This window comes from Podarcis bocagei, assembly GCF_964188305.1.
Source record: "Podarcis bocagei genome assembly, chromosome: 1".
Lineage (NCBI taxonomy): Eukaryota > Metazoa > Chordata > Lepidosauria > Squamata > Lacertidae > Podarcis > Podarcis bocagei.
Window position 1 is genome coordinate 128,162,083 of NC_138125.1, and position 68,658 is coordinate 128,230,740.

Sequence of the window (68,658 nt, forward strand, 5' to 3'; positions counted from 1 at the left end):
GTCACAATTTCAGCAAAAATCTGAAATTCTCCAAGTATCTCAAAAATGGTGCCAAACTGTTGCACATCCTCCCCTGAAAGGTTTGGCGGTGTAAACAGAAGCCTTTTTATCATAGAAAATGAAATCAGCCATCGACAACTTTACCTGCGGAAAAAAAAATTCTAAGCCCCAGGGTCACAATTTCAGCAAAAAAAAAATCTGAAATTCTCCAATTCTCTCAGAAATGGTGCTAAACTGTTGCAAATTCTCCCCTGAAAGGTTTGGCGGTGGAAACAGAAGGCTTTTTATCATAGAAAATGAAACCAGCCCTCGAAGACAAAACCTGTGGGGGAAAAAATGTCTAAGGCTCGGGGTCACAATTTCAGCAGAAATCTGAAATTCTCCAGTTCACTCAAAAATGGTGCCAAACTCTTGCAAATTCTCCCCTGAAAGGTTTGGCGGCGGAAACAGAAGGCTTTTTGTCATAGGAAATGAAATCAGCCCTCTAAGACAAAACCTGTGGAAAAAAATATTCTAAGGCTCGGGGTCACAATTTCAGCAAAAATCTGAAATTCTCCAAGTATCTCAAAAATGGTGCCAGACTGTTGCAAATTCTCCCCTGAAAGGTTTGGCGGTGGAAACAGAAGGCTTTTTATCATAGGAAATGAAATCAGCCCTCAAAGACAAAACCTGTAGGGAAAAAAAATTTTAAGCCCCGGGGTCACAATTTCAGCAAAAATCTGAAATTCTCCAGTTCACTCAAAAATGGTGCCAAATTGTTGCAAATTCTCCCCTGAAAGGTTTGGTGGTGGAAACCGAAGGCTTTTTGTCATAGGAAATTAAATCAGCCCTCGAAGACAAAACCTGTGGAAAAAAGATTTCTAAGCCCGGGGGTCACAATTTCAGCAAAAATCTGAAGTTCTCCAATTCACTCAAAAATGGTGCCAAACTGTTGCAAATTCTCCCTGAAAGGTTTGGCGGTGGAAACAGGCTTTTTATTATAGGAAATGAAATCAGCACTCGAAGACAAAATATGTGGGGGGGGGTTTCTAAGCCCCGGGGTCACAATTTCCGCAAAAATCTGAAATTCTCCAATTCTCTCAAAAATGGTGCCAAACTGTTGCAAATTCTCCCCTGAAAGGTTTGGCGGTGGAAACAGAAGGCTTTTTATCATAGGAAATGAAATCAGCCCTCGAAGACAAAACCTGGGGGGGGAAAAATTTCTAAGCCCCGGGGTCACAATTTCAGCAAAAATCTGAAATTCTTCAATTCTCTCAAAAATGGTGCTAAACTGTTGCAAATTCTCCGCTGAAAGGTTTGGCGGTGGAAACAGAAGGCTTTTTGTCATAGGAGATGAAATCAGCCCTCGAAGACAAAACCTGTGAAATTTTTTTTTTCTAAGGCTCGGGGTCACAATTTCAGCAAAAATCTGAAATTCTCCAATTCTCTCAAAAATGGTGCCAGACTGTTGCAAATTCTCCCCTGAAATGTTTGGCGGTGGAAACAGAAGGCTATTTGTCATAGGAAATGAAATCAGCCCTCAACAACTTTACCTGTGAAAAAAAAAATTTCTAAGCCCCGGGGTCACAATTTCAGCAAAAATCTGAAATTCTCCAATACTCTCAAAAATGGTGCCAAACTGTTGCAAATTCTCCCCTGAAAGGTTTGGCGGTGGAAACAGAAGGCTTTTTGTCATAGGAAATGAAATCAGCGCTCGACAACTTTACCTGTGAAAAAAAAAATTCTAAGCCCCGGGGTCACAATTTCAGCAAAAATCTGAAATTCTCCAAGTATCTCAAAAATGGTGCCAAACTCTTGCAAATTCTCCCCTGAAAGGTTTGGCGGTGGAAACAGAAGGCTTTTTATCATAGGAAATGAAATCAGCCCTCGAAGACAAAACCTGTGGAAAAAAAATATTCTAAGGCTCGGGGTCACAATTTCAGCAAAAATCTGAAATTCTCCAAGTATCTCAAAAATGGTGCCAGACTGTTGCAAATTCTCCCCTGAAATGTTTGGCGGTGGAAACAGAAGGCTTTTTGTCATAGGAAATGAAATCAGCCCTCGAAGACAAAACCTGTGGGGAAAAAAATTTCTAAGCCCCGGGGTCACAATTTCAGCAAAAATCTGAAATTCTCCAGTTCACTCAAAAATGGTGCCAGACTGTTGCAAATTCTCCCCTGAAATGTTTGGCGGTGGAAACAGAAGGCTTTTTGTCATAGGAAATGAAATCAGCCCTCGAAGACAAAACCTGTGGGAAAAAACATTTCTAAGCCCCGGGGTCACAATTTCAGCAAAAATCTGAAATTCTCCAGTTCACTCAAAAATGGTGCCAAACTGTTGCAAATTCTCCCCTGAAATGTTTGGCGGTGGAAACAGAAGGCTTTTTGTCATAGGAAATGAAATCAGCCCTCTAAGACAAAACCTGTGAAATTTTTTTTTTCTAAGGCTCGGGGTCACAATTTCAGCAAAAATCTGAAATTCTCCAATTCTCTCAAAAATGGTGCCAGACTGTTGCAAATTCTCCCCTGAAATGTTTGGCGGTGGAAACAGAAGGCTTTTTGTCATAGGAAATGAAATCAGCCCTCAACAACTTTACCTGTGAAAAAAAAAATTTCTAAGCCCCGGGGTCACAATTTCAGCAAAAATCTGAAATTCTCCAATACTCTCAAAAATGGTGCCAAACTGTTGCAAATTCTCCCCTGAAAGGTTTGGCGGTGGAAACAGAAGGCTTTTTGTCATAGGAAATGAAATCAGCCCTCGACAACTTTACCTGTGAAAAAAAAATTTCTAAGCCCCGGGGTCACAATTTCAGCAAAAATCTGAAATTCTCCAATTCTCTCAAAAATGGTGACAAACTGTTGCAAATTCTCCCCTGAAAGGTTTGGCGGTGGAAACAGAAGGCTTTTTGTCATAGGAAATGAAATCAGCCCTCGAAGACAAAACCTGTGAATATTTTTTTTTCTAAGGCTCGGGGTCACAATTTCAGCAAAAATCTGAAATTCTCCAATTCTCTCAAAAATGGTGCCAGACTGTTGCAAATTCTCCCCTGAAAGGTTTGGCGGTGGAAACAGAAGGCTTTTTGTCATAGGAAATGAAATCAGCCCTCGACAACTTTACCTGTGAAAAAAAATATTTCCAACCCCTGGGTCACAATTTCAGGAAAAATCTGAAATTCTCCAGTTCACTCAAAAATGGTGCCAAACTGTTGCAAATTCTCCCCTGAAAGGTTTGGCGGTGGAAACAGAAGGCTTTTTATCATAGGAAATGAAATCAGCCCTCGAAGACAAAACCTGTGACAAAAAAAATTTCTAAGCCCCGGGGTCACAATTTCAGCAAAAATCTGAAATTCTCCAGTTCACTCAAAAATGGTGCCAAACTGTTGCAAATTCTCCCCTGAAATGTTTGGCGGTGGAAACAGAAGGCTTTTTGTCATAGGAAATGAAATCAGCCCTCTAAGACAAAACCTGTGAAATTTTTTTTTCCTAAGGCTCGGGGTCACAATTTCAGCAAAAATCTGAAATTCTCCAATTCTCTCAAAAATGGTGCCAGACTGTTGCAAATTCTCCCCTGAAATGTTTGGCGGTGGAAACAGAAGGCTTTTTGTCATAGGAAATGAAATCAGCCCTCAACAACTTTACCTGTGAAAAAAAAAAATTCTAAGCCCCGGGGTCACAATTTCAGCAAAAATCTGAAATTCTCCAGTTCACTCAAAAATGGTGCCAAACTGTTGCAAATTCTCCCCTGAAAGGTTTGGCGGTGGAAACAGAAGGCTTTTTGTCATAGGAAATGAAATCAGCCCTCGAAGACAAAACCTGTGAAAAAAAAATTTTCTAAGGCTCGGGGTCACAATTTCCGCAAAAATATGAAATTCTCTAGTTCTCTCAAAAATGGTGCCAAACTGTTGCAAATTCTCCCCTGAAATGTTTGGCGGTGGAAACAGAAGGCTTTTTATCATAGGAAATGAAATCAGCCCTCGAAGACAAAACCTGTGGGGGGGGAAATTTCTAAGCCCCGGGGTCACAATTTCAGCAAAAATCTGAAATTCTCCAATTCTCTCAAAAATGGTGCTAAACTGTTGCAAATTCTCCCCTGGAAGGTTTGGCGGTGGAAACAGAAGGCTTTTTATCATAGGAAATGAAATCAGTCCTCGAAGACAAAACCTGTGGGGAAAAGAATTTATAAGTCCCGGGGTCACAATTTCAGCAAAAATCTGAAATTCTCCAATTCTCTCAAAAATGGTGCCAAAATGTTACAAATTCTCCCCTGAAAGGTTCGGCGGTGGAAACAGAAGCCTTTTTATCATAGGAAATGAAATCAGTCCTCGAAGACAAAACCTGTGAGAAAAAAAAAATTCTAAGCCCCAGTGTCACAATTTCAGCAAAAATCTGAAATTCTCTAATTCACTCTAAAATGGTGCCAAACTGTTGCAAATTCTCCCCTGGAAGGTTTGGCGGTGGAAACAGAAGGCTTTTTATCATACGAAATGAAATCAGCCCTCGAAGACAAAACCTGTGGGGAAAAAAATTTCTAAGCCCCGGTCACAATTTCAGCAAAAAACTGAAATTCTCCAGTTCACTCAAAAATGGTGCCAAACTGTTGCAAATTCTCCCCTGGAAGGTTTGGCGGTGGAAACAGAAGGCTTTTTATCATACGAAATGAAATCAGCCCTCGAAGACAAAACCTGTGGGGAAAAAAATTTCTAAGCCCCGGTCACAATTTCAGCAAAAATCTGAAATTCTCCAGTTCACTCAAAAATGGTGCCAAACTGTTGCAAATTCTCCCCTGGAAGGTTTGGCGGTGGAAACAGAAGGCTTTTTATCATAGGAAATGAAATCAGCCCTCGACAACTTTACCTGTGAAAAAAAAAATCTAAGCCCCGAGGTCACAATTTCAGCAAAAATCTGAAATTCTCCAGTTCACTCAAAAATGGTGCCAAACTGTTGCAAATTCTCTCTTTTTTAAAAAAATAATATTCATTATCATTTCAAAAGGTACAAAGAAAAAAAACAGAAAACAAAGAAAACACACACAACCAATTACAGATAGGTAGCCGTGTTGGTCTGCCATAGTCAAAACAAAAAAAATTCCTTCCAGTAGCACCTTAAAGACCAACTAAGTTAGTTCTTGGTACCAAGAACTAACTTAGTTGGTCTTTAAGGTGCTACTGGAAGGATTTCTTTTTGTTTTGACACACAAGCAAAAAAGACAAAAATCCACCTTTTAAGTCTCCTTTTCAGTAACTTCTTTTCTTGACTTCCCCATGCCTCCCCTTCTTGTGTTCCAGTTCCAATATTTTGTTCAGCAAGTTTTTAACCTCAGTTTCTTAACCATATATTATTGATAGGCTTCTTTATAGTCAGTTTAACCCTTATTTCATTATTATATTTACTTCTGTTAATCAGTAACATTTAAATTGTATACCTTAAACATATAAAAAGGAAAGAAAACAGAAAAAAGAGTGCTTTCCCTAAAGTCGTCCCTAATTCCCATTCACGAATTCCCCATTCTTATAGTAATAGATGACATAAAAAATTTTACATTGCAAAATAAAAATCAGGCCCCCTTTGGGCTCCCAAACCCTCCTTTTCCCTCCCCGGTTTCAATCCCAAACCAAAAGTCATTGGTCCATCTTTTTAGCCTGGTGATCTTATGTCCGAGGCTCTCAAGTCCCTTTCTGTCCCTTTCAGCCGGCTTCTTTGGAAATCTCTTATATTAGGTACCCATGCTCGAAAAGATACTTTCTCAATGTTGACGGTGATTCTTTCAACCAGGCCTGCTTGTTTAAAAGTGGAGCTCCAGCTCAGTTTCTTGAGTTCATATGTCCCAAATAGTCCAACTTTCACTCTGGTCGAGTTTGAGGTCGTCTTGACAGATCTTCGGCTCTCATTTGTCTTTTGTAGCATTTCGGCCGCCCCACCTTTCTGCTCCTCCTGTTTAACAGGGGTCTTTTCCTCCTCTTCAATTTTTAATTTCTTTTCTTGTCCAGCTGCCTGTGTTTTGAACATCAAGTCCTTTTCCATCTCAGTAGCTATATTTTCTGTTGATTTCGGCTTTATAGGACTTGTAGACAAAACATGACCTTGCTCATACCTCTCTCGCAGCTTTCCCATGAGAAAAACCAGCACTTGCAACTCCGCTCTTATTTGCCGACCTATTTCCATTCTTGTAATGTCCGTGAATCCCCTCTGGAGGGATTCTAGTTACTTAGTATTCCTTTCACTTCCGAGCCAAAAGTCAATTTTGTTTGTATCAATCGTTCTTTGCTTTCAATACTTTGTAGCAAAATAACCGGCTAAAGTTAAAACTTTCTGTTTTTCCGGACTTTGACAGCTGATTTGACAGCTGTCAAAAGCTTCCTGTAAATCCTCAACAGGCTCTTTTCACGGGTTACTCCTGGTATCGAGAAAAGTGGTACTTGGATATAACGAATAAACTCTTGCCCTCCAGCACAATAACTTAGTCTTTTTAAATCCGTGGAATTTATATCTTTTATCCAGTCACAAAAAATAACGAACAGCTTTTCTCACAACTTTAGTTGGCAGATCCTTGCTGTTAAACTGTTTACAATGGGGGGGGGGAGACGGACTTCCTCTTTTCACCTCCCCCGCTCGCGCCAAATCCATAAACGAAATATTTTAAGTCCAGTTCCAAATTACTCACGGGTTGTTGTTCTTGGTTTTAAGTCCGAATTTTAGAAGGAAGAAGTCAGCGCTCTCCGACAAATGGCATGCGGCTTAACTCGGCGGGGTAGCAAAGGACTCACAGCACCACGCCGCTCCCCGTCACCCGTTCCGTAGCCTTTAAAAAGGCTCCTTCGCGGATCGGGAGGGCGCTAATGGTGCCCGCCGAGTCACCACGTCCACGGGCATCCGCGCCCGTGGTTTTTGACGGTCCCCGTGTCGCCGGCACGGCAAGACCCAGCCCCTGTCGAGCAGATGACCTCCGGAGCTCGGAGGGAATCCACCATTAGTCGATCGCGCTAACCCGGAAGTCCAAACTGTTGCAAATTCTCCCCTGAAAGGTTTGGCGGTGGAAACAGAAGGCTTTTTATCATAGGAAATGAAATCAGCCCTCGACAACTTAACCTGTGAACACAAAAAAATCTAAGTCCCGGGGTCAAAATTTCAGCAAAAATCTGAAATTCTCCAATTCACTCAAAAATGGTGCCAAACTGTTGCAAATTCTCCCCTGAAAGGTTTGGCTGTGGAAACAGAAGGCTTTTTGTCATAGGAAATGAAATCAGCCCTCTAAGACAAAACCTGTTGTCAGAGCTGCTTCCAGATCCTAGCTCACAGAGGATCACGCTAGCCAGCGGTCACTTTATAAAAGTCTTTATTGAGTTACAGTTTCCATTCTCAAGCTGCTGCGCGCAACTCTACGTCTTAAGGGTTAGACCGGCGAAGCTCCGTCTGAGTCTCCGCCCCCTGTGCACCAGCTTACTAACCTAGCTTTACTCCACCTTTTCCGCCTGACCGTTCTTCTCTGGGTCCCTCTGCCCCCCGTGGTCTCTTCCTTCCGGGACTCTTCTGACGCGGACCCCCCGGACCCTCCTGTCTCCTTGCGCCGGGCTTTAGGACCTGGCTCCCTTTCCGGGCTGCTTACTGCGCCACCTTCCTGTGCATTTGAACTTGGCGCGCGCGCCCAACCTTCCACTTTCCTCCTGACCGTTTCTTCACTCTCCGATGGAGGTGTGGCCACTCCTGACTCGTGCCCTCCCTCCTGTTGCGAGCTGCCAGCGCTTGATACCTGGCGCCCTTCTTCTCCCCTGCTCTCTGTTGGTGACGCTGGTCCCGATTTCCAACTGCTCCCCTCTGAGCCCCCTCTGGACCCTTCTTCCTGGGGTGTCCCCCTAGGCTCCCCCCTTGCTCTGGCCACTGGTGCTCCTTTCTGTGAATCTTCTGATTCACTGGAAAGACTCGGAGATCTCGGGTCGTCGTTATCACTCATCTTTTCTTCTGCCTCCTCCCCCTCGCTCTCTGTTTCCTCCCTTGCCCTCGCCTCTGCTCCTGAACCCCTGACACCTGTGAAATTTTTTTTTTTCTAAGGCTCGGGGTCACAATTTCAGCAAAAATCTGAAATTCTCCAATTCTCTCAAAAATGGTGACAAACTGTTGCAAATTCTCCCCTGAAAGGTTTGGCGGTGGAAACAGAAGGCTTTTTGTCATAGGAAATGAAATCAGCCCTCTAAGACAAAACCTGTGGGAAATTTTTTTTCTAAGGCTCGGGGTCACAATTTCAGCAAAAATCTGAAATTCTCCAATTCTCTCAAAAATGGTGCCAAACTGTTGCAAATTCTCCCCTGAAAGGTTTGGCGGCGGAAACAGAAGGCTTTTTGTCATAGGAAATGTTGCACAGCATTGGCTGAGTGTCAGGCCTAGTGAGCACAGCAGCTCATCTCTGTTAGGCCTTATCCCATCAAATCCCTGCCTCTCCAAGTACCATCGTCTCCAGGGCTTTCCCCAAGCAATCAGAGACTACTCCTGCACGCAACCTGCCACTGCTCCACCCGTTTCAGCCCTCTTCTGGTTCTGGGAGACAAGCAGGGAGGGGAGCTTGTCGTAGCAGGAAGGAGAGACACACACGACTCTTCACCAACCTGGCTCTTGGCCTCTCCCCTCCCACTTGCCGATTTCAGCTTCTGCCTCTGATTCCAGACTTCTCTCCACAATCAAGTCAGCGGGAGTCAGCATCAGAAACGCTGCTGCTTAGGGTGATATGAAGGGTCAATTGTGCAAGGCCACCTACACCTCGTCGGTAGCAATTCTATCTTCCGCATTTCCGCGACAGTGCCAATTTGCCCTCAAATTTAAAACCCAGCCAACGAAAATCCTCCAGGCGAATGGGCAGCACCCAAAATGCCCACACCATGTGTCCCATGAGATTATGCTTCACAGCAGGAGGAAGCAGGGGAGGTGGTTTGGGAAGCTGCCCTTTGTTGTTTAGTCGTTTAGTCGTGTCCGACTCTTCGTGACCCCATGGCCCAGAGCACGCCAGGCACTCCTGTCCTCCACTGCCTCCCGCAGCTTGGTCAAACTCACGCTGGTAGCTTCGAGAACACTGTCCAACCATCTTGTCCTCTGTCGTCCCCTTCTCCTTGTGCCCTCAATCTTTCCCAACATCAGGGTCTTTTCCAGGGAGTCTTCTCTTCTCATGAGGTGGCCAAAGTATTGGAGCCTCAGCTTCAGGATCTGTCCTTCCAGTGAGCACTCAGGGCTGACTTCCTTAAGAATGGATAGGTTTGATCTTCTTGCAGTCCATGGGACTCTCAAGAGTCTCCTCCAGCACCATAATTCAAAAGCATCAATTCTTCGGCGGGAAGCTGCACAACCTGTTCCAAATCTATACTGTCCTCCTGCTGGGATGTTTCAGGCTCCCACCATTCCTCCTCAGCGCGGCCCCTGACACTATTGCACAAAGGAGTTGATTGCATACCAGAACTTTATTTGTGGGCAAATCAAATCCATTAAAGGGCTCTGCTCCCCCAGTGCAACCATTCTTATCTGTTCCTCCCTTTCCTAGCTCATATCAAACTTTTACAATGGCACGTATCAACAGAGGAAGAAGGCCAACGTAGGCGAAGAAGACTATATTGATTTCCTCTACACTTTCACCATTGCAATCTATTCCCTTGGAGGCCTGATTGGGTCCCTTCTGGTCAGCTTCATGGTGGACAGATACGGCAGGTAAAAAGGGAATATGTTTATGGGGCTATGGCACAGGGGTGGGTCCTTTTAGGCTTTGCAGGCCAGATGCTTCTCTGGTTCTAGCCTTGGAGTTGCTTGCCTGTCAGTCGTCAAATGTCACAATGGCATTAGGTGATTGGGTGCTTTGAAGTCCCAATGTCAGGACTTCAAAGCATCACACAGGAGCCCATGGTCGTGCTCTGAAGTGCCCAAGGCTTCCATTTTAACCAAGCTGACGGGTGGTAGAACCTATGTCTGATTTCCCTTGCCAAGGCCACTTTAAGGCTCCTCCCCGTGCGTTGGCAGCTATGCCTCTATTTGCCCCACACCTGACGTTACATATGAGGTCAAGCAAGGACAAGTGGGTGTGGTTTGATGGAAATAGTCTCATAGGCCAACTCTGGCTTGTGGGCTGGAGATTCCCCGCCCCTGTGTAGTGGGGTAGGAGGTGTTTATTAGGGGACATTTGGGGGGGGGTGGATGCAAACAGATGTGAAAATGTGGAGAGCTGAAAAAGTAGGAAATGGAAATAAACAGATTTGCCCATCCCTAGCCAAGATGCAAAAGCAACTTAAATAGAAATACTTGCAAGTATCAGATTGGCTTAGGTTTTAAATAGGTGATGTTATAGAATAATATGCTTAAAGTTAATATGAAAAGAAAGAAAGATGTTACTTGACTAAGTAAATTTTATGAGAAATTAGTTTTGGAAAACCGTTACAAGGATACACATTGAAACTCAGCCAGGGAGACTCGAGGAAGTCACTTAACAATGTTAACAAAAGTGGAATTATTACAGTTAGGATTTATGTTTGTTTGTTTGTTTATAAATTTGGAAAATCAACAAAAAAATTGGGGGGGAGATGCAAAAGCAAGTTGCTAGTCCATGTGAAGTTGGCAGCTGAAGTCTCAGACGTCAAAGGTGGGGGTTGAATGGGGTTTACAGTAGTTAGGGGTTTCCAGGAGCTCTCCTGCCTTGCATAGCTCCTTATCCTTCCCATAACTATTAAAAATAGACCAAATTGCCCACCAAAAGACCTTACTGCAATTCAACAGCTCCTCTCCTGCTTGTTTGATGCTACTGTACATGTATTGGCTCCCTCTACCTCTCCTACCCCTTTTCCCTGTCTTTTCAGGAAAGGGGCCTTGGTAATAAATAACATTATGTCCATATTCTCTGCTGGCTTCATGGGATGTTCTGCTGTGATACATGCCTATGAATACACCATATTTTCACGCTTGGTCACTGGAATGTGCTCAGGTGAGAGAGGGCCCTGGGCTTAGTGCTTTTAGTAAAGCCACTTAAATAATGCAAGGGGCATTATCAGGGTTCAGTTCCAGCCAGGCAGGAAGTACTGGAGGAGGGTTTAAAGCTAGGATGGTGAAGGGTGTGCCCTGGGGGGAGGCGTGCATCTTGGGGAGAGTCCTCAAGGCCAGATAGAGAGGCTTGGGGTGCTGCATTTGGTCCCCAGCCCAAAGATTCCTTGCCCCCGCCATCAAATATTTATTGATTATTGCAATGTCTATTTCCCCCGCCCCCCAAACTAGCAATTTAAATGCCAGTTACATCATGCACCAATCTCCACTACCCAACATGCAGGGGCACAGAATGCCACTCTTCAGAATTCCACCCAATGCTGGGGTGAACATCAATTGGCCACCTCCACCCAGTGGGAGAACCTCCTATGTTCCTTGAAAATGTTGCTGTGTCCCATCCATGCTGTTAATCGTCCCTTTGTCTACCATCTAACCAGGCATGTTCTCCTGCATCGTCCCACTATACCTTGGAGAGATATCCCCTAGAAACATGAGGGGGTCCATTATGACGGTCCCCATGATCTTTGTCACCATTGGCGTCATGGTCTCACAGATCCTTAGTCTTCAAGAGCTTCTCGGGACTGAGAAAGGTAACCTTGGCAGATCATCACAAGGGATGTTGGAGAGTTTCAGCAGAAACAGAAAAGGAAGCAGGACTTGCGGGTGCTGCTGGCCAGGATGGCGATGCTCGGCCTCCACAGTTCCAAATACCTGTTGCTGGAAGCCACAGGAGGGAATAGGGGTCTAATCCTGCTTGTGGGTTTCCCACAGGAATCTGGCTGGCCACTGTGAGATGAGGATGCTAGACTAGATGGGCCATTGGCCTGATCCAGCAGAGGTCTTCTTATAAACTTATGTTTATGTGATGATGATGAGGATCAGGGGAGCCAACTTGGGTCCCAGATTATGGGTGCCCAGTGTGCGTGAAGCCATGATGTCAGGTTGTAATGTGATGTCATGATGTCACGCCCGCCCCCTGGCCTCAGAACGTGATTTGTGGTGGTACCAGAAGTCAGGTTCCAAGACCTCGCAACACCTCGGAAAGCCCCCCAATTTCTGTTGCCCCTGGAAGTTGGGTTCCAAGGTCTCAGAAGTTCACAGAAAGCATCTCTGAGGCCTTGGAGATGCTGTCTGAGGCCTTGCAAGACCTCAGAAGTTGTGGGGGGAGGCCCTACTGTGTGGGTGCTGAGCACCCACAACAATTTTTTTGTGGGTACTCAGGCATCCAGAGCCCCCCCCCCCAATACGTGGCGCCCCTGATGATGATAATTCTATTATTTATATACCACCCATTTGACTGGGTTACCCCAGCCACTCTGGGCGGCTCCCAACAAAATATATTCTCTGGAAGGGTCAGGCTGGGGAGGCGGTCTCCACCATTCCTTCTCTGCCCAGTCCATTCCACAATTTGCATCGAGTTATGCTACTACGAACAAAATGTAGCAGCGTACTGGCAACATAATTTCCGTCATTAATTGGACAAATGCCGTGGGTTACATAATTCCCACACACTGGACAGTGAGAGGGAAAATACTGTTTTTGGCAGAAGGCAAACTGCAGAGGAAAGGAAACAGTGCCGCTTGAGTTGGAAAGAGGGCGGAAAGGAAAGGGATGCCTTCTCTCACCCCCAGTCGTAACTGCATCTTCTTGTACAGGTTGGCCGCTATTGCTGTGCTTCACTGGAATCCTGGCGGTGTTTCAAGTCATCGTCTTGCCCAGCTTCCCCGAAAGCCCAAGGTTTCTCCTGATTCAGAGGAACGATGAGGTGAAAGCCAGGCAAGGTACAATCGCCTTGAGTGCACAGGAACATTACGGCATGGGGACCCTACATAGAAGCCTGTGGGAGTTTCCGGGCAAAGCTGGCAGCTCCCGCTCTCCCATATGCAGCACTGGGAGCATCCTCAGACCTTCCCAGGAGACACAAGGGGGCGAGGAAGATAGGAAGCTTCTCCCAGTCCCACCAAGAGATGCCGGGGACTGAAACTTTAACCTTTTGCACGCAAAGCTGTGGCCAGAGCTGGCCCAGCCATTGGGCAGGGTGAGGCCATTGCCTCAGGGAACAGAAGCCCTACCAGGTAGCACCCCTATGGGCACCCTGCCTGCCCTTCCATCTTTGCTGTTGGCACTGATTTCAGGCAAGATCATGTCCACTTGGGGCAAGAGCTCGCCTGAAATCACACAAGATCTTGTGGAGTGCGGACTTCCGGCGGGCGCGGATCCGGTTGCAGGCGAGGGTTTGTCTCTCCGGAGAGAGCTCTAGCTTTTCGGCCGAATTGGGAGTTTTTGAGGGCGACAAAACTCCCGCTAACCCTCTGGAGGGTATCCAGAGGTCTTGGTGCCCAGCAGTGCGAAGGTGTCACTCGTCTGGTCGTCAGGTAGCCTTTGTATAAAGGCGAAGAGAGCGACGGAACGAGAGACGGCAATTTGGGCAGCCATTACAGCCATTACAGCGGCGAATTAGCGAAGCCTCAAGCCTGCAGGCTAAGCGCCTTGCCCTCGATACAAAGAAACTCAGATACGCAGAAAGAATGCTGGAAATTGCAAAGGGGAGAGCGTAAGGAAGTATCTGAGAAGAAAGAGAAACAGCCGAGTTCAGCGTTAGCTTGTCTTCAGTGGGAAAAGACGCAGCGTGGTTTGCAGAGCCGAAGGAGAAAGTAAGTTACTGCTAGTGGCTACATTGTCCGTCCCTCCCCCACTGACTCACTTTGAAATTAGACCCTCTCCCACTGTAGAGGGGAAAGGGAAACAACCGAGGGAGGGCAGAGAAATGCGGTACTAGAAAAAAATTTAGTCGTCATGGCAACGGAGACACAGAACTACAAAGAGCAATCTACATAAAAAAAGACAAAAGGAGATTACTGTTAAGAGGACTTTTACTAAGATTCCTGTGAGACATTACGCCAAGTGGTTTATAAGAAAACTCCGGGGGTAGGGAAGACTACTCTTTGGACATTCGGAATCACGTTTGCTATTGTATTGCTGTTTGGGAGCTTTCTTTATCTGCTATGTTTGTTATGCTCTCTCTATCTTATTTTTGGACTTAATATTTGGGCCACGGGAAGAGGCAGGAACGGGGGAAGAACAGTGTGAACAGCGTGAATCCACAAACAGGAAAGACTAATTGACTAACTCTCTTTACACTTAAGAACTCTGCTTAAGAACTGACTCCCCCTGCTGGACTAAATTAAGCATTGCACCTAAACTCTGGAAAAGATTAACTGGAGATTCAGACTCTCACAGGCTAAGTGGTTGTTAAAGTGGTTGTTAAAGTGGTTGTTAAAGAGTGGGTGGAAGGGTCTGAATTGAGGCGGGAAGAGTGTAATTAGAATCTGGTTGGTGGACCTAACTAACCTCTTTAAAATCTCTGGAGGGGAGGGATAGTTTTTTTTTTTTTTTTTTCTGTTGGGGAAACAGACTCTGTGACTTCAAGGGACTATTTCAAGTGGTTAAATTTAAGAAGGTTTATACTATCCCGAGGGACTAAGACCTCTTGGGGGCTATTTGAAAGCTGAATAGTTTAACTATAAGGAATACATTTACATTTTTTCTTTTTTCTTTTTTTTTCGGCATAAAAGGAATTCCCAAGGTTTAAGGACAATGTCACATACGCAGAAGAAAGGGGCAGAGGGAGGTACCCCAACTGATAGGAGAGCTTCAAAACAAGAAACAGAATTTAGGACAGAAATACTGAGGATGTTCGCAGAAATAAAACAAAGCGAAAAAAATTTGGAAACAAAATTGGAACAGGTGGACAACAAAATCGGAAAAATGGACAAAAAGATTGAAGAGACAGTAAGCGAGCTAAAAGGACAGATTAAAGAGGTTTCAAAAAGAGTGGACGAGGGACTAAAAAAGACAAAGCAGGAAATGAAAGAGATGAAGCGAGAGGAGGAAAGATTGAGAAATGAGATAGTAGAGTTAAACAAAATACAGGAAGAAATTAAAGACTCCATCGCAATGAACGATCTAAAACAGAGGGAGATTAACTTAAGATTGAGACAAATTCCAGAAGTACAAAACGAGAATATAAAAGAAAGATTAGTGAAGGCAATAGCACAGTGGATGGAAGTGGAAGAGGAAGATGTGGCTAGAACAATCATAAATGCGTATAGAATGAAAATTAAAACAAATAAAGCCAGGAAATATCCAGGGGACTGTTTAGTTACATTTAAAGACAGAGAGATGAGAAATTTGGTTTTGCAAAGAAACAGGGAAAAAAGATTATACATCGATGGGCATTATATTATTTTATTTAAAGACATCCCCATAAGGTTGCTTAAACGGAGGGAATCGTATAAACCACTAGTTCAACTACTTAAAAAGAATAGAATTGACTTCCGATGGGAATTTCCGGAAGGGGTCTCTTTCTTTTATAAAGGTGTTAAAAGAAGATTGACTAGTCCCGAAGAAATAGGAAAATTCACAAGAAGATATAAAGAGCTCCAAGTGGGAGAGGAAGAGGAGAAGGGTGCAGAAGGTAGATCTAGATTGAGGGAGGATTTAGAGTTAGGTGAAGAGGAAGAACAAAGTAGAGGAGAACTAGAAGAAGAAGAAGAGGAGGAAGAAGGAGAGGAAACAGAAAGGTTACAGAGTAACAACTAACTCATAGTAGCACCTAAAATAATATGTCTTTAAAACTATGGAATTGGAATGTTAATGGAATGAATGATAAGAAAAAACGCAATGGAATTGAACGCATTCTAAAAAAGAAAAATTTAGATATCATATGCCTTCAAGAAACCCACGTGGCCAGTAAACATAAGAAAATCCTTATTAATAAGAGGTTAGGAAATGAGTTTATCTCCTCCGATAAAAAGAAAAAAAGAGGAGTAGTATTATATATTAAAAACAACATTGAAACACACCAGCTATTTAAGGATGAGGAAGGGAGAATGATCGCAGTCCGCATTAAATGGCAAGGGGAAATGATGATAATAGTGGGAGTCTATGCACCAAATGGCAATAAAACAGAATTTTTCAGATCATTGGAAGAGAGATTATTTGACTACATGGACCAAAAAATCATAATAATGGGAGATATGAACGGGGTGGTCTCAACAGAAATAGATAGATTAAGGAAAACTAAGACAGAAGGAGCGAAACTACCTAAGACATTTTTTGAAATGGTGAAGAACTATAACTTGGTAGATATATGGAGATTGAGACACCCCATGGAGAAACAATTTACATTTCACTCAGGACCGAATGAATCACTGTCAAGATTAGACCAAATTTGGATATCAAATGAACTAACAGTAAGAACTACAAAAATTGAAATACAGGCCAAAATTATCTCCGACCACAACCCCATAATAATGGAGATGAAGGGGGTTGAAGGACGAACTTTCAGATGGAGATTAAATGATAACTTATGGGATGATCAAAAATTTGTGGAAAAGATTCGGACGAAATTATTGGAGTACTTCATAGATAACCAAGACAAAGGGGTTAAAATAAACGTGGTATGGGATGCGAGTAAGGCCGTCATGAGGGGCCTGCTCATCCAACAAAATGCATGGAAAAGGAAAAATAAAGAAAAAAGAACTAAGGAGATTTTGAGACAGATTATGGATTGTGAACAAAAACTAATTAAAAAACCAAATAATGAAAGGATATTGCAGGAAATAAAATCCCTCCAAACCCAATTTGCAATGTTGATAAATAAGGAGGTTGAGTGGAACATCAAAAGATTAAGACAGAGAAATTTTGAATTTGCTAATAAGCCAGGAAAATGGCTTGCGTGGCAAGTCAAAAAGAGAAAGGAACAAAACACAATAAACAAAATACAAATAAACGGAGAAGAGTTAACTGAACCAAAAGGGATTAGAAGAGGATTTACAGAGTTTTACGAGCAATTATACAAGAATAAGGATAGAAACAACAATAGGAAAATAGAGAGATATTTAAAAGAGAAAATGGTAAGGAAGATTTCGATAGAGCAAAGAGAAATGTTAAATGCCCCCATTTCCAGAGAGGAAGTAGAGGAAGTGATAAAGGAACTGAAAAGAGGTAAAGCTCCGGGCCCAGATGGGTTTACTGCGAGCTACTATAAAGAAATGAAAGATATATTGACGGTTCCGTTAGTTGAGGTGATGAATAAGACCCTAAAGGAAAAAGAGATCCCAAGCACCTGGAAGGAGGCATTTATCACAATAATTCCAAAACAAGATACTGACCCAACCCAAGTGAAAAACTATAGACCCATTTCCTTATTAAATACAGATTATAAGATTTTTGCGGGAATTTTGGCAAAAAGGTTCAAGAAAATATTAGTGAAGATAATGCATGAGGACCAAGCGGGTTTTCTACCGGGAAGGCAAATAAAAAACAATACAAGAGGCATAATTAATATAATAGAATATTTATCGGACAGAATTGATAAGCCAGCTAGTCTGATTTTTATTGACGCGGAGAAAGCCTTCGATAACGTCACCTGGGACTTCATGCTGAGAAATTTAGAAATTATGGAAGTGGGTCAAGAATTTTGGAATGGGATAAAAGCAATATACACCGAACAGAAAGCGAAGCTGATAATAAATAATGCCATAACAGAAGATATAAAAATATCTAAAGGGACAAGACAGGGCTGCCCGCTCTCTCCGCTGCTCTTTATAGTGGTGTTGGAGGTTCTGCTAAACGCAATAAGGCAAAACAAACAAATTAAGGGAATATCATTAGGCTCAAACGAATATAAAGTTAAAGCATATGCTGATGACGTGGTATTAACGGTAGAAGATCCTATAAACAGCTTAAAGGGAATTTTGGAGGAGATGGAGGAATTTGGGAAGTTAGCTGGATTCAAACTAAATAAGAATAAGACAAAGATGATCGTTAAAAACTTAGACCAAGACAAGATAGAATCACTACAGGAACAAACAGGAATTGAAGTAGTTAAAAAAGTTAAATATTTAGGACTCTGGCTTACCAATAAAAATATTGACCTATACCAAAATAATTATATCCCAGTGTGGAATGAAATTAAGAAAAAGCTGGAGATTTGGGCAAGGATGAAATTATCACTCTGGGGCAGAGTGTCCATGGTCAAAATGATGGTACTCCCCAAAATGCTTTTTCTATTCCAAACAATCCCGATAATAAAGGGCACAAAAAACTTTAAAGAATGGCAAAGGGTGATTTCTAGATTTGTCTGGGAAGGAAAGAAGCCCAGAATTAAGTTTAAGATATTAACAGATACCACTGAAAGAGGGGGCTTCGCCCTGCCAGACATGAGAACGTACTACGAAGCGGCATGCCTTTGCTGGATTAAAGAGTGGATAAAGTTGGAGGATACAGAGTTATTGGATTTAGAAGGGTATAAGAACAAATTTGGATGGCATGCCTATTTGTGGAGAGATAAGATAAAAGTACATAAGGGATTTTGCAGCCATATCTTTAAGGGACCTTTGATAGAAGTTTGGAATAGATATAAGAACATATTAGAACCAAAAACCCCACACTGGTTATCACCAGTGGAGTTAATAAGTGTAAAGAAAGTCAATATGGGGAAAAAATGGGGTAGGTACGAAGAATTGGTATTGAAGGAAGGAGGGAAGTGGAAAATTAAACCATACGACCAGGTAAAAAGATATACATACGATTGGCTGAGCTACTATCAGATAAATGAGATATTTAAAAAAGAAGTGAAAGAGAGGGGCTACGATGAAAAGACATCGAAATTTCAGAGAGAGATAATAAACAGTGATCGGAAAAATCTGTCAAGTATGTATAAAATACTGTTAGAATGGAACATGAAAGATGAGAAAGTCAAAAAAGTGATGACTCAGTGGGCAAAGGACCTCGGCTATGATATTCAATTGGAGAATTGGGAAAAATTGTGGAGAGTGAATATAAAATTTACAGCATGTGTACTGCTAAGGGAGAATATGTTAAAAATGTTATATAGGTGGTATATGACACCCGTTAAACTAGCCAAGATGTATAAAACAGATAACAAATGTTGGAAATGTAGACAAAAAGAAGGGACGTTCTATCACCAATGGTGGGAATGTGGGAAGGTTAAAAGCTTCTGGGGCGAAGTCTATAATGAAATCAAAAAGATATTAAGCTACACATTTGTAAAGAAACCCGAAGCTTTTCTATTAGGTATGGTCGGAAAAGATATTAAAAGAAAGGATTATAAAATCTTCCAATATGCGGTAACAGCAGCTAGAATCGTGGTGGCGCAGAAGTGGAAGCAGGAAGAAAGCCCAACGTTAACAGAGTGGAGATTAAAATTGACGGAATATGCGGAGTTAGATAAATTAACAGGGAAAATTAGATATATGAAGGATCAAAAATTTATAGATGACTGGGGAAAATTTGCGGATTATCTGGAGAACAAATGTTTAGTAAACACAACGCTAGTAGGATTTAAAGAGGCACTGTAAAACACTAAGAAGTATTGCTTATGGAAAACAATGTCTGAAAAATGGTACTAATGGCAGTACGAAAGATTGGAATGCGTTATAAAGAGATAAATACGAATGAATGTCAAGGACGTTGAAGGAAGTCCAAAAGAATGAGATGTATGAAACACGGATTTAATGTATATATATGGAAAGATCAATAAAAAATTTTAAAATGCAAAAAAAAAAAAAAAAAGATCTTGTGGAGTGCGCAAGATCTCACACGATTTGGGGCGAGAGCTCTCCGCCCCCCCCCCCCGTCAGTGCAATCTTGCTTGAAATCAGCGTTGGTGGCGGTGGCGCTTCTCTGTCGGTGGCAGGGTACATGGAGGTGGCAGAGCAGGCAGGGGCAGCAGGGCAGGGTGGCAACCCATAGGAACCTAGGAAGCTGCCTTATCCTGAGTCTGACCATTGTCCCATCTGGCTCAGTAAGAAGAGGCATTGTCCACACTCTCCAAGGTATAAGGCAGGGGTCCCGTCCCCCCCACCAATCCCTACCTGGAGATGCCAGGGATTGAACCTGGGACATACAAAGCTCTCCCACTCTTCTTCCGCAATGTTGTTTCTTCATCTCAGCATAGATCCTTTCCCCGCTCCCCTCCAGTCTTGCAGAGGCTGAGATGCCAGGATGACGTGGAGAGTGAGCTTGAGGAGCTCCACCAGGAGAACGTCTCAGTAAGGGTGGAGAAGGAGATGAATGGGATGAAGCTGTTGTGCAACCAAGCCATGCGTTGGCAATTCATCTCCGTGGTCATCCTCATGAGTGCCCAACAGCTCACAGGTGTCAATGCGGTAAGAGAGGCAGCTTCCCAGTTGGGTTAGAAGGCTGAGCGAGTGTTAATTTTCATCCGAACAAGCACTCATGCAGAGATGCAGCAGGGAGCCTCCTTTTCTGCATGGTGATCCCAGCTCCCAGAAGACTCTAGTCCAGGTCTAAGGCACCTGTGGACTCCCAGTGGCTGCTGAACTACAGCTCCCATAATCTCTAGCTATTGGACAGGATTGCGGGGGCTGATGGGAGTTGTAGTTGTGCAACATCCTGAGGGCCGACGTTTCCCCATCCCTGGACTAAAGGCTCCTGGAAGCTGAGAACATCACCCAGGAAAAAAGAGGTTCCCAGCTGTGTCACTGTATGAGTGGCTGCTTTGGCTGAGAGAAAAGGCGAGCCATAGGTGGCTCAATAGAGTTGCCTAAAATTATGCAAGGTGTGCAAAAAGTAGAGAGAAGTTTTTGTCCACCTCTCATCTACAGATGGAGGAGAAATTTGATTTGGCCTTCATTTCAGTGCGGACTTGCCTGATTCATACTTTCTGAAGCAGTATCAGAACCAAAACACAGCCCTCCATCAAAATCGGCACTCCTTTGAATTTTGCAATGCAGTTCTCTGTCGTATTAACTAACAAGTCCAAAAGTGCATACGGTAGGATTAAAGTGTGCATTAAGGTGCATCTACTGGAGAAAATAACAGAAAAATATGTATTATATTATATGTATTATATGTGCATATTAGGGAAAACTGAATCCAAAAATATGTTTAACTGGGAGAAAAATGCACTAAAAGGCTGGTGAATTTTTAGGAGGACTTAGCAGAAAATTAAAAAAGCATGCTGGTGAAGAATAAATTTGTAGAACTGGAACTCCAACTTGGAAAAATGAGAAACCGGGAGAAATCAAAATGGACAGATTCAGCCATCCCTAACCACAAGCGCTGGTGGGATTTTGACTCCAGCTCCCACAATCCTCCCTGCTTCTTGGGCCATGCTGTCTGGGGCTGATGGGAGCTGTAGTCTAGCAATATCTGGAGGGCCACAGGTTCCACAACTGCTCTGGAGTTTTCAGAGCAGGCCTCCTCCTACACACATGGGTTAATGACATGTTGCAGAATAGAAACACCGTATATATATCCCAGGATGCATTTCACTCGCTCCCACAAAATGCTGGCAGTCTGGGAGTTAAGAGCATCAGAAGATGAGAAGAGCCTACTGGATCTGGCCAATGACCCACCCAGTCTAGCATCCTGTTCTCACAGCGGCCAAGCAGATCCCTCTGGGAAACCCGCCAGCAGATCCCATGCCCAAGAGCCCTCTCTTTTCTTATGGTTTTCTTGTAGTCTGCAGGACCTGGTAGCCATCATGGCAAGCAGCCATTGAAAGCCCTGATTTTGTCCAATCTTCTGCCATCAGTGCCTCCGGTTGGAGGGCATTCCATAGTTGTGGTTTGCTTCCAGGTATTCTATTACTCAGAGAGAATCTATGCAACTTTGAGGTTCAAGAAGCAGGAAGCCCGGTATATCACTGTGTTGTCAAGTATTTTCATCGCAATCTCGCTGATGATCGTGGTAAGCCTCTCTCTCTCTCTCTCCCTTCCTCAAAGTTCCAATCTGTTTCAAAGGGTGTTAAAATTGCGCTGTTGTCACTTGAAAGAATCCCTGGGGGAACCTTCTGCACATGCCCACATAGGACATGTGAAGATGCTCCAAGTGTCCCTATTTTCCAGGGACAGTCCAGTCCTAGATTTACAGAAGCTGTCCTGGTTTTCCTTAGGACGTCCCTATTTTCATCAGAGAAATATTGGAGGGTAAAGTAAAGTTAACGAACCTCTGGACAGTTAAGCCCCATCAAAGGTGACTATGGGGTGCGGAGCTCATCTCGCTTTTCAGGCCCAGGGAGCCAGCGTTTGTCCCCGGGTCATGTGGCCAGCATGACTAAACCGCTTCTGGCGCAACGGGACACCGTGACGCAAACCAGAGTGCACAGAAACGCCCTTTACCTTCCCGTCGCAGCACTACCTATTTATCTACTTGCACTGGAGTGCTTTCAAGTTGCTAGGTTGACAAGAGCTGGGACACAGCAACAGGAGCTCACCCCGTCGTGCGGATTCGAACCGCCAATCTTCTGATCAACAAGCCCAAGAGGCTCAGTGGTTTAGACCACAGTGCCACCCGCGTTGGAGGGTATATGGAATTATGGGACCCCTGCGCCATCTAAAGGCAGCCCTGTGTATGGAAGTTACCTCTGTTGATTCCTGGTGGCCTCCTTTTATTCTCTTTCTCATTTCTGCACACAAACTCTCTCTTTCTTCTCTGTTCTTATACCCTCTAGGTTTATACAGTAGACTTTGTGGGGCGAAGGATACTCCTCCTCACTGGATTAGCGATATGCAGCATCCTCTGCATTCTGTTAACCATGACCCTCGAACTTCAGGTTTGCTGCTCAAAACCTGGTGTGATTTAGAGAGTGTCACCCAGCAAGCGAAGGGCTGTAGCTCCATCGCAGAGCACCTGCTTGGCATGCAGAAGGTCCCAGGTTCAGTCCACCGCAGCCTCTGAAACCCTGAAGAACCGTGATAGCCAGTGTGATGCAGTGGTTAAGAGTGGTAGACTCGTAATCTGGTGAATTGGGTTCGATTCCCCGCTCCTCCACATGCAGCTGCTGGGTGACCTTGGGCCAGTCACACTTCTCTGAAGTCTCTCAGCCTCACTCACCTCACAGAGTGTTTGTTGTGGGGGAGGAAGGGAAAGGAGAATGTTAGCCGCTTTGAGACTCCTTAGGGTAGTGATAAAGCGGGATATCCCACTCCAGTGTAGACCAGGGTTTCCCAAACTTGGATCTCCAGCTGTTTTTGGTCTACAGTTCCCATCATCCCTTGACCACTGGTCCTGCTACCTAGGGATGATGGGAGTTGTAGTCCAAAAAGAGCTGGAGACCCAACCCAAGTTTGGCAAAAACCTGGTGTGGACCAAACTGAGCCAGATGGAGCATTGGTCTCCTTCAGGATAAGGCAGCTGAAAATCCACTCAGATTTGGTGTCAGGTGGAAGAGCGGGAAGGAATGATGTTGGCGGGTCTTTCCTGCAAAAATGTATCTGCCTCTTGCATTCCCAGCCCTCGATGCTCTGCTGCAAGTGCCTTGGAACGTAACCCCCACATAAATGCCGAGTTGCCTGTATCTTAATCCAGGGGTGGGGTCACTCAGGCTGGGGAAGGGGCGCAAATGTGGCCCTCTGGGTCTCTTTGCCTGGCCCTCAGAACACTCGCTAGGCCACACCCGCTCTCACCAGGCCACACCGCTCTCTGGCTGTGCTTTAACCAGGAGGGTTTTTTGCCTGTCCGGAACGTATCCTTGAACCCTGATCGTGCCTCTTGCTTGTCTCGATGGAGTTTAGAGAGACGTGTGAATGTGAGCGAAACCAGCTTACCGGGAAAGGGATATTCCAATGAAACATTTGGAAGTACCGGTACTTTCTGACACTAAGAGCTGCTCGACAGGAGAACAGATTTTCTCTCGGAAGGTGGTGGGCTCTCCTTTTGGGGAGGCTTTTAAATGTTGGGTGGCCACCAGTCAAGGCTTCTTTAATTGTGATTCCTGCATTGCAAGGGGTTGAACTAGATGACCTGGGGAGGACCCGTCCAACTCTAGAAGCCCTTGTCCACCCACTTTTGCCTCTGTCCCACCCGCCACTGAATTGTGGTTCGGAAGGCCCTCAGTCTGAGAAGTGCTCCTCCCTCCTGCTTTAATTTAAGGTGTGCCAGGCACTCTCATTCATACATGTCTGAAGAACGCTCAACTTTCTGCCACAGGAAACCATGCCATGGATGACATACGTCACTTCAGTCTTTTTCCTCATTTTGATCTTTGGGCACATCCTTGGGCCAGGTAAGGACTCAGGTGACCTAGAGAGTTCCTTCAAAGAGGCAAACAGGGCGGGCCACTTGTTTTATTTCTGTTTAAGTGTTTTTTTAAAAAAAAATTATTGAAAAACAAAGAGTACATAATTACAAGTGCACAGAGTAAGATTAGTCATAAAAAGAAGAAAAAATGGTACCCATGTAGAAAACAAAACTAATAATAATAATAATAATAATAATAATAATAATAATAATAATAATAATTCTATATATTACCAGTATGCCCTGTGACGTTTTAGAACTATATATCATTCTAATAATGCTTAAAAGGTCAGTGTAGATCCAGCCAAGTTTTGAACTAGGCACGCAAGAGCTCTTTAACTGCACCAGTTCCGTTCGAATCGCTATGGATGAATGAGCAAGTCCATGAAAAACAGCCTCGAATCCTTTCTTCCCCGCCCAGGTCCCATACCCAACGTCATCATACTGGAGCTGTTCCCCCAGCCATCCCGCTCCATAGCCTTCGTGCTCGGGGGCTTTGTGCACTGGTTCCTGCACTTCATTATGGGGATGATATTCATTCAGATAGAGGTGGGTTGTTTGGAAGAGAAGAGGGGGTGGTCTGAACTGGTTCGGGAGCACAGGAAGATGCCTTCCACTGAGTCAGACCATTGGTCCATCTAACTCACCCAGGTGAGGAGCTTTTGGCCTTCCAGGTGTTGCTGAAGCTCTTCCCTTGTAGGCTCGTCAAACCAGAGTCTGCACATCTTCCAGAAACTACAAATGATGTCGATTTTTTTTAATGAAACTACCTGGAGGTGGACATAATATTTCTTACCTATATATTGCATTTATATCCCACCTATCCTCCCAGAAGCTCCAGGCGGCTTGCCTGGGTCTCCCCTGCACCTTTCCATTTCATCCTCACAAAAACCCTGCAAGGTACTTAGGCTGAGGGTTCATGACTGGCCTAAAGTCGCCCAGTGAGCCCCATGGAGCAGTGGAGATTTAAACCCTGGTCTCTCCCAGCTCCTGGTTCGACACTATAACCACTCCACCCCACTGGCTGTGTATCAGGGGTGGGGAAATACTGGCCCGCAAGATGTTGCTGAAATAAGTCCTACTCCAGGGAGAGCTGCCGAAATTAATGGACTTTAGTAGTTAGCCATGTCCATTCACCTCAATAGGTCTACTTTGAGTAGGACTATCTGTATTTTTTTTGTTGCTGGCATCTCGGGAGACAAATGGAGTGGGGGTGAAGTCAAACCGCTGCATTAGTAGCACCAAAGTGACCTCTCTGGGGTGTAAGCCTGGGTAGAGTGTATGGAGCTCCTGAGCTGCCAAGAAGTCAAGACACTTGACATCATCAGCCTCGATGATGTAGTCCAAAGGAAAGCAAAGTAATACGCCGGGCACCAGCTTGGCTGCAGGAGTTGCCAGAAGGAGGCATACAAGGCACCACCCAACCATCTTAGGGACTCCACTCTAGATTTGTGTAGGGTTTTCTCCTTAGCCTTTTCTTCTCCTGAAGATATCCCACAAGGCTGCAGAGGTTTAGGACAGGGGTCAGCAACCTTTTTCAGCTGTGGGTTGGTCCACCATCCCTCAGACCTTGTGAGGGGCCGGACTATATTTTTTTGGGGGGGGGGGGATGAACGAATTCCTATGCCCCACAAATAACCCAGAGATGCATTTTAAATAAAAGCACACATTCTACTCATGTAAAAACACCAGGCGGGCCCCACATATAAACCAGAGATGCATTTTAAATAAAAGGACACATTCTACTCATGTAAAAACACCAGGCGGGCCCCACATATAAACCAGAGATGCATTTTAAATAAAAGGACACATTCTACTCATGTAAAAACGTGCTGATTCCTGGACCGCCCGTGGGCCGGATTGAGAAGGCGATTGGGCTGGATCTGGCCCCCGGGCCTTAGGTTGCCTACCCCTGGTTTAGGATAACAGTTTTCCTTCTCCTAGATGGGTTGCCTTCCCAGGTTGATGAGTCCTATCCGCTCCTCACCGGAAGTTGGACTCAGGGGGCTTTCCAAGGTCTCGGAACCTGATTACCACCGCAAATCAGTTTCCGAGGCCGGGGAGCGAGGCTGCATGACGTCATGAGGTCACGTTACGACCTGACATCATGACTTTGACAATATTTCTTGGAGTTTTATGAAAAAGAATCTTCATGGGATGGGGGTAGGCCAAGGATTTGAGAATGGTATGGGTGCTATATATTCTGAACAAAAAGCTAAGTTGATTGTAAATAATGTGATAACTGAAGAATTCAAAATAGAAAAAGGAACACGACAGGGGTGCCCAATTTCCCCATTACTCTTTATTTCTGTTCTGGAGGTGTTGCTAAACATGATTAGAGATGACCAGCAGGTTAAAGGGGTACAGGTCGGAGCTAAACATTATAAGTTAAGGGCCTTTGCAGATGACTTAGTACTTACTTTACAAGAGCCAGACACTAGTACAAAAAGGGTGTTGGAATTAATTCAAGAATTTGGTCAAGTGGCCGGATTTAAACTGAATAAACAAAAGACTAAGGTTTTGGGGAAAAAATTAACAGTCATGGAGAGGGAGAAGTTCCAGAATGAAACAGGTTTGACAGTGGTTAAGAAGGTGAAATACCTAGGGGTTCATTTGAACTTGTATAAAGACAACTATGAGAAATGTTGGTTAGAAGTTAAAAAAGATCTAGAAATATGGTCAAATTTGAAACTGTCAATGTTAGGCCGAATTGCAGTTATTAAGATGAATGTATTGCCTAGAATGTTATTTTTGTTCCAAACATTGCAAATTCTTGACAAGATGGACTGTTTCAAGAGGTGGCAGAAGGACATTTTGAAATTTGTCTGGCAGGGCAAAAAGCCCAGAATAAAATTTAAAATACTAACGGATGCAAAGGAAAGAGGGGGATTTGCCCTGCCGGACTTAAAATTGTACTATGAATCAGCAGCGTTTTGCTGGTTGAAAGAGTGGATGCTCCTCGAGAATACAGATATCTTGGATTTAGAAGGTTTTAATAATGCATTTGGTTGGCATGCATATCTATGGTATGACAAAGTTAAGGTGCATAGGGCCTTTAAAAATCATATTGTTAGAAAAGCATTATATAATGTTTGGATAAGATATAAAGATCTGTTGGAAAACAAAACCCCTAGATGGTTGTCACCTTTGGAGGCTAAAGCGTTGAAAAAACTTAATATGGAAGCCGAATGGCCAAAGTATTGGGAAATTTTGGAACAAGATGGAAATGAATTGAAGTTACAGAGTCATGAGAAATTGAAATCCAAAGTACGAGACTGGCTCCATTATTATCAAATAATGGAGGTTTATAAACAAGACAGGAAAATTGGCTTCCAGGTGGAGAAATCAAAATTAGAAACTGAACTGTTAGAACCCAATACTAAGAATTTGTCAAGAATGTATAACTTGCTGCTGAAATGGAATACACAAGATGAAACAGTTAAATCAGCTATGATTAAGTGGGCACAGGACATTGGTCACAACATTATGTTTGCTGACTGGGAATGGTTGTGGAACACCGGTATAAAATTTACGGCATGTAATGCCTTAAAGGAAAATATTATGAAAATGATCTATAGGTGGTACATGACCCCAGTCAAGCTAGCAAAAATTTACCATTTGCCTGACAATAAGTGTTGGAAATGTAAAGAAACTGAAGGTACCTTTTATCACCTTTGGTGGACATGCCCGAAGATTAAGGCTTTCTGGGAAATGATATATAATGAAATGAAAAAGGTACTTAAATGTACTTTCCCTAAGAAACCAGAGGCCTTTCTCTTGGGCATTGCCGGCCAATTGGTGCCAAAGAAAGATAGAACATTCTTTATGTATGCTACAACAGCAGCAAGAATACTCATCACAAAGTATTGGAAGACACAAGATTTACCCACTCTGGAAGAATGGCAGATGAAGGTGATGGACTATATGACATTGGCTGAAATGACTGGCAGAATCCGTGATCAGGGGAAAGAGACGGCGGAAGAAGATTGGAGGAAATATAAAATCTATCTTAAGAAATATTACAAAATTGATGAATGCTAAAATGTTGAGGTTTTTTAGAAAGATAAGGAGATTACAGCGATAAAAGATTAAGTTAAAGAAAAGAATAATGAAGGAATATATTTTATAAGATTAAATTTAGGATTTGCTGAAATAATTTTAAATTTGGGATGCAGAAAGTGGAGGTTTGGGGGAGTCTGAGAAGTGAGGTTTATGAAAAAAAGGATATGAAATTATGCATGTTTGTTTGTCTTTTTATTTGTTTGTATTGTTTATAAAAAACTGTAAAACTAATAAAAAATTTTATATATAAAAAAAAGACATCATGACTTCATGCACGCTGGGCACCCATAATCAGGAGCCCAAGTTGGTTCCCCTGAATATCATCATCATAATCACCATCATCACCACGTAAACATAAGATTCTAAGAAGACCTCTGTTGGATCAGGCCAATGGCCCATCTAGTCTAGCACCCTCATCTCACAGTGGCCAACCAGATGCCTGTTATCTATTGTGGCTATGCCCATCTCCCTTCCCACCCCCACCCCTCTCATTTTCTTACTTCAACATTCCTTTCTAGACACGGATTGGTTCCTACACCTTCCTCCTCTTCTGGCCTCTCTGCATGTTCAGCTTCATTTACATCTTCAAGGTGATCCCAGAAACCAACGGCAAGACCTTTCTGGAAAACAAGAAGTACATGTCGTCAATGGCCAAGAAGGTGAAGGTCCAGGTTCAGTCCCAAATCCGGCGGACGTCACAGGTACCGTATTTTCCGTCCCATGGGACGCTCCGTCCCATAGGACGCACCTAGTTTTTTTGGGGGGGGGAAATAAAGGGAATTTCCCCCCCTTTATTTACCCCCCAAAAGCAGGTCGGGGAAACCGAACCAGGTCGAGGAACAGCGGGATGGCGGTGCTGCACCTCCCTGCTGTCCCCCGAGCTTGTGGGACTGGCCGATGTCTGCCCGGCGCGAGGGGTGCTCTGCTTCAGGGTGCCCCGCCTGCCCGCCGGGCGGCAGGCTGCTATCCGCAGCGTGGGGAGCCCTGTGGGGAACTCCTGCAGGGCTCACCACGCTGCGGATGTGTTCCCGAAGCGCCGGGCGCTCTACTTTCAGGGCTGCCTAGGCTGTGGATGTGTTCCTGAAGCCTGGAGAGCGAGAGGGGTCGGTGCGCACTGACCCCTCTCGCTCTCCAAGCTTCAGAGTGGTTGAGGAAACCCAGCCAGATGGATGAGGTATAAATTATTATTATTATTATTATTATTATTATTATTATTATTATTATTATTATTACTACTACTACTACTACTATTATTACTACTACAGGACAAGGACAGAAGGCGGTCAACACGCCACAGCGTCAGAAGCGACAGCGTCAGGAGGGAGGATAGCATCAGACCCGATAGCGGCAGACGGGAAAGCGGCAGACGGGATAGCAGCGCCAAACGGGATAGTGGCTCCAAAAGGGGTAGCAGCGCCAAACGGGATAGCAGCGCCAAACGGGATAGCATGAAACACAAAGAAAGCCTCAAAAGAAAACAAAGACCGTCCGTCGTTTCTTAATGCTACCTGCCCTTCGCTGGTATACGAATGACGGTTGCTTCTCTTCCTATCCAAAGCCTACTCTTTTTCTGTTCAGACTTTTCTACTCTCCTACCATGAATTACTGCTATTATTATACTACCAAATACACACCTAATTGGAGAGTCAATTATATATCTATATATAAAATCACATTAGAAACAGGTAACAAAGAAAAGACAATCATTCGCAAACACCACAGTGCAATACTTTATACAGCAGTCCCTCACTATATCCAGGGTTTGGTACACATGAAAATCAAAGCAAATCCTTGGAGCTGCGCCACTCCTCCAGCAAGGCAGAGAGCTTAAAAGGTCATTTTGCACCAGGTCCACTCAGGATTACCTGGCACAAAATGAGCTTTTAAGCTCTCTGACTTCCTTGCGGGGTAAGGCCCTCTCAGTACGCTGGCTCTGGAAGGCTACGAATGCTCGCCTGAGACCACGCGGGGAACTTGCATTGCTCCTCAAGATCTCATGAGAACATCCCAGAGCTTTCCAGAGTCGGTGTGCCCAGTGGGTCTTGACCAGCAAGCTTAAAAGCACTTTTCACACCGGGTGGCCCCCAACCAACCTGGCACAAACAGAGCTTTTAAACTCTTCACCCTGCTTGGGACTTGACTTGTGCAATTTCAGCCTCCCAGGATTGAACTCACATGCAAAATGAGCAGTTACTCTTTTCCATATCTACTTCTCCTACAGTTCTATTGTTCTATCTCATTCAAGGATTAAAAGGTATTAAAGAACAATTATAAGGTATATTATCGCACACCGAGTATTGCTCATTGCCTTTTTGTTCTAAGTCAGTGTCAGGTTCCCATCCCAAAACACGACGTCTCTTACTTGAGAGTAAAGGGGAGATCTTTATATAGGATAACAGCAGTATTGACTCAGCAGCCAAGCACTGGGTCTGGAAGTCAGGATTCTGAGGTAGTCAAGATCCCAAGGTGAGTGGGCATGGCAAGAGGTTCATAACCACACAGACACTACAAAGATGTCCCTACAGTTGATGTGCTCTTCCTGCCAAGCTCTTCAAGACAACGCAGAGTGAGCTCATGCACAAGACGCTCTTGCCCAATGCTCCGGGTGGGTGAGTCTGATCCCACCTACAAAGGTGTCCCCAGGCTCTTGAAGATTAGACTGATACGGAATGGGGGGGGGGGCATGTCTTCTTCACCTTCGCTACAATATATCCATTTATTTCCATCTGCCAAGCCCTTCCTCCGGGCGATGCCAGGTGACAGACTATGCAAACATGGACCATTGTCTTCTCAGGATGTGCTTATCTGCGCATATCTCCAGCTCTCTGCATATTCCCCCCTCCCTCCTCCATCCAGCTCTCTGCATATTCACCCCTCCCTCCTCCATATGTTAATCTGTGTAACCCAACCTCTTAATGTATTCATGATGTAACTGGGATGTATTTTGCACTGTATTCTGGGATATGGAGGGAAATTTCAAAAGTTCATGTCACCCCTTTCTCGCTGTTCAATCTCGCCTTGAACCTGTTGCGCAATAAACTTGGACCTTCTGCAGTTTGCTCCTGCGTCCGGCTGAGCTCATTTTCTTCCGCAGGGACCCACGGACTTAGTCCGATGAGCTGGGTGGCAGAGTAACCCCGCACCCAGATTTTAGCCGTAACAAGACAATCATTATTATTACCTGTGGGACGCGGGTGGCGCTGTGGGTTAAACCACAGAGCCTAGGATTTGCCGATCAGAAGGTCGGTGGTTCAAATCCCCGCGGCGGGGTGAGCTCCCGTTGCTTGGTCCCTACTCCTGCCAACCTAGCAGTTCGAAAGCACGTCAAAGTGCAAGTAGATAAATAGGTACCACTCTGGTGGGAGGGTAAAGGGCGTTTCCGTGCGCTGCTCTGGTTCTCCAGAAGCAGCTTAGTCATGCTGGCCACATGACCCGGAAGCTGTCTGCGGACAAACGCCGGCTCCCTTGGCCTATATAGCGAGATGAGCGCACAACCCCAGAGTTGGTCACGACTGGACCTAATGGTCAGGGGTCCCTTTACCCTTTACCTATTATTACCTTTATAGCCCACCTTTCCTCCCATGAGCCCAAGGTGGTGCACACAATTCTACCTCTCTTCACAACAACCCCATGAGGTAGGTCAGGCTGAGAGATGGTGACTGACCCAAGGTCAGCTAGCAAGCTTCATGGTCAGTTGGGGGTTTGAACCCACATCTCCCAAGTTCTAGTCCAGCACTCTAACCATTACACCACCCTGGCTCTCTGGTCATCAGTCTCCAACTCTGCCTCCACCCTTACCTGTTCAGCCCCTTCCCCTTGCTGGTCAAGAGGGGCAGGGGAGAGAGTCAGCAGTTCTGCCCCCCCCCCTTGTACCTGACACAGGGACCTTCCTCTGCCGTCCCTAGGTGCCAATCTTACAGCCCGTCACCTGCTCCTCCTTCTTCCTCCCATCTTGGGCTGCCAAACCAGGCCAGATTCCAGGGCCTGCCAAGGATATTTTGACACCTGAGGCAAACCACAAAATGGTGGGGGGCACCTCCCAAAGGGCAAAAGGGGTGAGGGAAGATCTAATATCAGGAACAAGGAAGAAATGACAATCTGTATCAAAAGCAAGGGTGGGAAGAGACGAGCAGTGCCTCCTATTTGCCAGGATGCCTCTGTAATAGTAATAATAATAATAATTTATTTATACCCCGCCCTTCCCAGTTCAAAAACTGGGCTCAGGGCGGCTAACAACAAATTTAAAACACTTAATTGTAAAAGCAGCATAAAATACAGCATAAAAACATGAATAACAATAAAATTCAAAATTCAGAAATCAATTTAGGGGAAATAAGCATTAGATAATCCCCAAGTCTAGCTGGCTGAATTGGTCCTACTTGGGCCAGCGAGGAGGCCAGGGGAGAATTAGCTGTGGGGTCTCAGAGCGGCTGATCTTCATAAAAGGGGAGGGGGAGGGAAGAGAAGGGAAATAAAAGATCAGGCTGAATTCAAATTAAAGGCCAGGCGGAATAGCTCTGTCTTACAGGCCCAATGGAAGGAGGTTAAATCCTGAAGGGCCCTAGTCTCATGGGACAGAGCATTCCACCAGGTCGGAGCCATCACTGAAAAGGCCCTGGCCCTGGTGGAGGATAGCCTGACTTCCTTAGGGCCCGGAACCTCTAAACTATGGTTATTCATGGACCTTAGGTCCTCTGTGGGGCATACCAGGAGAGGTGGTCCCGTAAAGAGAGGTGGCATTGGGGGGTTGCTGGCTTCCAAGGAGCATGCTGGGGCTGTTGCTCTCACCATGGCAGGGGCAGCAGCCAATGCATTCGCTGGAGGCCGAATCTGCTGTCCCTATGAATGCTGCCTCCTAAGGCGGTTGCCTCAACTTGCCTCATGGTTGGGCCGGCCTTGCCAAATCCTTACAGGACTGAGGGGCCCACAACAGTAAGCTTTGTCATTTACACAATTTCCCAGTTCCCACCCACCCAATCTACTGTAGTTGGAAGATTTTTGTTTTTCCAGAATTGGGCCTTGCATCATCATCATCTTGTCCCAATCAGCACACAACTGAGCATTTCTGTATTAGGGGCTCTTAGCTTCTTGTTTGCAATGTTTTGAGATTTCCTGTGACTGCATCCGGGAGAACTGCCTAAAAAAAACGTGTCTGTCGGGGGAAATTTGCCCCAAACCCCTGATGAATCTTTGTGAGGACTTTAAAAATCAGAAACCGGTTTAATCCCCACAACAACCCTGTGAGGTAGGTTAGGCTGGTCCAAGGTCAAGAGCAGGGGATCCGAACCCAGGTCACCTATGTCCTAGTTCAGGGGTCTGCAACCCGTGGCTCCGGAGCCGCATGTGGCTCTTTTACACCTTTGCTGCGGCTCCGGGGCGGATACTAGCGAGGGGAGGAGGCGCATTGTGCGCCCCGACACTCCCCACTGTGGCGGGCGCTGTGCTGGCTGTGGCGTCGCATGGGGGCGGTGCGTGTGTTAGTCATGCACCGTACCGACGTCACCTTCCCACCCGCTCGTTCGCCCGCTACATTGTAAGGGGCATGTACGCTGGTCACTGCATTGAAAGGGGGCATGTATGCTGGTCACTGTTTTGAAGGGGAGTGAAGAACACACACACACAAAAAGGTAACTTGTTAATTTAACGTTTATTTCTATGAGGAGGAGTAATTCTGAGGGGTCAAACAAAGAAATAATAAAAAAGGGACAAAAAGGTTATTTTTATAATGACGAGTCTTGCAGCTCCGTTTTTTTTTTCTTCAGAAATGGGTCCAAGTGGCTCTTTTTGTCTTAAAGGTTGCAGACCCCTGTCCTAGTCCAACTTCCCAACCACTACGCCATGCTGGCTCTTTCAGTGGGTCTACTCTGAGTAGGGCTCGGCTAGCGACAACCCAATAATAACAATATTGCATGTGGCTGAGTTAAGGCCGCCTGGCATGCTCACTGCTCAGCTGCTCAGCCACGATGGGATCCTGGTATACCTAATTCAATCCCCTGGCCTTCCAACTGCCAACAGCTCCCCCAAATGGAATCTTTCAGCATCCTTCCTCTGATTGGCTCTTGCAATACTGCCTGCCCTTTGATGTCTTTCAAGAGAAAACAGGGCGGGGCTGATTTCACCCATCTACTTCCAAGAACAGAAAGCTGCGGTAAGTTTCTGTGCCTTGCATAGCTGTCAGCCTTCCCTTTTTGGGCGGGAAATTCCCTTATTCCAGCGCCGTTTCCCGCTGCTTCCTGCTGCTATCTTGGATTGTTAGATATCCCATAGACTGTCCCCGGGATAAGTGAGGCTGCTGATCCCTTATTTTCAAGGCTGCTGATCCCTTTTCAAAATTGAAAGTTGACAGCTATGGTGCCTTGAGGGGGTGGGTTGGCTCCCTACAGACAGACTTCACCGCTACCCACTTCTGGGATTGTTGACCCAATGGATTACCTTGGAAGACAACTGCTTCAGTTTTCCCTCCATCGTTTCTGACTTGGTTTAAATCTGGGAGTAGGAAACTTCTTGCGCCCCCCCCCCCCGGTGTGGTTGGACCACGACTCCTACCCCTGCTTCCTGTTGGCCATGCTGGCTGGGCCTGATGGGAGTTGAAGTCCAAGAACAGATGGAGCCCATAGGCTCCCTATCCCTGCCTTAATCAGTTGTAATAAAAAGCCAGAACAGGCTCTCATGCAGAGACTGAGCAGGAAGCCTCCTTGTCTGGGTGGTGCTCCCAGGAGTCTGCATCTCTGTGTTTGTGATTTCTTTAAACATTCAGGAGACAAGTCATAGGCTTTCAGTATGTCCCTGCCATGAGCATTCACTACCACAAGATATAGCCCCTAGCTTTTTAGACCTTTTTTGTTTCCCTGGGACTAAAAATATTCAGTGAAAAGTGAGCTATAAACACCACTATTAAGTAAGTAAGTAAATACATTTTGCAGGGGGGGTTCCAGCACATAGCAGAAATTTAGGTTTGTGCAATTGAAGTGGATTAAAAGGCAATATCACCCCGGAGCAATAAACACATTTTTGAAAAGAAAAAAGACTTTTTGCAGTTTGGAAAATGACGTGGAAATGCCTAGAAAAGTATAGAAGGAAGGAATGCCTGACAAGCAAATCAGGCTGAGTGCTGAGCTCACCATCATATCACCATCACCCTGCGAACAATGTGGTATAGTGGTTAGAGTGTCGGACTAAGACCCAGATGGCCAGGATTCAAATGCCTACTCGGCTGTGAAGCTCACTAGGTGACCTTGGGCTGGTCACTGTCCTCTCAGCCTAACCTGCCTCCCAGGGCTGTCATGGGGAGGTGGAGACACATATATGTATGTCACTTTGAGCTTCTTGGAGATAAAGGTGGGATGTAGACTGGATAACTTATTTAAAAAATAATAAGTGAGGAGGGTGGTGAAATTAAGTTTAAAAAGTTTGAAGAACTGTCAAGTATGTTAATAAACTGGTTGCAATATTTTCATCTAAATGAATTGTTTAAAACAGATAAAAAGTTAGGTTTTGGGAACCAATCATTCCAGTTGGAGAGAGACCTGCTAGATATTAGTAATATTAAGGTAATTTCAGAAACGTATAAGATATGCAAACAAAAGATGAGCAAGTGAAATCTTCTATGATACACTGGGCAATGGATAGCGAAAATGTATAAATCTGAATCGAATATTTGCTGGAAGTGCAAAGAAAAAGAAGGTACCTTTTTCCATATGTAGTGGGAAATGATATACAATGAGCTGAAAAAAATGTTCAAGGTAACTTTTTATAAGAAACCAGAGGCTTTTCTTTTAGAGATTAGAGATACCTAAACAATATAAAAACTTGTTTATATATGTGACCACAGCTGCTCGTATGATATTTGTCCAAAGATGGAAAGAAGACAACGTCCCAACCAAAGAAGAATGGCAGCAAAAAACTATTGGAATATGTAGAAATGGCGAAACTCACTGGAAGAATAAGAAATCAATACGACAGTGTCTTTGATTTAGAGTGGAAAACGTTTATTGAATATTTTATAAACTATTGCAAACAGATACAATCATTAGCAGGTTTAACGTAAAGACATGCAGCGTGATAAAACTAATTTCGAATATATGGGTCAACTAATAATTAGGCTTAAACTGGGAGTTGCAATAAAGATACTATAAATATAAGAAATCGCAGAAAGGGAGGAGGGAGGCAGAAATTGGGTTTTGAAATTTGATGTAAAACTATATCTTTTTTGTTTGATGGAAACTGCAAAATGATACACACACGCGCACACACAAATATATACAGGAGAAAGGTGGTATATAAAATGCAATTTAAAAAATCGATAAATCAAAGTGAACTCTCAGCAAAGACTGGTGATACATTTAAAGGGGACTGTAGGTCCATAAGGGGCAAACTATAGTTCCCATTATCCTTTGGCGTAAGCCATAGGGTTTAAATGCGTGGTGTGTACATAGCCATAATCAAACCTCTGCAAAAACAAATCAGGAGGGATGCCCAATAAACAGGCTGTCAGGAGGAGCAGTCCATGGACCATTTAGTCAGGCATGGGCAAACTCCGGCCCTCCAGATGTTTTGGAACTACAATTCCCATCATCCCTAGCTAACAGGACCAGTGGTCAGGGATGATGGGAACTGTAGTCTCAAAACATCTGGAGGGCCGGAGTTTGCCTATGCCAGGTTTAGCTATTCTTATGTTCTTAAAGAAGTTGCAAGAGATAATAACCGCCTGACAAAATGTCCCTCTTCTTCCCCCCACAGCTGAGACTCAATTATGGAAACTACCGGAAGAAGCACTGATAGCAAGGCAGTGCCAGAACCAAAGCCCATAGTCCGCAAATGGGTGAGTTTGGACATGGCCAACCCCCTGCAATGCAGGAATATGCAGCTGTCCCACATGGGGATTGAACTTGCAACCTTGGCATTATCCCCACCATGCTCTAACCGTCCAATTTGACCTAAGAGGCCATTTTAAAAATTCAACCCTCCCACATCAAACAAGTGACATCACACAACCAGAATACTGGGGAGCGTTCTGCTTTTGGACTCAGGTCCTGCTACGTTCTTTTATAAATGGTGCTGCCAGCTCCCAGAAGCCTTTAGTCCAGCAATAGGGGGATCTGTGGGCCTTCTAGATACTGCTGGACTGCAGCTCCCACTAGCCCTGACTACTGACCATGCTGGCTTGGGGCTGATGGGAAATGGAGTCCAGCAATACCTGGAGGGCCACAGGTTATATCACCTTGCACCATAAACACTCCTCCTATGAGCAGAACTCTGCCCACACTGCCTTAAGATCCAAGCCATTTGTCTTTCATTAACTATGTCCTATGCATTGATGGGGACACGGGTGGCGCTGTGGGTTAAACCACAGAGCCTAGGGCTTGCCGATCAGAAGGTTGGCGGTTCGAATCCCCGTGACGGGGTGAGCTCCCGTTGCTCGGTCCCTGCTCCTGCCAACCTAGCAGTTCGAAAGCACATCAAAGTGCAAGTAGATAAATAGGTACCACTCTGGCGGGAAGGTAAACTGTGTTTCCATGCGCTGCTCTGGTTCGCCAGAAGCGGCTTAGTCATGCTGGCCACATGACCCGGAAGCTGTACGCCGGCTCCCTCGGCCAATAAAGCGAGATGAGCGCCGCAACCCCAGAGTCGGTCACAACTGGACCTAACGGTCAGGGGTCCTTTTACCTTATGCATTGATGAACGCTTTGCCTGACAGATGCTCTTATCTGCTGCTTTGATTTCCTGCAGGAGGTGACAAATTCGCTTCTCCGAACAGTGCTGGTCACCAGCTTGGGATCTATCCAATATGGTTACAACCTCTGGATGGTCTATTCCCCAGTGCTGGTAAGATGACCCTGCAGTACAGGCGGTTTCTTACTACAGGGGCTTCTGACAAATTTCTGGGAGTCAGCGAGTCATGGAACAGTAGAGTAGGAAGAGACTCCCAACAGTCATCTAGTTGAGCCCCCTGCAATCCAGGAATCACAGCTAAAGTCATCAGAGATATTTTCAGGTTGTATCTAGGGGAGGAGAGAAATCTGAAATAGTTTGTGTTTTAAGGGCACATCTACATAGAACACACATTCCAAAACAAGTTGCCAACTGGAACACCTGTCAAAATTCTTCTCAGAATTTTGTGGTGCAATGCTTCAGCTAGTGTACAGTGGTACCTCGGGTTACATACGCTTCAGGTTACAGGCTCTGCTAACCCATAAATACAGTAGTACCTCGGGTTAAGAACTTTGCTTCAGGATGAGAACAGAAATCGTGCGGCGGTGGCACAGCAGCAGCAGCAGGAGGCCCCATTAGCTAAAGTGGTGCTTCAGGTTAAGAACAGTTTCAAGTTAAGAACAGGCCTCCAGAACGAATTAAGTTCTTAACCTGAGGTACCACTGTATACAAAAAATAAAATGTGTATACTAGTGCAGATAAATGCATATGTATTAGTTAAAATAAGATAGGCTTCTCACCAAGTTTTACTCAGCGTAGAGCCATAGGGGTCTCCTAACAACTCTCAGCATCCTTAACAAATAGATCATTTGGTGACGATGGAGCCTTGGTCTCTTGCAGCAAAAACTCAAAAGAGTCTAGTGGGACTTTAAAACAGGTGTGGAAGATCTTTCTTCAGCCAAGGCTCACATTCCCTTCTGAGCAACCATTAGTAGATGCCGTTGGTGGAAAAGGCTGGAGGAAGAACCGTTTACAGAAAGAAGAAAACAATGAAATGCTTAGGGTTTTATTTTACAAAGTTGAAATCAACTATTTAAAACCTTTTTAAAAAATTAAAATCAATGGTAAGCCGAAAACCGGATTCAAACAGACACCAACGCTCTATGTGTCTGTATAGGCTTTCTCAAAAGAAAACGTTTTTAGCAGTCGCCGAAAAGAATACAGTGAAGGCGCCTGCTTGATATCAAGAGGCAGGGAGTTCCAAAGTGCAAATGCTGCCACTCTAATAGAGAGAAGTTCTACATATGAGTATTATGTGGCACCTGCAGGGGTGCCAGTTCCTTCTGATTAGGATGTGTTGTGGATACACTAACCCTGCCCATGATATGATTTCCTCTCTTAGCTCATGGAAGACATGGGTCATGCTGCGAAGAATCCAGGAGAGCAGCAGTATCTGCACTTCATGCTAGGCCTTGCCATCAGTATGTTCCCTATTGGAGGCCTTACTGGAGCACTCATCGCAGGAGTCATGGTGGATGAATATGGAAGGTATATATAGATGACCTGGTGATTAGTGAACTTCCAGTCCTAACTTTGGACGTGGGGCAGGTGGGCAGGGGAGTGGGGCTTCTGCTGAGCCTTGTCTCCCCAGCTGAGGCTCAATTTAACTTCTGGCTGAGGAGGTTCACCCTGTAAAAAGGCATCCCACATTTTAACAAAAGATATTCAGCCAGCCGAAGTAATGCTATCGTTTGGGTGGCATTCGACAAAGCAGACCCATTCAAATGAATGAGCCAGCCTGAGCGAGCCCCCCCTGATTTCACTGGGTCATCTCTGAGCAAAACTCAGCCAATGACTGCCCTTAGATTTTAATCAGAAATGCAAGGAATCTTGCAAAAGACATATTGCCATTGAGATGGCTGGTGTGGATCAGACACCGCATCAAAGGAAAGGAAAGAAGTCTCCAGCCTCTGCTTCATGGTTTCCCTTGTTCTGTGGACTTTCTCCATGCTCATAGGGCTGCGTACATACCATGTATTCGAAGCCCAAGGCTTTCCCCAAAGAAACCCAAAGACTGCAGTGTACCTTTCACAGTGCTACACTTCCTGGCACCCTGAACAAGCTACCATTCCCAGGATTCTTTGGATTACAGGAACCACTGTTTAGAAAGTGCCCAAGTTTTTATTTTGATTTTCCTATTCCCTCCATATCCCTTTTCCTTCCGTGACTTTTGTTGTTGTTGTGGGAGGGGTCTTTTTAGATTGTAAGCCTGCAGATAGGGACTGGCTGCCTTGCTTTGGTTTTACTAAGCCTCCCTGGGATCCCTTTTGGTATAAAATTAAGCTAAACATATGACCAGAATTAAATAAGTCTTGAAAATAAGTAGCCGGGTTGCCAGGTTATACGGCTTTATGATCCCAACTACGGTCATTCCCCTTCCCTCTCTGGTCCTGCACCCACCATGTCCTTGGGTGATTCTTCTGGGATGAACAAGTGACGCAGGTGTATCTTTGACTGAGCCGGGATTAGAGATTTAACGCCGGCAAAGCCAGAAATCAGCCCGCTGAGACGCATGACCTCCCAAACTGCTCCTCCTGGTAGATCTTGCTTCCCCCAAAGGATGCGGGGAACTCTTCCAATCATTCCACATGTTCCGTGGCCCAGTCATTCCCTTCCTTTCCCCACTCTTTCCAGGAAAGGGGCCTTGCTGATCAATTGCTTCTGCTCCATGGTGTCCTCTATGTTTATGGTTTGCGCCACTGTGGTGCAAGCCTTCCTGTTTACGATGCTTTCACGCTTCATCGTTGGAATAACCATAGGTGAGTTGGGCTACTTCCTGGATTTAGTGAGGGTGTGGGGTTAAGAGAAAATTCCCTGTTCTGAAATCTGAGTTGGGAAGGAACCAGTGCTTGCAATTCAAAGACATATCAAAAGAAGAACCTCCCCACCACCACCACCTCCATATACTGCTTTGGGGAGCCTCCAGCCCATGGGCCAAACCTGGCCCACCAGCAGGGATGTAGCTGACAATAATGATAGCAATTATAAATATTTTTTAAAAGACCGTTTAGAAAGAGCAACAGCACACACATCGGCCAGATTTGGATCCAAGACAGATACCAGCTGCTGAAATAGCAGGTGCCAAAAAGGCAATAGAGAAGGCGCCTGCCTGATACGCAGTGGGAGGGAGTTCCAGAGGCTACGTGCCGCCAAACTAAAGGCCTGATTCTGGCCATCATGTGGAATGGACCTCCTGGTAGGATGGCATCTGCAGGATGCCCTCTCTTGCAGAACACAATGACTAGTTGGGTAAGTGGGAGATGTTTGTATGCTTCTATGGCTGTCACATGCCTACTGTGAATAATGCCTTGATTTATCCCCTAACCAGGCATCTTCTACATCGTGGTCCCATTGTACCTCATAGAGATCTCCCCACCGAACATGAGGGGAGCCATTGGCATGCTGCCTCATTTCTTTCTAGCTGTAGGTGTCCTCCTGGCTCAGATACTCTCTTTTCCTGAAATGCTGGGGAACGAAGAAGGTAAATCAGAGAGGAGCACCTCTTAGCCCAAAGGTCATGGTAGAATTGTAGAGATGGAAGGTATTGCCAGGGGTCATTTAGTCCAACATGCTGCAATGCTGGAAAGAGTCCCCAACAGATGACTCAACTCCCAATGAAGAAGAGCTCGCCACCTTCTGAGGGAGACAGTTCCACGACCCCTCCAGTTCCATGTGGTGCTCACAAGCACCAGTGAACCCCCACCAGTACCACCTGTGGTGCCCACAAAAAGTCTTACATGTGCCCACTTGGATCCCAGGATCAGACAGCCAGCGACCCATCAGTTCTGAACAGAGGAGAAGTACAGTGGTAGCTTGGTTCTCAAACTTAATCTATTCCGGAAGTGCGTTCCAAAACCAAAGCGTTCCAAAACCAAGGCATGCTTTCCCATAGAAAGTAATGCAAAACGAATTGATCCGTTCCAGACTTTTAAAAACAACTCCTAAAACAGCAATTTAACATGAATTTTACTAACGAGACCACTGATCCATAAAATGAAAGCAATAAACAATGTACTGCAGGCACACAATCAATCAGTAGCTGAACTGGGTTCCACACAGTCACAAAAACAAAAAGAGCCACAAAAACGCAAAATAAATAGCAAAAACAAACAGACCTCAGAGTACCACTCAAAACGGAAGTATGGCACTGAAACCAATGTAACACTTAAAACAGAGGACATTCGGCTTCCGAAAAAAGTTCGCAAACTGGAACACTTACTTCCGGGTTTGCAGTGTTTGGGTTCTAAGTTGTTTTGAGTACCAAGGCGTTTGAGAACCAAGGTACCACTGTACAGAGACCTTCTCTCTGTGAGCAAGCATAGCGATGGCTGATATAGGTGCCTCCCCCTGCCTGTTGATGTGGGGCACACCCATGGTTATGTCTCTTTGCTTTGCTTTTTTCCCCTTTTAAACGTGGCCACCATAACGCCATGCTTCCACAGCAGCCATTTCCCCACATCCCCACGGCAGCCATTTTGTATTATACCCCCATGGCAGCCATTTTGTGTCATGCCACACTTTCCCTCATGGCAGCCAATGGCTAGCACCGACGGCACTTCCCCAAAGGTGCCCACTGACCCAGGAAGGCCATTGATTCCCTCCCTTAGCGTTGGGCAATTCTGTTGTGCCATCTGAGCTGATACTTTTCAAGAGCCAGGGTGGCATGGTAGTTCGAGTGCCGGGCTAGGACCTGGGAGGCCAGGGTTCAAATCCTGGCTCAGACATTGGGCCATTCCCAGTCTCTCAGCCTAACCTCCCTCACAGGGTTGTTGTGAGGATAAGATGGGGAGGAAGAGAACCACGTTCGCCACCTTGAACTCCTTCGAGGAAAGGTGGGGTGTAAATGTAATAAATAAAATTATTTGCTCCTTCTTGCGCAGATTGGCCAATACTGACAAGTGTCCCTGGAATACTGGCATTATTTCAGACCATTGTCGTTCCTTCCTTCCCCGAAAGCCCCAGGTATCTACTGATTCAGAAAAACGATGAAGAAAAGGCCATGCTAGGTAACCACCTACATGAACCACTTACATATTGGAGGGTGAGGGATAATAACATTCAAAGTCTTATTAGTGTTTACCTGAGGAGACAATCTGAGAATACAACTGATAGCGCCTAGTGCTTTTTCTGGATGAAACATGGTGTTGTATGTTTGGTGGGGTGAGTCTGGATGGCCTCTTAGGCAACACCCCAAATCTGTCATTCTTGGTTCTCAGAGAGAGAACAGCTGAAATCATTATACTGAATCATACCATTGGTCCATCTAGCTCAGTATTGCTTACACGGACTGGCAGCAGCTCTCTGGGGTTTCAGGCAGGGATCTCACCTAACCCTTCCCGGCGAGCCTTTTCAGTGGTGGCTCCCCTCTTGTGGAGGGCTCCAGTTTCTTCTTTCGAGGCGACCTCAGTTGTGTTTGTGGGATGTAATCCATTGGTGCAGTCAAATGCAACATTCCTTGTTTCCCTAGAGAGGGCCCAGGCAGGGGACATCCAGTGTAACTTCCTGTTCCACTGGTCTGGAGCATCCTCCCCCTCCATGTGACCTGGGAGATGGGCGTGGCTCTGGCTGACTCCATAAAAGAGCCGAGTCATGCAGCTATTTTCTCAGTCTTCATTACTTGCTTCACTTGCTCTCTTGCTTGCTGCTCTCCTGCAGCCATTTTGTTCTCTTATTAATGCACCGTATTTTCCCGTCTATAAGACGCCCCCATGTATAAGACGCCCCCTATTTTGGGGGACTCTGATTTAAGAAAATGGGAAAGATCTATCCGTGTATAAGACGCCCCCAAATTTTGGACATTATTTTTTAGGGAAGAAACCTAGTCTTATACACGGAAAAATACGGTAATTTTTGCTCTCTACTGTCACTCAGCCAGCTCTGAACAACAACAAGCAACATGTTGGCTAATAATATACTGACAATATTTTTTATAACACTATAAACAGAAGACATATAATATGTGCATGGAGTCACAAACTAATAAGAATCGGATAAATTTTCCATAACCAGGAATGGTAGGATTGGTAAGTCACTGTCAAGGATCACTGAAATAGAGGCAGAATGCCTTTCCACAGTCAATATCCTATCCAAAATATAGTTGGAAGTGAGTTGGAGCATGGTGGTGCTACGGGCACAACACTACAAACGTGAGGTGATGGGTGCGCCAAATGTCACAATAGGGTGCAGCAGACAGAACAGTTCTTTCAGGATAATGAACTGTTTCAATGATGGATCTTCACCAGCAAATTAATAATCCCCAAAGGTACATCAAATGGCCATGGATCAGCTATCACTCAAAAGTAAGCTCTCAGCCAGCAGCACATGAGTTCAGTCTTCATATGAGATGAACTCACAGTTTGTTGGGTAACCGCCTTTCTGGGATCAAATTGTGAACTGAAATGTGAGTAAACTTTTTGTTACTTTACTCAGAAAGACTCTTGTGTCTTTATTCTTTTAAGCGGGAATAAACTTAACTAAGAGATTCAAAAGAATCTGCAAACTAGCTTTCAGCTATATTGAGGGGAATTTGCTCTCCAAACCACTTCACTAGCCTGAGTGAAGGAAGGATAATACTTATTCAATATATCCTTTCCTACTATCTTTAACATTCCTACAGTGTTTTATGTGAAGCTCCATTGAATGTAGCAGAACACCCATCAATTGATTGATTGATTGATTGATTGATTGACAGGTAACAGAACTAGAACACCATTCTCTTGAAACGGAGGCAGCTTGTTTGCAGTGCTCCCAAACGCTGAGCTTTGGCGCATGCAGAACAGCTCCTCCTTGGTGTCTTTCTCCAGAGTGACCCTAGGAGCCAGTCCTCAGTGGCCGACTCACCTGTCTTCACTTAGATTGGCTCCAAGCATCACAACGGGTGAGGCGGCACATCTTCTCAGTGGCCAAAAAGCTGGCTGGGTGTCTCTGGGATGCTGGAGACCGGGAACCCACCGCAGAATTTGTAACTGGTCTTTTCCCCCCTCCACTACACCTCTTGTGTTTGGTACTGCAAGAAACTCTCCCCCCCAGCCTCCGTCCCCTGCTTTTCAAAGGCTTTTCCCTTGCTGCTTCTTTCCAGCCTTGCAGAAGCTGAGGCACAATGAGGACGTGCAGGAGGAGATAGAAGAACTGCAGCAGGAGAAGATGGCTGAGAAGACGGAGAAGAGCATGAACTCACTTATGCTGCTGTGCTTCCCAAGCCTGCGGTGGCAAGTCATCTCAGTCATTATCTTGATGTGTGGCCAACAGCTCTCTGGAGTCAACGCAGTAAGGAAGGCAATATCCACAAGCGGTTAGAACAAGGGAGGGGAAGTGGGACCTTGGGTCATCCAGGTGTGGCTGGACTACAGCTCCCATCAACCCCAGCAAGGACGGCCAATGGCTGCGGGTGTTGAGAGTTGGCATTCCAGGGCACTTCCAAGGAAGCTGAGTGTTGGAAGATTCAGGACGGAGGAAAGGAAGGACTTCTTCATAGTTAAACTATGGAACTATGGCCCCACACAGGAGGCCGTGATGGCCACCAGCTCGGGCAGCTTTAAAGGAGGATTGGGCAAATTCGTGGCACAGGCAGCACCACATTTAGGGTCACAAGCAGTATGGGCGGAGCTTGTTTTGCATCCAAGCTCCGTCAGCCTTTTGGGGGCCCAGCAGTGGCGTAGTGTGGGTTGTCAGTGTTGTAAATAAAAATATGCCCTTTTCCCTTATGGGGTATCCAAGAGCCCATATAGAGTCCTTACATAGGTTCCCTATTGGTAGGAGAAAATAACAGAGGCCAACCAGAGAATATTGAGAAGCAAAGCAGCTAGTAAACTTGATCTTTATTGATCTGTTGCAACAGGGTACCCCCCTCACACGCAGGAGAGGAAGAGGACCCAGAACAATGGCCTGCAAGGCCTTATAAAGACTTTTGAAATTCCCCTTCTCTAGATCAGGACCACCCCCAGAAACATTATGCATACATCACAGAAGGGGTGTAACCTAAGACCACCCCTCAGATACATCCCACCTACATCACAGAAATTTAAATGTTGTTTTTCTCTTCTCCTTGTTTATCTCCTGTCTAGCAGGTTACTTGATTGGATTTTCTGGGGAGCCTGGCCATTCTTTTGTAATGCTAAAATACTTATTTCCTGGGCCAGGTCACAGGCTCACACCTTATTCAAACACAGATTAAAGGAAGAGACAATGGGGAGGCTTTTCCATTTTTAACCTTGCAGAGAAAGGATTTGGTCAGTTTAGGAATCAAAATGGTTCCAGGTCTGCCTTCCTGTACTGATCCATGTATGTGGAGTTATGAACATTACTATATATCTAAAACCATAAAATTCCTATCACAATTTCCCCCCTTTGGGGCTAGAATTTTTCTTAAAAATTTTTGCCCCACAAATAATAACATCGTATGTTGTAAATGGATGTCTTTGTATGAATATATCATAACACATGTTGCGTTTTGCTACTAAATTACCTGTGGCATTCTAACACTTTGGGAGAGACCATTTACTCAATAGTGTTCTATGCTTTACACCTAGCAGGAAGGTAAGGTCCACTAATGACTGAAAAGTGCAGTTTGCTTCCCCCCCGCCATTTTTGTGTTCTCAGGTGTCAAGGTAGCTCTTCTGTGGTCTCACACTGACATAGTGCTACAGCAACACATCTTGTCTGTTGAATCCCCTCGGGGCTTTCATTTAACCATGTCGCCTGGCATTCACCATAGCTGGCACAGGTTTTGGGCATCTCGTGAGGGAGAGGTCTTCGCCTTGGCCTTTAGCTATGGGATTTTATTATAGGCTGTGGTCTTGGGCTCATGAGAAGTTGCTCACTTGCACTTAAAGGACCAAAAAGCTAATTGCAGCCTGGATACACTTGCCCAATTCAAACTGAGTCCAATTTGAATTTATCTTGCCCCATGGTTCTCAAGTCTTCAAACCAATCTGTTAAAAGAAAACCATTCTTAACAAGGGCAGTTGTCCAAATAAGTCAATTTAAGTCTATAAGGAATCATTCCTGCTAAACCAAAGCATATCCACCTTCATGTACCTGGTGTTTTATGGATCCAGAAGTTTGTCATTGGCAAAAAGAGGTTTAACACATATTAAAATGGATAGGGAAAGTTGGCAGAGTGCCAGGTGGAACAATGTGGTTATAAATTGATCTAAACATTGGACTACACAATAGTGTGAGCTATTAGAAAGTATAAAATGCAGGAGAATTCTCCATTGGTGTGTAAGCAATAAGACATTAAATATAAAAACAGTTACGCACAATAAATTGCCCCCCTTTGTGGAAATCACACTGTCAGACACATTTCAACATTCTTACATAATAACACATAATACAAAAAAATAATAATTAAATATCTGTTACATATCTTGACACAATTGTGATCTTTTACGTATGTATCTTTTGAATCCTGGAGCACAGTCTTAAGGTTCAAGTGAAAAAATGTCCTTGCAATTCAACTCCTCCCCCCTTTGTCAGGTCCACTCCCCCCCCCCCTGGCAGTCTATATCCTTTGAAAGAGATAGCTGTGGGCACTTTGAAAACTCTGGCGTTGCAGGTCTTGTGATGGCGAAGGGGTTGTTGCTGCTTTTCATCATTGTACATCTGTAGAAGTGATATCCTGTAAGGGGGCAGGGTTTTGGGGAGACTTAAAAACACAGTTAGACAAGAAAGAGGCAAAAGGCAAAAAGGATGTCCTCCAGTTTCCATGGGAAGCTGCAAATAATAACAAATCTTAGCATATTAAGCATTTTATTTATTTCAATATTATTATCACATTTCCACATAATTACTGTTATTATCTGCTAAGTTTGTTTGCTTCCTTCACTTAATTTTTGTTGTTGTTGTTCTTTTCATATTATCAAATAAAAAATTACTCCACATGTAGAGAAAGAGAACTGTAAAAATACAAGAAAGGTTAAAAATAAAAGGAAAGCAAAAAATTAGATTACCAGTTAGATGAAAACAAACTTGACACAAAAACATCAGATTCAGAAAAGACCTATTATTAAATATATTATCAAAACCACGCAGATTACTACTAGACTGAAAAAAAATACAAAGGTTAAAAAATACAAAAGAAAGCAAAAAATTAGATTACCAGTTAGATGAAAACAGACTTGACACAAAGACATCAGATTCAGAAAATAACTATTATTAAATAGTACAAAGATATTATCAAAACCACACATATTACTACTGGACTGGAAAAAAAATGGGAAAACAATGGGGAAAACTTAAAATTCACCATGTGCTATCCAATAAAAGAACTTCATGAGACTGACTTTCAACATGTGATGAACATGTCCCCAAAGTAAAACACAAACACACAAAATGAGCTATGAGGAACCAAAAATAAATAAATGCTAAGACACACAATTAATAAGTAACCTGAAGTAATCTGTTTTGGCATTCTAACATCCCAAATGAAAATAAAAGTGTTTCTTGATGTGACATCAGCTGTAATGTTAATAGCGGAATACTGGGAAATGAGTTAATACCAATAAAAATGAATGGCAATTTTAAAGTTGTGCAGGTACCTTGCACTAGCCAAAATGACAGAATTAGTAAGAAATGCTCAGGCCAAAGGTAAACAAGTACCATTCCACAAACAATGTTTGGTTGTGCTTCGATTAACTTCATAGACATCATGGAGAAACTGATTAAATAAATGAAAACAGATTATTTGTAACTTTAAAAAAAAAATGTCAAAGGCACAAAGAGATAGAGGTCACTAATACAGCAGGGATTCAGACTTGTTTCACAGAACAGAAAGAAAGTTGCTGTTTGGCTTTTAGGGAAGAAAGACAAAAGAGAAACAAATGCAATTACTTTTTATAGAGTATTTAAATCACTGTTTGCATCCCCTCATTATCATTTGTGCTGTGGGAGAAAAGAAAGGACACTCTGTTAAAAGGGAAAATTATTTCATGTGAGAGGTCTGTCAGGAAGTGCTGTTCCTAAAATGCATAGGCATATACACACACACACACACCAAAAAAAAACAAAAACAAAAACTTATAAAATTTAAATTTCATTGGGAGGCGAACCTTTTGTTAGCCCCTGGGGCAAGACATTAAGGGTGATTTCCCTCAATGGTTCCAAATTTTACATAAGGAAATTTGTATAGGTTTCAGGCTCTCCAAACCTTCTCTCTCCCCCCTCCTTTCTCTCTCTCTCTCTTTTGTAAGCTGATCTAGCCTCTGTGCATGTGCAGAGTTCATGCCTCAGCAAACCTTTTATACAATTGAAAATGTTGCATCTTTTGGCTCAATTAGAATAAGGAAGGGAAAGGTAAGGAGTAGATTTTAAAAATAGGGTTAGATTTTAAAACAAAAAAGAGAAACTCAGCAATTCAAGTATTCACCATTCAGCCCAAGCAAACTGAGACTGCTTCCTTTATGTACAGGAAAGGGCTATCATTATTGGTCATTTTATCTGGTCATTCGCGGAACAATCAACCGCTCTCTTATTTATGAGTAAAAATGGCCAGGTAAGGAGTGGTTTTTTAAAATAGGGTTAGATTTTAAAACAAAAAAGAGAAACTCAGCAATTCAAGTATTCACCATTCAGCCCAAGCTTCCTTTATGTACAGGAAAGGGCTAATATCCCTCTGGCCATTCGCGGAACAATCAACCGCTCTCTTATTTATGAGTAAAAATGGCCAGAGCGTTAGAATTCATAGGATTTTTTAACATTCTCAGTCATTTCAGCCTTACCATTTGCAGACAAAAAATTATTATTATTATTATTAATATTATTATTTTCTGCGCCTTAATTTACAGGAATGGCCAAGGCTAATTGTACTTGATTATTCATTTGTATGTGCTTAAACTTTGAATTGACTTTTAAGTTTGATTAAAAAAAAATAGTAGACAAAATGATAAATACTGTAATCACTCAAATGCTTGATATTACCAGTTGTGCTTCAAAACATCATGGCTTTTACCTCTCACCTTTTAAAACTAAAAAGCAAAGCTAGGCTGAATTTCAACTCCATTACCACACCAGAATTTAAGAATTACCCTCCAATGCTTGCAGACACATGGTCTTCCACACAGCCACAAATTGGGAGAGTTGAAAGGGACCCTGGGGTCATCTAGTCCAACCCTAAAATACAGGGTTCATAGCAAGATTTGTACTACCAGAAACACACACATTCACCTCTCACCTTTAAAAACAAAGAGCAATCTGGGCTGGATTTCAACTCATCAGCCACAAATTGGGAAAGTTGAAAGGGATCTGGGGTCATCTAGTCCAACCCTAAAATACAGGGTTCATAGCAAGATTTGTACTACCAGAAACACACACATACTTATGTACACAGACACAACTGGGGAAGAGATCACAAGCCATGCGCCTATCACAAACCATGCGCCTATCATGTACTAAGGAAAAAGAAAATAAAAGTACCCAACCCTTTTAGCAGATCTTGAAGCTAGTTTGAGTGAGAGTTTACTTCCTTAGACTAAAGAGTGCAAATTCCTATAGAAATTATCTTTAAAAGAAGATTGAAGTTAACATTTTTCCTAAGATAGGGAGAGGATCTTTTATAAAGCAAAGTTTAAACAGCCATAGATTAGATTTAAAAGGAATACAAGAGTGAACAATTTTTCCTGAACTTGCAGAGGAATAGTAAGCCTAATCTATGCCCCCCCCCCTTTGCAGTTTCCTTTAAAGGAAGCTTACTCGGGAGTAAATTTACCTGGCACAGAATAAGAAGGAGAAGGGGAAAAAACCCTGAAAGAGACAGAATGAAACAAGGGGGGGCATTTTCTAAGAAAAGAGGCCAGGACGTCTTATAGAGACTGATACCAGGAGCCTTACAATAACTCTTCTGTCCAACCAGATCAAAGTTAAAACTGGACTCAGATATTTTTCTTAGAAGGAACACCATACTTTCATAGGCATATGCTTAATGAAATACATACACTGCATTTTAGCTTGAGAGAGCAGTTGGCTCAACTAGGCTTTTGCAGCAGAAACATTAGGTTAACTTAGACTGGAACACAGGTGTACTTGCAAACTCAAAAGTTACAACAAAACATTTACCATTAGACTTAAATCGCCCTCCTCACTTAAACTAGAGGAAGGAGGTGGGGTAATTCCCCTTTCAGAACACAAGTAGCACGTATACAGGATTTTACCACTTGGGAGGAAAACTCTTTTAGAGCCTCTCTCAAATAACAAACATTTGCACACTCCATTCTCCATTTTGTCTTGCTTTAAGATTGATAAGGCTCAACATGGCTTCCTTAGATTTAGAATTTGGAGCAAGCTTGCATTTTTATTTTAGATGGCACATTTAAGATAAGCAGCTGCTGGATGTTACCTAAGTACAATTTAAACACAGGAAAAACGTTTCTTAAACACAAATTGAAGGGGACTGTCAGAGTCCAGGCAGGAAGTAAGCACCAACTGGGCTTCTTTCCCATCAGGAGTCTGTGGGTTCATTTCTTTTGATTGAGGTGCACCCATTTTCAATTAAAAGGGTTTTGGACCTGGGCAAAACTCCGAAGGGTCCGGAAAAGGGGAAACCTGGACAAAAAAACTTGGGGATACCTGGACAAATCTCCGATGGGAAAAACCTGGGGATCAGAGGGGAAAACTTGGGGAAACCTGGACAAATCTCCGAGGGGAAAACTTGGGGATCCAAGGGAAAAAAACCTGGGGATACCTGGACAAATCTCCGAGGGGAAAAACCTGGGGATCCAAGGGGAAAACTTGGGGATACCTGGACAAATCTCCGAGGGGAAAACTTGGGGATCCAAGGGAAAAAACTTGGGGATACCTGGACAAATCTCCGAGGGGAAAAACCTGGGGATACCTCACTTAATCTCTATTCTACAACTCACAGCAACCTCCCTGCCTTTTACAATCTAACTCAGAGTCCCTACTGAACGCTTGCACACTTGCAATGCCAGATTGAGACTCTGGAATATGAAAGATGGAAAGGAATTCAGCGCCCTTGCGTTCTCTGTTCACAGGTCATTTCTAACAAAGATCGCCATGGCAGAGGTGCGGCTGCGCTGGAAGTTAGTTTTCAGTGCAGAAGAAATTGCACAACCTTTCTGGGCAAAACTCCGAAGGAATAGGTTGGCATAAAGAATTAAGTGGAAGAAATCACACACAACCCTTGCCTGGGCATACTCCGAAGGGCTAAGGCTGGTGTTGAGATCGAGGGGACAGAAAGGAGTAGAAGGCAATTTTTTCAAGAGTTAAAGTGAGGAAAGAAGTAAGGATTTGAGAAGTATAGGTTTGCTGTGGTTTGCAGAATCCCACCCCACTACCCATTTTTCCTACTCATACTCACTTCGCAAGCGCTGTCCTGGTGATTCTGGGATCTCTTGACTGGTTGTTTAAGGCCGGCCTGATCAAGCTTTGCTTCCCCTGGTTAGCCTCGCTGAACTCCAAGTTATTGCCAGACCCTGGGACCGATGGAAGACTGGTTATTCCTCCTGGCAAACTGCCTGGTGCGCGCTGGATAACCAGTCCTTCCTCGCTTCCAGAATCCGGGTAACCAAAAGTCCCTTCGTGGTCGCCATCTGTTGTAAATAAAAATATGCCCTTTTCCCTTATGGGGTATCCAAGAGCCCATATAGAGTCCTTACATAGGTTCCCTATTGGTAGGAGAAAATAACAGAGGCCAACCAGAGAATATTGAGAAGCAAAGCAGCTAGTAAACTTGATCTTTATTGATCTGTTGCAACAGGGTACCCCCCTCACACGCAGGAGAGGAAGAGGACCCAGAACAATGGCCTGCAAGGCCTTATAAAGACTTTTGAAATTCCCCTTCTCTAGATCAGGACCACCCCCAGAAACATTATGCATACATCACAGAAGGGGTGTAACCTAAGACCACCCCTCAGATACATCCCACCTACATCACAGAAATTTAAATGTTGTTTTTCTCTTCTCCTTGTTTATCTCCTGTCTAGCAGGTTACTTGATTGGATTTTCTGGGGAGCCTGGCCATTCTTTTGTAATGCTAAAATACTTATTTCCTGGGCCAGGTCACAGGCTCACACCTTATTCAAACACAGATTAAAGGAAGAGACAATGGGGAGGCTTTTCCATTTTTAACCTTGCAGAGAAAGGATTTGGTCAGTTTAGGAATCAAAATGGTTCCAGGTCTGCCTTCCTGTACTGATCCATGTATGTGGAGTTATGAACATTACTATATATCTAAAACCATAAAATTCCTATCACAAGCACCCGGGGCAAGGCAAGTAATTTGCGCCCCCTAACCCGTGGATTTGCGCCCCCTAACCCGTGGATTTGCGCCCCCTAACCCTAAACCCCAGATGTTGCGCCCGGTGCAGCCGGCCCCCCCTGCACCCCCCACGCTACGCCACTGGGGCCCAGTGCCCATGTTTGGAATGTTGAGGGGAGTGCCGTGGGCACCAGTCACAAAATGGCTGCTGGGCAGGGAGGAGACATGAAACAAAATGGCTGCCACATCCAAAAGAGCAGAAAAGGGGGCATCACCCCCAGATGGTGTACGGATGCTGTTACAACAGCTGCCCCACCAACGGAGGCGGGGAGGAAGGCACCTACATCAGCAACTCTCTCTGAGACAGAAGCTCTTTGATGCTTGTGCTTGGCTTGTGGGTTTCCTGTAGGCATCTGGGTGGCCACTGTGGGAACAGGGGTGTTTTTATGAGCACAAAGAGCAAACAATCTCAAGCAGATTGTAGATTTCTGAGAAGATATTTACCAAGAGCGTTCACAGGCACCACAAGGGGTACTGGTAGGTACACCCACCCCTTGAGGGCACGACTGCAGTGACCTTTGATTCCCATATAGCCAGAGATTCAGAGGATTGCCTGCCTATGTTTGTTGGCAACTGCAAACAATTCTTGTCTGTGCAGAAGAAATGTGAAGAGCTGGATTTAAGGCTGGAAAAGAAACAAATTTTCCCATCCCTAGTTTGGAGTTGGAGAGAAAGGATCTGAGGCTTCATTTTGTAGACAGTGCCTCAAACCCTGAGTCAGCCACAGGACCATCGCCCAGTAAGCTAAAAGTCTCAGTTGTTTTGGTCTCATTTCAGGTATACTTTTATACAGAGAGAATCTACCTGTCTACAGGAACTGACCTAAATAATATCCCATACATCCGTTTAGCATCAAGCGTTGCCATCATCATTTCAGTCTTTGTCGGGGTAAGCCTGCCTTACTTTCGCCTTTTTTTCTGCCCCTTAAAGTCTCAAAGCTCAGTCTGCTCCAAAGGATGTTCCTGCGCTGCAAACTTTAGCAGCAGTTTTGTGCCAGCACTTAGGAATACAGTGTACATACGCTTCAGGTTACAGACTCCGCTAACCCAGAAATAGTGCTTCAGGTTAAGAACTTTGCTTCAGGATGAGAACAGAAATTGTGCTCCGGTGGCACAGCAGCAGCAGGAGGCCCCATTAGTTAAAGTGGTGCTTCAGGAACGAATTAAGTACTTAACCCGAGGTACCACTGCACAGGAAGGCACCTTATACCAAGTCAGATACTTTGTGCATCTAACTCTGTATTGTCCACACTGACTGGCAGCAGCTCTCCAGGCTTTCAGCCTTTCCTGGCCTACCTGGCCTGAGCCTTGGAGGGAGGGGCTGACAGCATTGACACTCCAAGAGATCTTGCCTCCTCGTGAGGTTCCCGGGGAGATCACCAAGGCTAGTATAGAGCAGTATGTTCTTCTGTATGTCCAGCTTCCAGCACCAGCCAAAGTTCATACATACTCTCACTACACACAGCCCCACTTGGCTCCCTGTTCTCTATCAAGGTGAGGTGGTAAAAGACCCACCCGTTTGTTTCTGAGCCCTCTCTCTCACCCCCATTTTAAACTTACTAAGAACCCTGCAAGGTTGGTTAAGCTGAGACTGAGTGCTGCGTCCTTCCTTTTTCACATGCTTTCTTTCCCTTGCTGTTACATTCTCTAGATATTTTACATTGACTCAATGGGGCGAAAGTTCCTGCTGCTCCTTGGTTTTGGCATGTGCACCATCCTCTGCATCGTATTAACCATGAACCTTGAACTTCAGGTTGGTTGGTTTTTTCCGAACTCTCGATGTCCTCGAGAGCCAAGCGTTACTCCGTCGATTGCTCCTTGGCTATGTGCACGCTAGCAACTGAAAGAGCATCACTCCTTTTGATGGCTCTTTCGCTGTGTACGCATTAATACTTTGAAATGCAGCAACGTCGCTTCTCTTCTGCTGCGTTTCAAGTTGTGTTTTCACATTGCTGCGCACACCAGAGAGGAGGCACCTGGTGCATATTGCATGTTGGGTTTCCCCACCTCTGCAATCCACCTGCCCCCAGACAGATGAAGCTGTCAACTGCATATTTCTTTCACAAAATTTATATACCACTTGTTCATTAAATTAAAAAAGCCCTCAGAGTTTCACAATAGGAATAAAACAATGAAATTATTTCAACAGTTTATAACCACTACAGTCGTACCTTGAATCCCGGACACCCTGGAACTTGAACGTTTTGGCTCCTGAATGCCACAAACCTGGAAGTGAGTGTTCCGGTTTGCGAACATTCTTTTGGAACCTGAACGTCTGATGGGGCTTCCACAGCTTCTGATTGACTGCAGGAGATTCCTGCAGCAAATCAGAAGCTGCAATTTGGTTTTCGACTTCCAAGGTGCAACTGTATCTTGAAACCTTTATTAAAAAAATTAAAACATGTGCTGGCATTCTACATGTCACCTAAACTGTTGAGCTAAGTCTGGGACCTTTTGCAGACCAAAAACTGCATGCCAGTGGTGGGTGGGGCTAGAAGCAAAAGTAGGCTGAGCAATGAACTCACATCATTTGCCTTTGCAGAATAGGCTGGTTTCTGCACACACCTTCCCCAACTCCTCTCTCGCCTCCGTCCAGGCATGCAAGAGGCATGATCAAAGTTCAAAGAGCACATTTCCAGCTGGGCAAAAACACACTGAAGGAGGGTGTGTGGAGCAAGGCTGATATGGCCTTGGAATAGGTCGCAGCTCTCTATAAATGAGTGTGAGTGATCGAGGCCTCGCATTAACATTGCTCCTATTTACACAGTTGATACGTGGGGACCATACCTTTATCAAAATGTCATATTTGGTTTGGATAATAATAATAATAATAATAATAATAATAATAATAATAATAATAATAATAATAATAATAATTTATTTATACCCCACCCATCTGGCTGAGTTTCCCCAGCCCCTCTGGGCGGCTCCCAATCAAGTGTTAAAAACAGTACAGCATTAAATATTAAAAACTTCCCTGAACAGGGCTGCCTTCAGATGTCTTTTAAAAAGAAGATAGCTGCTTCTTTCCTTCACCTCTGAAGGGAGGGTGTTCCATAGGGTGGGCGCCACTACCAAGAAGGCCCTCTGTCTGGTTCCCTGTAACCTCACTTTTCGCAATGAGGGAACCGCCAGAAGGCCCTCAGCGCTGGATCTCAGTGTCCGGGCTGAACGATGGGGTGGAGACGCTCCTTCAGGTATACAGGACCATCAGGTATACAGGACCGAAGATTCTAACAACCCTTCTGTGCAGCACAAGGTGCTTAAAAAAGGACCAGATCTTTCCCTTGCTATCCCATCAGAGATGCTCCTCTGGCACTGGCACATTTTCAAGAAGGGGGCCAGGCCTCCCCCAAACCCTGCGGCAATCCTCAAGAGGACGCACCAGGACGAAGATGCTTGGCTGTACCGCGTCCTTTTGAGAATCGCCAGGGATGTGGCAGGGTGAAGCATGTTCGCAGGCCAAGTCAACCTGGCCAGGTTGGGAGGGGTGTCGTGCGTGTGACATCATGCACATGTGGTGGGCGCAACTCATTTTGGGCACAACTCAGTGCCGCTGTCCTCTGGATTCTTCCCAATGGGAAGCGATCTCTCATGAGTAAACAGCGTCTGATTGACCAATAACATCAGCGATTACATCAAAAGCGCTTTGCCCAAACCTAGCAAGCTTGACACGCTCTCACAACTCTCTCCAACAGGGAGATGCCTTGTGGATGTCTTACGTCAATGCGCTCCTCATCAATATTTTCCTCATGGGACATGCCGTCGGACCTAGTAAGTGCTCAGGTGATACGCAGAGTTCCTTGGAGGAGGCGCAGGATGCGAAGAGCAAAAGGTTTCCAAGGATCGAGGGTGGTCAGGCCTTTATTTATCCTCAGCCCCTTCCACTACAGGGTGTCAGGAGCCAGAGTCAGGTGTAGATCAGCAATATAAAAAACACAGTGCCAGCAAAAACTCTTACAAAACAGCGCAGCCCTCATGATCCCAGCAACTCTTCCCTTTCCAGTGAGGTTAGGCCGACTCTCTCCTTGTCCTTCCACTGGCAGGTGAAGACTGTTTTATTCTGGCAGGCCTTTGGGAACTGACTGTTTTGTTGTTTTTAAGGAAAGGGTCGTAGTGTTTTTAGTGTTTTTATTATCTGCATTTTAACAGATTTGGGGCTTGTTTGTTTTTTCATTGTTTTAATCCCGTTACAGTTTAATGCAGAAGTCAGCAAACTTTTTCAGCAGGGGGCCGATCCACTGTCCCTCAGACCTAGTGGGGGGCCGGACTATATTTTGAAAAATATGTATGCACTAATTCCTATGCCCCACAAATAACCCAGAGATGCATTTTAAATAAAAGCACACATTCTACTCATGTAAAAACATGCTGATTCCCGGACCGTCCGCGGGCCAGATTTAGAAGGCGATTGGGCCGGATCCAGCCCCCGAGCCTTAGTTTGCCTACCCATGGTTTAACGTAATGGGATTAAATATGAGATTACAGTTTTGTAAGATCCCTTGAGTCCCAGGTTCTGTGGAAAGAGCAGGGTACAAAAGAATAATGAAAATAATAGTAGATGGGTTTCTAAGACTGAAGAACACTGATCTACTGGGCTTCGTAGTGAACCGCAGAAGTCCCACGATCCTGTTTTCTGTTGATGTTTGTTAATGGTATGTTCAGAAAATCTCCGAATAAAAGTAGTTTGTAGCACTTTACATGAAAAAACCATTTAAAAAATGGAATGCCATTTTGAGGCCAATGGTTTTATAGTATTAAAGACTGTTTGAAAGGTTTCTAATCTGCTTTTCAAGGGGGGAGACTTCACGAAGTGGTGTAGAAAATAAGCACCAAAGTATGGCCCAACTTTACAAGGGACGCGGGTGGCGCTGTGCGTTAAACCACAGAGCCTAGGACTTGCCAATCAGAAGGTTGGCGGTTCAAATCCCCGCAACGGGGTGAGCTCCCGTTGCTCAGTCCCTGCTCCTGCCAACCTAGCAGTTCGAAAGCACCTCAAAGTGCAAGTAGATAAATAGATACCGCTCCGACGGGAAGGTAAATGGTGTTTCCATGCGCTGCTCTGGTTCACCAGAAGCGGCTTAGTCATGTTGGCCACATGACCCGGAAAAACTGTCTGTGGATAAACATCGGCTCCCTCGGCCAATAAAGCGAGATGAGCGCTGCAACCCCAGAGTCGGTCACGACTGGACCTAATGGTCAGGGGTCCCTTTACCTTTATGGCCCAACTTTAAAACTTTTTAAAAATCTTCTTTGTGGTTAAAAAATATATAACAACAAATGGCCCCAACAAAATACCTCAATGCATGAGATGTGTGTGTGTGTGATTTTGTTGTTTTTGTTTTAACTCTTTCCTTGCGTTTTTACCTTGTATTTTATCCTGTGAACGCCCTGAGATCTTGTCATGAAGGGCAGTATATAAAGCCAATAAATAACGACAACAACGAGAAAATAAAATATATAAACAGTTAAGCAGTTACTAAACAGAGGCAAGATTAAACCACTTTAAAAATAGTTCTCTTTTTAAAAAATAAAAATAAAAAAATCTCCTCCCAACGAGCAGTGAACTCTTTTCTCTACACAGGTGCTCTTCCCAACCTGATAATAGCAGAGATTTTCCTTCAGTCCTCGCGGTCCTCAGCCTATGTGGTCGGGGGTTTTGTGCATTGGTTCCTAAACTTCTTCAGCATTGTGACCTTCCTCAATATCCAGGTGAGTGATTCTGGTGGTCCGTGGGTGTTCTGAACCTTCTACAGCGAAGGGCTGTAGCTCAGCAGTAGAGCATCTGCTTGGCATGCAGAAGGATGTTGAGGACCTAGGAAGCTGCCTTGTCCCTCACTAGTCCATCTAGCTAAGCACTGTCTACACTGACTACCAGAGGCTCTCTAGGGTTTCAGACAGGGAGTCTTTCTCAGTCCTACTTGGAGTCGTCGGGGGTTGAACTGAGCACCTTCTACATGCAAGGCAGATGCTCTGACACTGAGCTATGGTATTTCCTGTAAAAAAACAAAACAAAACGTAAGATTCTAGTCCTCCTAATTCTAGGTAAAGGGTTGAATACAAACATAAGAAGCTGCCTTATATCAAGCCAGTAGTGTCTACACGGACTGGCAGTGGCTCTCCAAGGTTTCAGAGAAGGGGCCGCTCCCAGTTTCCCCTGGACTTGCCAGGGATTGAATTTGCCCCAGCCATGGGCATAGCCGGGGGGGGGGGGGGAGCTCTCCTCCCCTCCCCCCAAAATCAAGTAATTAAATAAAAATACTTAAGTAAAAGTATAAATTGTAGAAAGATATTGGCAGATTTTTTTCCCGAGCACTTGGGGTCAAAAGAAAGGAATTTAAAACAACTGCTGCTGAGACATTTCATTCTAAATCTGCTAGACAGAGCCAGACAGAGGATGATGAGAGGTAGGTGTTCTCCCTGCCCCCTAAATCCTGGCTATGCCTATGGCCATAGACCTTTCCCACCTTAGGTAGGATGGAGAAAGCACATTCCACGCCTACCCTCACCTGGTCCCAAAACTTCCCTTCTGGGGTGTTACTAGAGAGAGAGATGGAAACCAAGCCTTATGAGGAACAGTTGAAGGAGTTGGGTATGTTTAGCCTGGATAAGAGAAGACAGAGCACTGATAGAGAATTGTAGAGTTGGACTCAAGTGTCATCTGGTAGCTATCTTCAAATATCTGAAGGGCTGCCACATAGAATACAGAGCAAGCTCCCCCCCCCCCATTGCTCCAGAGGCCAGGGCCCAAACTAATGTATTCAAATGGCAAGAAAGAATATCCCAGGTAAACATCAGGCAGAACTGTCGACAGTGGAACCAACTATGTCAGAGGATTCTCTGGCTGTAAATTCTGCATTGTAGCAGGGGGTGGGACCAGAATACCCTTGCCAGGGGGTCCCTTCCAAACCTTCAATTCTATGATTCTATGAGATAACCCGGCCTTGAGTTCCTTGAAGGAAAAAAGCACTGGGGAAATATAATGTGCTAAATTAATAAGCTTATGCCTTTCTGTGGGTGGATCTACACACAGGGGGGGAAAACCCCACTATAGATAAGTCATAAAAATTAAATCTTTATAACAAAAGAAAAAAAAACCTCTATGTAAAATCACATAGAAAAGTTTCCTGCTCTACAGCGCCATCTGGTGTTGCATGTTTATAATACATTTAAAACTCAGTTTTTTGACTCATGTTGCTGAGACCTGTTTCTCTCTCTGTGTGTGTTGCTGCTCCTGTTCCTTTCCAGAAATACATCGGATTCTTCAGCTTCCTCATCTGCTGTCCGATATGTGCTGCCACCTTCTTTTTCATCTTAAAGATGATCCCAGAAACCACGCACCAGACTTTTCTGGAAATCAGGAAGCAACTGCCCATCTACGTGGCCCAAAGGCAGATCAACAAGATGGAGCGAATGCCAAGGAGAAACACCAGGCGGGCGTTGGGGGAGGGGCAAAACCCCGTGTAGAATTTGATTATAAACATTTAGAATCGAGCCATGATCCCAAGGGAATCTCTACGGTTGTCCATCAGCTGTCTCAGCACCGTTGACACGCCAGTATTGAGGTTTTGCCTCGGTTAATTCATTGCCCACCCTCCACCCTAAAGTGTGGGCTCCAAACTTAGGTGGGGTCCGAGAAATAACACACCTCAAGGGTCAAAAGCCCAAGTAGAGAGGTGCGTCTTCCACATTTGATAGAAACTGCATAATGCCAGGCACATCGCTGTGGGGAGGGAATTCGACATCTTAGCGAATGACACAAAAAAGGGGGGTAGTGTGGGGTGGGTGGGAGGCCATGGCTCCGGGCACAGATTTCTGGGGGGACGTGAGGTGGGGCAGCCAGGTGCGTCCACAACAGGCTCCTTCATCAAGACCTGAGGAGCCATTGGGGGACAAGGCAAGGTGCACCCGGGGGTGGTAGCGGCGCCTCTTTCTTCTTGTGACCAGCGAAGGAACGCCCGCGTACCTCCCACCCCTGGGCTGGCTGAGAGGAAGGGAGTGTGGGCCCTGCTGCTGCCGCCCACTGAAAAGAGGTGAGAGGCTCCACCTGGATGGGGAGGTGGAGAGGCAGGCGGGGAAAGAGGAGCAGTCATGTTCTCCAGTCAGACCATTGCGGCTCGGTCGCTCCAGTGGCGTTGGCGGTGAGGGCTGGGATGGTACAGCAGGCTCTGTTCAGCCTCCATTAGGGCGGTTCATTAATTTTTTTTTTAAAAAAATGCCTGCTCCAAAGGTCTTATCTTACTACACTAGGGATTACCGTATTTTTTTGCTCCATAAGACACACTCTTTCCCTCCTGAAAAGTAAGAAATGTGTGTGCAAGCGGGAAGCAGGGGGAAAGCCCCCAAGAGCCGCACACACCCTCCACATGGCTCTTGCGGGCTTTTCCCCAGGAGGGAGAAGGGACTGACTGTTTTCCCCCTGGCTTTGGGTAAATCAGTCATAAAGTCAATTGATACCACCTCCCATGGTCTCTCTGGTGTAGGTAAGGGTTCCAGTAACCCCGCAGGTGCCGACCTCTCCCCCTTCGCTCTCTGGCAAACCTGGCACCCCCGTACATACTGCTTCACATCCTCTCTCACCCGTGGCCACCAAAACTGCCTGGTGACTAGTAACATAGTTTTATGTTGTCCAAAATGTCCTCCCGTGGGGTTGTCATGCATCTGTTTGAGTATTCTGTTTCTCAATTCCCCCTCAGGTATGTACAAGGCCCCTCTATAGTACAATGCTCCGTCCTTAACTTCAACCCCCCCCCCCCCGAGTTTCCCCGGTGATATCAATTTCTCGCATTTTGGTTTGTGCATATTGATCATCCCTCATCAACCCGGCTAGCTCTTGCCTCCCGACGAACACTCCCCCACACACCCATTTGTCCTCGGGAATGACATGTCGTGCTTCTGGTCCTCCCTCCCCTTCCTCGTATTCAGGCTTGCGAGAGAGGGCATCTGCTCTGACATTTTCCTTCCCGGGCACGTACCTAATTTCAAAATTAAACTTGGAAAACTCTTGAGCCCACCGCACCTGTCATTGGTTGAGCACTCTTGCCGTTCTCCAATACTCCAGGTTCTTGTGGTCAGTACACACCTGGACCTTGTGCTGTGCGCCTATGAGAAAATGTCGCCACCGTCGGAAAGCCTCGTGAATTGCCAGCAGTTCTCGATCGTACACTGTGTAGTTTTGCTCCGACTTGTTAAGCTTCCTGGAAAAGAAGGCACACGGTTTCCACTCCCCATTTGCCTGCTGAAGCAATATCCCCCCTACAGCTCTGTCTGATGCGTCCGTCTCTAGCCTTATCGGCTTCCGCAGATCCACGTGCAGGAGCTGCTCTTCCGACGCAAACGCCTTCTTGAGCTTTTCAAAGGAACCTTGGGCCTCCTCCGTCCATACGAACTTCTTCTTGCTGCTGAGACAATCTGTTATGGGTGCTGTTAAATGAGCGAAGTTCTGGATAAACTTCCGGTAAAAATTTGCAAACCCCAAAAACCTCTGTACATCCTTCCGGTTCTTGGGAGGCTGCCATTCTATCACGGCCTGCACCTTGCCTGGGTCCATGGCCAGACCCTTCGCTGACAACCTGTAGCCCAGGAACTCCACCTCTCGTGCATGGAATTGGCATTTCTCCAGTTTGACCCACAGCTGATGCTCCTGCAGCCTTTTCAGCACTTCTCTGACATCTTTCACATGCTGCTCCTCATTCTCTGAATAGATGAGTACGTCGTCCAGGAAAGCCACACAATTCTTGTACAGCAAAGACCCCAGCACGTGGTGCATGAAAGCTTGAAAGGTGCTCGATCCCGATTGTAATCCGAAGGGCATAACTAATTACTCAAAGGCTCCCAGAGGGGTGAACATGGTGGTTTTCCATTCATCCCCCTCCCTCATCCTTATCAAGTTGTACGCCCCCCGAAGGTCCAGCTTAGTAAAAATCTTCCCCTTCCTCACCCTGGCCAAAATGTCATCAATCCTGGGCATAGGGAAGGTCACAGGCTCCGAGACCCGGTTTACGGACCTGTAATCTACGATCAAGCGTAATTCTTTGGAGTCTCTTTTGTCCACAAAGAACACTGGACTGCCCCCCACCGCCCTTGATTCTCGTATAAAGCCCCTCTTCAGATTCTTGTCAATGAACTTCCGCAACTCCGGCATCTCCCTGTCTGACATGGCATACAGCTTACCCACTGGTAACTGAGCCCCTGGGAGTAGGTTGATTTGACAGTCAAAGGGCCAGTGAGGGGGTAGTCTATCCACCTCTCTCTCGCTGAAGACTTCTTCCAGGTCTGCATACTGAGGTGGTACTCTCCCTTTTCCCCCCACCACCATCCCTGCCACCCTGGCTACTGCCATCCTCGAGGTTTCCCCTCCGTGGCAATGCTCTACGCAGTGAGCTGACCCAAAGGTGACTGTCCGCTGGTGCCACCCTACTACTGGGTCGTGCAGTGCCAGCCAACTCATTCCCAGTATGATGGGTGGTCCTGCTAGGGTGGCTACGTGAAAGGCAATGGTCTCAGTGTGTCTGGAAACCGTCATTTTCATGGGAGGGGTCTGGTGGGTTACATCCCCTCCCAAAAGTTCTCTCCCATCTATTGTGGTTACTTGCAGGGGATGTTCTAAAGGCACCACCTGGAGCTGGTGTTCTAGCGCAAAATCCTTGCTAAAGAAGTTGCAAGAGCTGCCTGAATCCAGCAACGCCTTCACTTTGATGGGGTGTCCGTTTGGGAGTTCTAGCACCACCTCAATTGCGATGGCTGCTCGGGGGGGGGGTCTGGTTTGGGCACTACTACTGGTTGCTCGCCTGGCTGCTGTGCCCGCCTTCCTGCAGCCAAGCCTTGCCGTTTCCCGGCTCCTCCTTCTTTTCCTCCTCACTCCCCACTGCCCCCACCATTCCTTGCCACGCCTTCTTCTGAGGGCATGCTCTGGCAAAATGTCCCGGCTGCTGGCATAGGAAACACCTCTTATTGGTTTTCCCCTCCTTCTTACGCACCTCGCCGGAGTTTGAAAATCCGCACGCGCTCGCTCCTCCAATCTCCATTGGCTCCTCGGGCGGCACTGCCGACGCTGGCATGTCTGGAATCCGGTTCTCCTGCCAACGCTCAGCTCTCCCTTCCCGCCTTTCCAGCGCGCGCGTCTCTTGTCTGACTCCCACAGCGAGCGCCAACTTGGTCAGCTGGTCCATCGATTGAGGGCGGGGTGAGTGGGAAAGTTCGTCTCTCACCCAAGGGGATAAGCCCTCCTCAAACAACATTTGAATAGGTTCCGAACTCAGATCCCACCCAAGTTTATGGATCAGCATAGCAAATCTCGACCAGTACTCTCTCACTGACTGGTTCCCTTGTTTGCACCCCATCAGTTCTTTGCGCGTCACACTCAATTCCACATCGCTCGAAAACATGTGATCCATCGCTGAGAAGAACTTTCTCAGGTCCTTTAAGGCAGCGTTCTCCGCTGCCATTAAGGGCCGAACCCAATCTCTGGCTCGCCCCTCCAGGTGCCCCACCACGAAAGCAACTCGTCCCCCATGGTCGGCAAAGTCATCGTACTGCAGGTCCAACGCATACTGCACTTCTGTTTTAAAAGCGTTGTAATCCCTGGGGTTGCCCCCAAACTTCTGCACAAGTCCCGGTACCTTTCTTGCAATGGGGGTAATCTTCCCCTGGGCGTCATGCGTCCTCTTCTCATCCAGCCGCGCCGCTAGTAGAGCCAGTTGCCTCTCCAGATCTCGGTTTCTCTCCTCAAGACTCTGTCCGCCTCTGGCTCCCTCTCCTGCGCCTGCTCCTTCTGTTTGACTCATGATTGTTCCCCAGGGCTCTTACACACAAGCAACGTAAGGGACTCACGGATTGCTGTCACGGGAAATGGGGTTGCTTGTGTGTAAACCTCCAGCTGTTCCAAACTGCTTAGAAGTTGGTGGTGTCTTTCCCTGACTGAGCAGCCTAGGTGCTGCTGCTGCTCAGTCGCTGGACGAATCCGTGAGTGGGTGTTTCCTAAATTTCCTCCAACATAAAAGCTCCTTGACTGACACCCTTCGCCTCGCCTCTCTGCGTGTAACCCTTCTGCGCAGAGTGGGCGTGCCCAGAGGTGCCCCTCCGCTCTCTTCACTACCTTCAGTGCCAGCATCTCGGAGCCTCTCCTCCTTCTTCCTGGTGTCACCTGGACATTCTTCCCCAGATGACCTTCTCTCTCTACCCTTACTCGTTCCCTCTTCCGCAGAATCGGGAAGCACCTCCTCTCCCCTCTGCTCCGATGTCAGTTCCCTGACACTACCAATTAAAGAGAGGAAAATTACATGATGTTGGCTATTTATCTATTCACTCTGGCTTGTTGGCAAGGAGGGTTTAGATAAGGCCACATCCAAGCAACTTTTCTTTACGTTCCTCCATAACTTTCCTTATTGCAAAAAGTTTGATCTTTTGGGGGATTTTTTTTTTTGGGGGGGGGAGGAGCAGTTTTGTTGCGCAAGACATCCAATCAATTGTTTAAAAAACTTTTAACTCTTTATATTTTTATATTCCTTGTAAGCCGCTTAGCTTTCCTACAGTCAAGCAGTATGTAAATTTTCTTAAATAAACTATAAACACTTGTAAGAAATTGATCTCTTAGCATGGCAGCACCTATGCTATTGACATCAGGCAGATAGATACCTTTGCTGTCTTCTTTTCAGCACCTGCTTAAAACAAAATTGGTTTAGGCCACAGTTAGTTTCGTTTTATTTCTTTTAAAAATATTTTGGATCTTTTTTAAAAATACATGTTTTTATTGATAATTTTTCATATTTCCTGAGAACGAAGAGGCTTCATGACAATCAAGTAGGATATATTTTTTCTTAAACAAATACACGCAGGTATTTGCATGCATTTAAGAAGTTTGTTTTGAGTGAAGACTGCCCAGTTCCTTACTTGGTTTGCTGGTCGGCAGCAGCTATTTTCAGGCAGAAACCATGGAGAGAGGGAGAGGCGGGGATCTTGGATTTAAAATGTTCCCATAGGAAATAATGGAAATTGTCAGCTCATTATGTGAACACTAGCCTAACGAACGATTTCCTGGGAACGCCTTATGTCCGGTAAGCGGGACCTGCATGTAAAATCAATAAATCAGCTGCAACTCTGCAACCTGAAGCTGTTGGCTGTGATCAGAGGCTTCCTTTCTCTCTCACCCCCCTGCCTTTATATTCCCTAGATGTCTGTCATTGACTCTGTGGGGCGGAGGTTTCTCCTACTTCTGGGATTTCTGATCTGTAGTGTTGCCTGCGTCTTGCTAACCATGACCCTCGAACTTCAGGTGAGTAAATAGCGACCGGTAGAATGCAGAGCTGAATGTCGCTCATTAAAATTAGCTATTCTGCTTTGGGCCATTATTATAATTCTATATAATAATTTATAATAATAATACAGTGGTACCTCAGGTTACATACGCTTCAGGTTACATACGCTTCAGGTTACAGACTCCGCTAACCCAGAAATATTACCTCGGGTTAAGAACTTTGCTTCAGGATGAGAACAGAAATTGTGCTCCGGCGGTGAGGCGGCAGCGGGAGGTCCCATTAGCTAAAGTGGCGCTTCAGGTTAAGAACAGTTCAGGTTAAGTATGGACCTCCGGAACAAATTAAGTACTTAACCCGAGGTACCATTGTAATAATAATAATAATAATAATAATAATAATAATAATAATAATAATAATAATAGGCATTCTAACCTGGCCTTCACCATAAACAACTCAGGTCCTCAATACCTGAGGAACCTCCTTCCCAGAATCCTCTTGGATTCTGAGATTTCAGAAGCGGGAGCTCTTGGTAGTTCCTCCACCCGCAGAGGGTGGTGGTAGCGGCGGCCGAGGAGAGAGCTTTCTCTACTGTGGCCCCTAAGTTATGGAACTCCCCATAGAAGTGTGTCTGTTACCTTCCTTATAAAGCTTCTGGCAACTGCTGAAGACATACCCCTTTGCCTTCGCTTTAGACCCTTGTGTGTATTTTTAGGACGCAGCTAATTTTTTGAGATTGCAAGCTGTTTTAAACTGTTTTTAATATTGTGTTTTAACCTGCCCTGGGACCTTAGGGTAATAAATCAATCAATGACAACAACCCCAGGATTCTTGAAAGAGGTGTTTCTAACCGAAACTGTTTTTAGATTATTATTATTTTTAAATTAACCTCTTAACAACTTTTATGACTGTTCCAGCTGTTTTTAGAGTGCTTTGTGAGAATCAGTCCTACTAGAAAAACCAGCACACATACTGAGGTCAAAAAAGTAAGGGCAGATTTCGTTCCATTTGGCATGATTTTATTTTCCATGTCAAAAACGTAGAACATATCCACTCTCCCAGCTAGAAATGCTGTGGATAATACAGTAAAATGGGAATACATGCTTCTTCTTCTTCTTTGGCGATCACTCACAGCCAAATAAGATTGTCCTCCATGAACACGGTTTTAACAGAGCGTCTGTAAGTGACTGTGGAGGCAAGTTCTGGGTCCGCATGTCCTTCCACAAGTGGGGACATAGGTTTCCGGGTGGGCAGTAAGGTTTGCTGGAAATACAGCTGGTCCCCCTAGAAAATAAGAGATATCGATGTTGATCACATTTTTACTTTTATAAACTTGTTATATACAGTAATTCCTGTTATACCCTAAGTGTGGACTGTGTTACTGTTGTCTCTGGCCCCTCTCTTTATCTCTCCTTTGAGATTTCATGCCTGTTTTCCATGATGATTTTGTACTAAGCTTGATTTTATTTTCATTATTGCATTTATATGCCACCTTTTTTCTCCAGATGGGGTACCTGCTTCTCCCCCCCGCCCCATAGACTAGGCTTGAGAGGCAGTGACTTCGTCCAAGTTCACCCAGCAAGCTTCATGGTCGATTGGGGGATTTGAACCCTGGTCTCCCAGGTCCCCAGGATGACACTCTAACCACTAAACCACACTGGCGCTCTGATTTGGCATTTTAATAAAATCTTGGCTGTGTTGGCTGCCCTGGGATCCTCCGAGAGGAAGGGCAGGATATAAATTCAATAAATAATAAGTTTCCAGGGCAGGCTCCAGCCATAGGCGCCGACTCCATGGGGCTTGAGGGGGCCCGAGCCCCCTCAATAATTCGTTTGGGGGGGCTCAGCCCCCCCAATAATCTCGAGCGCGGCGAGATAATCTCGAGGCTCTGCCTGTTGACGCTTGGCGCGTCCGCGGCTTTTATAGGGCACCGGCGCGGCGGGGGGCGCCGGGCCGGGGGAGGGGGGCGGCCGGCCTGTCTCCTTGGCAACCCCATTGAGCAGCGCCGGCTCCCCCGGGAGGGCCATCCCCCCGCGCCGCCGATCGCCAACACCGCCGACGCTGTGGCTGCCCGAGCCCGAGCCGGAGCCGAAGCCCGAGCCCGAGCCCAAGCCAGCCAGTCAGTCAGGAAGGAAGGAAGGAAGGAAGGAAGGAGAAATGGGGAGGGAGACGAGGGAGGAAAATTGCGCGCAGGGTGAAGAAAGGAGAAGGGCGAACGAGACGAGCTTCCAACCCAAAAAAGGGCTGGAAGACTGGGAGGATGAAGGATCGGGAAAGAAAGCGACGCCTTCCCCGCCCGCGACGTCGCC

At 45.2% G+C, this 68,658-nt stretch overlaps 3 protein-coding genes across 4 annotated transcripts in view; all 3 read left to right on the forward strand.

Moving 5' to 3' along the window:
• Positions 1 to 9,497: 9,497 nt before the first annotated feature.
• Positions 9,498 to 29,748, forward strand: LOC308579907 (solute carrier family 2, facilitated glucose transporter member 5-like). Its single transcript, XM_081180979.1, has 11 exons — positions 9,498 to 9,662; positions 10,799 to 10,923; positions 11,417 to 11,569; positions 12,635 to 12,760; positions 19,989 to 20,176; positions 21,612 to 21,722; positions 22,486 to 22,587; positions 23,964 to 24,039; positions 24,475 to 24,602; positions 28,634 to 28,816; positions 29,381 to 29,748. Exons 1-11 carry the CDS (start codon positions 9,643 to 9,645, stop codon positions 29,615 to 29,617), a joined length of 1,449 nt encoding a protein of 482 aa, XP_081037105.1. The 5' UTR covers positions 9,498 to 9,642; the 3' UTR covers positions 29,618 to 29,748.
• A 4,490-nt stretch (positions 29,749 to 34,238) lies between these two features.
• On the forward strand, positions 34,239 to 60,563 carry LOC308579747 (solute carrier family 2, facilitated glucose transporter member 5-like; the record flags this gene model as incomplete). 2 transcript variants are annotated; one of them, XM_081180681.1, is made up of 13 exons in its annotated part: positions 34,239 to 34,263; positions 36,855 to 36,936; positions 37,845 to 37,940; positions 39,169 to 39,314; positions 40,461 to 40,585; positions 41,155 to 41,307; positions 42,707 to 42,832; positions 44,905 to 45,092; positions 53,875 to 53,985; positions 54,748 to 54,849; positions 56,795 to 56,870; positions 58,681 to 58,808; positions 60,345 to 60,563. In XM_081180681.1, exons 2-13 carry the CDS (start codon positions 36,868 to 36,870, stop codon positions 60,561 to 60,563), a joined length of 1,539 nt encoding a protein of 512 aa, XP_081036807.1. In that variant the 5' UTR covers positions 34,239 to 34,263; positions 36,855 to 36,867. The 2 variants fall into 2 exon arrangements, with proteins under 2 accessions (XP_081036807.1, XP_081036806.1); XM_081180680.1 differs by lacking the exon at positions 34,239 to 34,263 and having other exon boundaries at positions 36,725 to 36,936.
• A 5,684-nt stretch (positions 60,564 to 66,247) lies between these two features.
• LOC308596782 (solute carrier family 2, facilitated glucose transporter member 5-like) overlaps positions 66,248 to 68,658 on the forward strand; it is a 24,978-nt gene continuing 22,567 nt past the window's right edge. The window contains exon 1 of the mRNA XM_081212028.1: positions 66,248 to 66,369. Within this exon, the coding sequence (XP_081068154.1) occupies positions 66,268 to 66,369 (102 nt within the window). The 5' untranslated portion in view covers positions 66,248 to 66,267. The remainder of the gene's footprint in view (positions 66,370 to 68,658) is intronic.

Coding starts and splice junctions, on each gene's coding strand:
- LOC308579907 (XM_081180979.1), top strand. CDS start 9,643: ATGGTGGACAGATACGGCAG. Junction 24,603..28,633: donor TGATATTCATTCAGATAGAG/GTGGGTTGTTTG, acceptor ATTCCTTTCTAG/ACACGGATTGGTTCCTACAC. Junction 28,817..29,380: donor AAATCCGGCGGACGTCACAG/GTACCGTATTTT, acceptor TTACTACTACAG/GACAAGGACAGAAGGCGGTC.